This window comes from Mangifera indica, chromosome 19, assembly GCF_011075055.1.
Source record: "Mangifera indica cultivar Alphonso chromosome 19, CATAS_Mindica_2.1, whole genome shotgun sequence".
NCBI lineage: Eukaryota > Viridiplantae > Streptophyta > Magnoliopsida > Sapindales > Anacardiaceae > Mangifera > Mangifera indica.
The window spans coordinates 696472-768560 of NC_058155.1; the positions used below are offsets into that span (position 1 = coordinate 696472).

General features: G+C 30.8%; 2 protein-coding genes and 2 long non-coding RNA genes across 5 annotated transcripts; 1 reads left to right on the top strand and 3 right to left on the bottom strand.

Moving 5' to 3' along the window:
- Nucleotides 1–2047: 2047 nt before the first annotated feature.
- Nucleotides 2048–14569, bottom strand: LOC123203319 (vacuolar protein sorting-associated protein 52 A-like). Of its 2 annotated transcripts, none has more exons than XM_044619646.1 (21): nucleotides 14418–14569; nucleotides 14309–14350; nucleotides 14097–14191; nucleotides 13438–13495; nucleotides 12614–12709; nucleotides 12194–12295; nucleotides 11081–11164; nucleotides 10411–10491; nucleotides 8975–9118; nucleotides 8630–8721; nucleotides 8156–8237; nucleotides 6322–6504; nucleotides 5260–5375; nucleotides 5096–5154; nucleotides 4429–4529; nucleotides 4181–4231; nucleotides 3927–4106; nucleotides 3698–3832; nucleotides 3343–3417; nucleotides 2748–2805; nucleotides 2048–2671 (listed from the first exon to the last, which is right to left on the bottom strand). In XM_044619646.1, exons 2-21 carry the CDS (start codon nucleotides 14321–14323, stop codon nucleotides 2367–2369), a joined length of 2112 nt encoding a protein of 703 aa, XP_044475581.1. In that variant the 5' UTR covers nucleotides 14324–14350; nucleotides 14418–14569; the 3' UTR covers nucleotides 2048–2366. The 2 variants fall into 2 exon arrangements, with proteins under 2 accessions (XP_044475581.1, XP_044475580.1); XM_044619645.1 differs by having other exon boundaries at nucleotides 14297–14350.
- A 16799-nt stretch (nucleotides 14570–31368) lies between these two features.
- On the top strand, nucleotides 31369–33628 carry LOC123203691 (monooxygenase 1-like). Its single transcript, XM_044620137.1, has 6 exons — nucleotides 31369–31520; nucleotides 31588–31734; nucleotides 31993–32049; nucleotides 32252–32423; nucleotides 32545–32773; nucleotides 32920–33628. The coding sequence occupies exons 1-6, from the start codon at nucleotides 31435–31437 to the stop codon at nucleotides 33444–33446; spliced, it is 1218 nt and encodes a 405-aa protein (XP_044476072.1). The 5' UTR covers nucleotides 31369–31434; the 3' UTR covers nucleotides 33447–33628.
- A 4866-nt stretch (nucleotides 33629–38494) lies between these two features.
- Nucleotides 38495–43517, bottom strand: LOC123202822. The gene is made up of 3 exons (XR_006499085.1): nucleotides 43131–43517; nucleotides 42892–43059; nucleotides 38495–38892 (listed from the first exon to the last, which is right to left on the bottom strand). It is a non-coding gene; the product is annotated as an uncharacterized LOC123202822 (long non-coding RNA).
- LOC123202823 lies at nucleotides 39259–42326 on the bottom strand. The gene is made up of 2 exons (XR_006499086.1): nucleotides 40798–42326; nucleotides 39259–40621 (listed from the first exon to the last, which is right to left on the bottom strand). It is a non-coding gene; the product is annotated as an uncharacterized LOC123202823 (long non-coding RNA).
- Nucleotides 43518–72089: the final 28572 nt, after the last annotated feature.

The following is a 72089-nucleotide window of genomic DNA, read 5'->3' on the forward strand; positions in this document are numbered from 1 at the left end:
TCAAATAAATTTTTGCAATAAAGCAAATCCTCCATTTTCAATTCCAAATAAAATAATTGGTAGCTAAAAATTTCACTATACGTGGAATATGTTAAAATTGAATCTTCTATCTCAATTCACTTAATTAACTATATGCCCAATTTATCTATTTCTAATATTATTTGTTGGACCCACAAACACTAAATCAAATTGTGCAAATTAATTAAGTCAATCAATCACAAGAAATACAAATGAAACAAATCAACTTCAAACAAGAACACAAGTTCCTCAGTCCCTTTGGCACCTTTTTATTCTCTTTCTCCTATTGCTTTACCATAAAATGTCCCTCTAGTTTCAAACCCACTAAATCATGAAGTAACTCAGCCTACAGAGTTTGAAAATAAACCAAAATTGAATGTTGTTCCTTCAAATCCTCCAATTTCTCAAGACAAGTTAAAGACAAGTACACATCCTTTGCAAAACCTTGACTTAGAATCGAACCTCGAGGCTTATGAAATACCAGGTAACAATGATGTTATTTCTGACCAAAGTATTATTGAGTTACCAGATGATCTTAGGTGGCCTATTGCTCTCCAAAAGGGTGTTTGTTCATGCATTCATCACCTTATTTCACAATTTGTCTCTCATAAAGGCTTGTCTCCAGCCTTTAAGGCATTCACACTCGAGTTTGTCTCCATTGAGATACTCAATAATATTCATGAAACTTTGAAACATTCGAAATGGAAAGCAACAGTGGAAGATGAAATTAGAGCACTTGAGAAAAATGGGACTTGGGAGGAGAAAACAGTGGGGTGCAAATGTATTTTCACCATTAATCATAATGCCAACAACAATATAGAAAGATACAAGGCTAGATTAGTTGCTCGAGGTTTTACTCAGCCCTATGGGATTGATTATCAAAAGGTTTTTGCCCCTGTTGGAAAGCTCAAGACAATCTGAACTCTTCTTTCTATGGTTGTTAATCTTAATTGGCTCTTGTACCAATTAGATGTCAAGAATGCATTCCTCAATGGTGATCTTGAGAAAGAGGTCTCCATGGACATGCCTCCTAGACTTGAAAGGTCAAGAAAAGTATGTAAGTCTACGAAGAAATTAGGAGTAAGTAAAGACAGTCCTCCAGTTAATAAAGGAAGATATCAGCGACTTGTGGGAAAAATGATCTTTCTCACACTCGACCTAATATAATTTTCTTTATCAATGTTGTAAGTCAATTTATGAACAATATGAGAGAAGATCATCTCGAAGCAGTGTACAACATACTCAAATATCTCATGATGAAACTAAGAAAAGGACTTTTGGTTAAGAAGTCAGAGAGTAGAGAAATCAATATATACACCAACGCTTATTGGGTCGGATCTTCCATTGATCGAAGGTCAACAAATGGATATTGCTCCTATGTTTAGGGGAACTTAGTGACTTGTCAGAGTAAGAAGTAATCGATAGTAACAAGGAGTAGTGCAGAAGTTGAATTTAGAGCTATGGGCCTAAGCGTCTGTGAGGCTATTTGGCTAAATCAGTTACTTTCAAAATTGAAACTATCATGTGGAAACTCTATGAGCATTCTTTGCGATAACTAAACAACAATAAGCATTGCTAGGAATTCTATATATCATGATCATACAAAACATATCAAGATAAACCGCCATTTCATCAAGGAGAAGATAGAGTCAAATTTGATCACTCTGTCTTGCACATTAACACGCCATCGTATTACTACCATCATGACAAAACCACTATCACATATCAACTTGTAAGAATTAACTTCCAAGTTAGGTTTAATAAACATCTATAACCTAATTTGAGGGAGAGTGTAGAATAATTCTAGGATTTTGTTACCTAAAATTTAGATTTAATGTGACCTCATTTATTTTATTTCATTTTCTTTAAATGATTTATTTTAGTTAACATATATTCTAAATATATTTGAATATATTTCAAATATATTATTTTCTATGTTAGAATAAATTCTAAATATATTTTTTCTGTTGTGTAATATTGTATACTAATTATTTTGATTTTTGTTACTTTATTTAGGATTTAGAACATGTATAAATTTTGTATCATTGAGATAATTATAAATAAGAGAGAAATACAATTCTATTCATATTTTTTCATTCTGTATTGTTTCCTTCAACTCCAATAAATTGAAGCTTAATAATAACAAAACACTGAAAATAATACAAATAGGAAAAGATCAATTTATTTTCCCCACCAATGCAAAGTTCTGTGGAAGAAAAAAAGTCTCCAGTCTTCTGTATATTGCGATAGATTACCAAAACCGTTCGCAATTTCCCCATCAATTTTTTGCATACCTTAAAAGAAGTTGCAGGTGATGCTTTGGTCATGTAAGATGTAAGATGGTGATTTTAGAACGTCCTTGAGTATTTCTTGATTTCGTACATGATTGAAGATATGGAGACTAGATCTTTGTTCAGCGCAGACCCACCTACAATCCTCTTTATGCAGTCTGAAAGTCTCGTGTAATAAAGCAGCAGCTGGGTCAATGCAGCCCTCAAGATCTCCATACCGCACAAGAAGTTGCTGAAAGAAGTGATCACGTCTTTGTGCATTAGCTCGATTGCAGCTTTCCATCTGCTCACAAAGTCCTTAACAAGTGGCTCAACTTCAGTGACAGTTATGGGCTTGTCTGAACTATAACTTGGATCCTCCGCTGTAAGAGAATGTGAAAATAAGAAATTTCCGACAGATTATGAAAAAGTCACAACAACAAGTGGTCCAGGGCTTACAGGCTCGGGTCTTCACAAACTTGATCAAATCACTAAAATGCTCCAGCAGTAGTTCTTCCTGCAGATAGAAAAAAGTCACAATAAGAAATGAATTCTCACGAGCGGCAATAAGAGCTTACCAACATAAGTAATGTAGATAGTAGTTTTTTCCTTTACAACATTTCTTATTCTTCCCTCTTATGCCACCACGTAACATTTTGAAATTACATCCAACATGATGACGACATTTCTTTGCCACTAAAACAAGAGCTTGTAACCACCATGTGTACAGCGTTTTCAATCTTGGTAAATGCAAGTTTCATAAACCACTTTTTTCTACTCATTAATTATACTTTGCTGGGAAGCTTCACAAAAAATCAGGCAGAATCAGGTCATGGCCATGACCAAAAACATAACTCCACTTTGGGTGTAACAATATACTTTAAAAAGGGCTTCAGACTAACAAACGGTCAAAGATATTTTTATTGTTAACACAAGCAGTAAAAAATAAAAAACTTGCATAAGACAAAGATGAAGTTATTCAATTATATAATAAACAATAAATTTTCATTTTACGAGCAAACAAAATCTAGAACTTGAATCAATCATTGCCTACCACAAATATTGCTGTGTTGCTCTTCAACAATTCCTCAAAGTGCATTTGAATTTTTCCGCCTTCGGGGCTGGCTTCCTGGCATCCAAGAGAGAATTTTATAAAAAATAAGGTCAATGATGGCATCTTGATATCAAAGTTCATTCACATCCAACAAGAGCATATGCATTCCTTATACAGTCAATGATGGTATCTTGATATCAATGTTCATTCACATCCAACAAGAGCATATGCATTCCTTATAGGTGGAAAGCCAAACTAAGCCAAGAAAATTGTCCAAAATAGTACCCTGCAGGATATATAACTTTGCAAATTTGAACATTTGACACCAGACAGAATGAAGAATCATAGAGCTCACCTTCAGTACAGCAATTGTCATATCGTAGTTATTTATCAAAAACACAATCTGTAATTTTGGTCTTGGAAACATTTTTGCAAGCTTCATAAGCAACTCGTCAACAGCCATTCTCAACCGTTCCATATTCAATTCAAGCTGCAGATTAAGAAGGCAGCATATTTAAGTATTCTCATTAAACCAGTTAAACAAAATAGCAGTTTATGAGTTCAGTTTTTCAGAAGCATCTCACCTGGCCATCTCCATATTCAACATTGAGTTGAATAAGAGACGCTGTAAATTCAGCATAGCGCCTCATTACATAATGAGGATGAATATCATCTTCCCATAATGTCCTCACATTTGCGTTTCGCAGACTACCAAGATGCAAGTCAAAAACCATCTTAAAACGAGGCCACAGGGAAATATTGACCTGCTCAATTTAAGGAAATAAAATTAGTCTATGTTGGGATCACCTTTGCCTGCAAGGTACAAAAGATAACCGACCTTGTCTAAATATGAATCCAAGCATGGGATCCGCCGCCGAGACATGATGAGCTGTTGCAGATAATGAAAAAGAAAAAAGAACATCAGAGGCAAGTTCAGATTGTAATTGCAAAGACAACTCTTCTAGCTATATCTTAAAAGTGAAAATTTGAAAAAAGACACTACAAAAATATGCTCATAATGAAAATAGGACTTTTGAGGGACTCAAAATACATGAACACTGCAATCATAAGAGCTTGTAAGATCACCTGGTGCTGGTGTATTATGCGAATCATAAGCATCAACCCAATTGCATCATAACAACTTGGCAGTATTGAGTTGAAGTGCTCATCAATGACTGCAGATGGACCTAATAATACCAAGGATGACATAAGAAGCTGTTATAATGACTCTTACAAAAAAACGTGATATTTATCCAAAATATTATGTCCTCTTCTATTGTTGCTCTGCTAGGCATAGATTATTTCCTAAGTCCAACAGTCAAATAAATAACTTTACAGCTTCAAGATTATGGATGAATTCTTAAGTGCATGATAATGAACAATTACTAAATGCATTTTGTCTATGCCCAGAAATCCCTTAACTTTTTCCTACTGGTACACTGGAATCTAAACTGAAGGCTACTCCCAACCCTGCAACCCTGTTTGCCAGAAAACAAGTGAGATGCAATATATCAAGTAGGTGGCCCCAGTGGAATAAAAATCCTTAGCCCCTCAGTTGATATTAAGGGACTTTTATATAAATACAAATAAGAATCCTATCAGTATAATTGCTTATAAAAGGAAAACAAGTACAGTTGCGTGCCAAAAAAACTTCTCTCTCCTTTTTTTTTTTCCCCATTTTTGGCATTCTAGATGTGTTCTTAGGTTGGGCCTTTTCTGGTGAATATCTTAATCTTATTATTTATAATTTTACCTGCGAAAATTTCATAAAATATAGATTCTTCTCCAAAGAAATCATCACAGAAAAGATACCTGCAGAATTAGAGGGAATAAAAAGTCAAAAACTGTACAACAATAAACTTGAAACTCAGCATACATCTAGAAAACAAAATCAAGGAGCAGAGAAAAAAGAGGTACTCAGAAGTTGCGGTATCCATAAGCAGCTTGTGTAAGCTCCGGAAAAGGACCTCATAAGGATACTTTAAGGAGCTAGCTTCAGCTATATGTGGAATCAGTGCCGGTTGATCAATTTCCTTAAAAAAAAGGATAAAAAATCAACCATTTAACTTTGTTTGCCAACAAAGAATGTGAGAATCCATAAAAAGTTTCATACACACAGAGCATTCCCCACACAGCACTTTTATTTCTTTCTTCTTTCTTTTTTTTTAATTTTTAGTTTATGTAGATAACCTAGATTTCATCATTTCACATCTCTTTACAAAAGTGTCATCTTTCATAGATATAATAAAATATAAATTTAGTGATGGCCTAAGAAAGAAAATCAAAGAGTTTAATCAATGCATCTAAATTGAAAGACGGGGAAAGCGGGGGAAGGTGTTTGAATAACGAATTTTGTGACTGCAAGCACACCTAGAAAAGTAGGAACAAAAACGACTATGAAAAAAAATATATAGAAAGGGCTATTTCAATAATTATTCCAATTCTCAATCACACTGCAGAATTATAAACCAAACTTGAAGCCATCTAAAACTAAAACTTAGCAAAATGCAATCACACAAGATTAATATACAGCATAATTCAACTTCATTATCTTAGCAGACTCCAAATTTTGTGGGTATGTGAAGAAATTGCCTTAAATTTCTACTATATTGTCTTTGGTATTTACTTTACCAAATTAACCAACACAAGAAAAAGGATATATTTCAGCAGGCATTCCATGTTTCTATATTAGCCCAATTAAGGAATATCATCCATTATAATCAGTATATAATAATTTAAAAGATATTGCAACAAAGAGTAAATCTAATAAAGATTGCCCATCTAATGAATTCGAATAGAAATCAGAAGTGTATATTTTCCAACCTTGAAAAGAAGTTAAGGGGAAAACAATTAGTGATGCATGCCAAATATCAGAAATGAAATTTATTTACTAAAAAGTGCAGTGAGAAACTAAATGCACGATCCAAACTATCAGGGAAAACAGTATTTCTCAATCAAATGAATAAAAAAAAAAAAAACCTTCAAAATGTTGATCCTATCTCCTAGAGCAAAAACAGCAGAACGATTCTTCAATGGTTCTCTTCCTCTTGAAAAAAGACCAGTGCTTCTAGTCTCCACGCCAATCAAATCACTATATGTTGCTATATCTAACTGCAATTTCTCCAATGCCTGTATATAAGCACGGAAATGTGCACTTAAAACCTGCAAACGGATCAGAAAAGTATTAATAAATGTGCAAATGTTCTTAATACTATAATTTGTATGAATCATCTGATCTTTTCATCTGTTAAAATGTGATAATTTTGTCATATGTACAAAGCAATTAAACAAGCATGGGTATAATGCACGTAGAACAACATACGCCCATTTTCAAGGTGTGGAAAACTGAAATAACAGTTACATTAAAGGTGAATTGGTACAATATCTGTTCAGACTGTGATATATGTAGCACAATTGTTAATACAGAATTAATAATTGTTCCACACTCTGCATTTCCAAAGTAGAGATAGGTATCTCAGCAAAACTTTAGCACCATATTATTTAATATAGTGAATCAAAACTACAATCATTACAATCATACTAACGAACATATTTCTAATCCAGCTGCAACATGGCTAACAACCTAATCCATGACCTTAAAACATTCTTAACTTCTGAAATTAACAATACAAGATGAAGTAAAAAAATAGCCATCCAGACTTTCCACAAACTAAAGTGAATCCAGCTCCACTTTGCTTAAGCTCATCCTTGATAAATCCACCACAAATCAAAGCACAGTATGAAATCATTTACTCACAAATGAGATTCAAGTAATACCCTTTTGAGTTGCTTGTTTGCCTAGAGATCCAAACAAGGAGGGCATGTTAACCACTAAGAAGTAGCAACCATGGCAAAAAGGTCTAACACAGAGTTGAGACCAGAAGCCATTAGGTAAAGTTATTAAAAATTTCAAACAAGAATAAACAGAACAGGCACAAAACATGTGGAAAGCACCGTGGTTTATCTAAAAGAACAGGCACTAGTTTTTACTATATACACTACACTCACTCTTCATTCAAGAAAGATATTTCAAAATGATATTTCAAATTTGTAATTTCGGTGGAACCAATTTAAAAAAGTGGTAGTTTTAGTACATGCCAATAAGATTAAAAGAAGTACCTATTATAAGATTAGGTCACTAAAATTTGAAGGTCCTGAGTCAAGTTTTGTGATTACATTGTCTTCGAAGTTTGCTACACAGTAAGAAATACACTTTGACATATTCAAGAGAAAATTTGGATGCTAAAGTTCAACAGTACGAAAGGTTGAGTTCCCACAATCAATTGGCTTCAGCTTAAAATTTGAATGGCCATAAAAGCAAGAAAATTATTACATTGTCTTTGAAGTTTGCTAACTTGGCAAGAAATACACTTACACTTCCACATATTTCATGAGAAAATTTGAATGCAACAATTCAACACAAAGAAAGTTTGAGACTCACAACTAATTGCTTATGCTTAATTTTTTGAATGGTCCTAAAAACAAGAAAATGATTGACAAGTATGCTAACTATTGTTACTAGTAAAATATTTTGTATTGTCTTCATACAGTTTTTGAACAAAAGCTCCCTTTAGGGTAAATGCTTTCAAAGAGAGAAAGCTGAAATAAGAATTAAAAAAGAATAATTGATTCAATAATAGTCAAGAGTAAAGAGAAAAGAGAAATTTACGAAAAATAATAAACAAGGATCCATAATAAAATTCACATATGACAGAGTAGGTGACCCAACTAATCTGGACAATAGAAACAATCTAAAGGTTTCAGTCATGGAAAAATCTATTACAAATACATGATAAGTTCTAAAGAAAATTACCTTGTTCATTGTATCAATATATGCAGCACGAACCTCAGTATAAACCTCCCTGCCATGTTCCTTGAGAAAAGAAACAACATACCTACATTGAAGGTTTTCCCCCGCCCCCATCAAATTATGGAAAAAAGAGTGAAATTATCAGAGTACATTAAAATTTTAAAAGATACAAAAGTGAGACTTTTTTACTGTAAATTTAACAACATGAACAACCAACTTATTAAGAAAAGCGAACCATGTAATTGTTGTGCAAATTAACTAAAACAATTTTTAGAAAATTCAAACTACTAATAACATCCCACTCAAATCAGTGGATAATACTATTAGATAAGCCAGTAAAACTGTTCAGTTATGCTAAATTCAAATAATGATTCTAGTTACAGAGTTGAAACAAGATATACCAAGATATTAAAGAAGTGATCAAACACAAGTCTGACATAAATACGTGCCCCTAAAGTAGTTATACAAATAGCTCACTTGTATTTAAGAAGAACATTCTGCTGAAGGATCTGAATGTTTGTTTTGGGTTTTCTCAAAGCATAAAGCTTATGGACAATGAAGTCAAAAACCTACAAAAAGATGGAGATAATCTTAATGAGTTTTTGTGCCCTCATTTGCAGACAGTTGCACAGTGAAGAAAAGTTTATGGAGTCAAGGAACAGATTGTCACTGAATGATCATTTGACATTGTTGACTTCCCTAATCAAAATTATCATCACCGTTTTCATAAGAGAAATTAAAATTATCATGATTTTTTTCTTAGGAGAAGACATAATTCTAAACCAGGCTCAGGCTGAACACCTGGGAACACCATTCAACTACCTTTGAAACTGCTTTCTGCCTCAGTTTTTCAAGCTCCGGCTGAACATCTTTTAGGGCTTTTGAAGTTTTAACCATAAGATCAACTTCAACAAATTTCAGCTTCTTACTTAAGATCTCAAGTGTTCTCATATATTCCTCATTGACCTAAATAAAAAATTCCACTGCAAATATGTTAGTATAATGAAGGAAAGGAAAATCAGTAGCTCCCACGTTAACTAGGATAACAAAGCAACATTTATGGGAACAAGGAAATATTTGAAAGCATATATGTGTATATGGATTGACAGGGTGAAATTATGGAATTTGACCAATCATAGGTTACAAATTAAGAGATTAACAAAAATGAACAAATGGAGCCTAGGTCATTCAATGCTAAAATTTAAGTTCACAGGCTAAGGCACTTCAAAGAAGAAAGAAGACTAAAAAGAACCAAAGGGGTGAATACAATATCCGATATCTATAGAAAGAAGAGATGGACATATAGTTCATAAGAAGGAGGATTGTACAAAAGAGAGAAAAGCTAGAAACAATCTTCAATTAGATATATTTCCATTTCAGGTTTCTCTCCCACTTAAAATTGATAGGACCCATACACAGACTTTTTGGGAACCCTAACAACAAGTATTAGTGTTCAAAACTTTTCCTAACTTACACGGTAACCACTTCATTTTATTTTTTTTTGGGTTAAGATAACGGAATATTATTTTTTTCTACACAGCTAGGCAAACCATTGATCTATAACAAGAAGTACAAACCAACAGGGGTACAAAAGTTCCTCTACATTCTGATCTCAATACACAATTAAACACCCAACATTAATGGACAAAAAGCCTCCACTTTCCGAAGATGAAAAATAAAGAAGAATTCTGAAATTCTTTAGTTAAATACACTGTAAGAACATCAAAAAACAAGTACTGTCTCGCACAAGGAAATCTCTTATAGATGGAAGGAAATCCATATTATGAAATGGATTGCAAGCACTAACATCTCCATAAAATTATCTGGATTTTCTGTGTCCACCAAAAGCACAGAAATACACTCAGATCAGGAATAGGAAAGACTCAGTTACAATCCTCACCAACCTTGCTGCCTCAGAAATTTGACATCATAACTTCAGTGAAAGATGACAGAAAAAGTTATTCATCCTCTCTCCATCACTTTTTACACACAAACACACCAGTGTGATGACATAATAAAACACAATACATGTCTTTGTAACTCCTACAAGTCATAAGCCCTCACATGAAAAAGATACATCAAAATCTATATCAATTAAAAACTGAATCATGAACAAAGACATTGCAAGTACAAACTTCAACCGCATAAAGAGAACACCACTATCCAAGAGACCTTCAGGAAGAAAACTTATGAGCAGTTGCAAATTGAAATGAAAAAACAATCATGCTCACATTAGAAGCCAGATAAATAACAATTACCTCTCCATCAACAATTATTTCTACCATCCTTGGAGGGATTATAATGTCTCCAACAAATTTTGCTAGTTTTGACTCTGCCACCTATTAAAAGAATATAATCAATTACAACATTTATATAATGAAAAGCAGAGAAAAAGTAATAGTATTGAACTAGAAACATAAAAATCTCCCTTGATGAGCCACAAACATTTAAGCAGTTGAACATAAAGTGCAAATGAGGACAGCAATTGAAACTTAGTGCCTAGTATCCTAGTCAGTTCACATGTTGATATCCACAAGGCAGTTGTTTCCTAATCCAAACAACCAAATAAAATATCCGCACTTTATTCACATATTCACATAGATTAATATATTGTAGGAAATAAAAAAGAAATATACACTAAGGGATCCCTCCAGTAATCCTACTGGATAAAAAAGAAGGCAAGGGTAAGGAATTCATTCCAACCAGATAGGCCACCCATGGAAAAATTAGCTAAAACACCTAAAACAATTCTTTGACCAAAATCTCCCTGATCAAGCACATATGATTCTAAACAAAATTCTTAGGACAAATATTTTGAATATAACACCAGAATTGGATGTTGATCCTTGACAATCATCATGGCCTCCAAAAGATTGAGATAACAGCAGAATTTCCTGGGATACAGAACTTCCACAATAGAAACCATACCTTGCGATTCTTCAGCTTCAGACCCATATCCATTGACTGCTCCTGGAGTACTTTTATGTCTGAACTTATAGAACCAATCTCAGACTGGAAGAAAATTTCTAAAATGTTAGTACTGGTGATCATACATTAAAACAAGGAATAATACAACAAACACAGTTGAAACAAGGGGCTCTCCCTTGGAAATAATAATAACCTTAACAACAATACTATCAAGAAAACTAAAAAGCTAAGCAACAAACTGTAAAAATACACTAAAAAACTTATTTGAATGAATTGATGTAAGCAAAGAAGAAGGGATAAGAGAGGACATTATCTGAAATATCTTTGTATGATCTTATCCAATTAATAGATAAAGCCACTTATGTGTGAATCTCAGACGATAATAACGCTTATATCAAGGCTCATTGTTTTGGTATCATATATGATAATAATGAATTCATATCTTGGAGGGCCTCAATGGTAAACAGTCCATTTCAGCATTTTTGTGTTAAGTGGATGCTATTAGGCTTGAACAATTTGTGTCACTTATTTAGGAGTTCCATCACTGTTTTACTATAAAAATAGTTGATCCTATCACACAACTATATCATCGCTTCTTCAGATGCAAAGTTATATAAATATGTATTAACAGTTAAACGAAAGTGTCTTACAAAGTTGTATCTTGGAGGGCCTCAATGGTAAACAGTCCATTTCAGCATTTTTGTGTTAAGTGGATGCTATTAGGCTTGAACAATTTGTGTCACTTATTTAGGAATATCATCACTGTTTTACTATAAAAATAGTTGATCATATCACACAACTATATCATTGCTTCTTCAGATGCAAAGTTATATAAATATGTATTAACAGTTAAACAAAAGTGTGTCTTACAAACTTAGAGGTCAAACAGGAGTTTCAAATCAAAACATTGATAACAACATTTACTGTTATCAATCATAAATAATTCTTGAACTTCAGAACTTTACTACACATTGAATTAGCAACTAGTAAATATGAAACATCCCTTAAAAAGTATGTGTAATACTCTTACTCAATAGAACAATAAAAGATGCTAACTTAAGACAGGTGATTGCAGTAAAGTTCTTCTGAATTGCCTGGAAAGAATTAGCATACCTGAAAACCGCTGAGAAGGGTCTCCATCTGTGACAAGATGGCATCACAATCACGAATTTGATCATGAAGGGACACCAAATTATCACTTTCTTTAATATAATCCTGAAGCATTGAAAAAGGTTCTAACATCAACTAACACAATAATGATTTATAAATGAACAAACAACAAATATAAGATACTCAAAGATGATTAAAGAGCATCTCTGCTATACGTAATCCTCACTAAACTATGACATCACACAGAGAGTCCAAGATAAAGCACAAAGGAATGAATTCATTTGATAGAAAATATAAGATAGAACAGCTGAAGTACTTATTTTCACAAAAATAGATAAAAAACAACCTAAGTACTTGATCTTATCATTTGACACCACAGCATTGCATATGAAGCATCTCAGCTAAGGAAAATTTATCACATACCTGAATAGATTCCAACTCAACTTGGCGTAGATCATTCTCAACCCCCTTCGTGTACTCCCTTAGTGTTGTACCTTTGGACAATATGTTTGTAACTACCTATATGAAGACACAGACACAGACACTGAGGTATAAAATATGAAGTTAATCAAAGTAATTATGGAAACAAATATAAAATACTAAGGACAGGATAGTGCAGACTTCATGTGGCAAGTACATGAAGATAAAATAGTATGCAGACTCCAGACCAAACTACCAGATAATCAGAAATGTAATCCAGACACTTGACTCCTTTTTATTTAATAAGTACTAAGTAGTAAGTACTCTCAAGTTGCCCAAAAGAATTCATTAGTGCAGTCTCTCAATTTCAGTGTTAGTCATTAACAAATTAATTTGTACTAAATCTCCAAATCACTATTATCTGAAATTACTCACACTAAATGCAAAATTTCACCTTCAAGGAACATAACATTTTTAAAAGCATCAAAGCTTATCTCTATCATACATCAGGATGTTACAATTTCCACTAGTGTTTTGAAGACAACAATCATCATGGAAAAAGCCAAGAAGCAGTATGAACTCACAGATCTAATCAATGTAGCCTCCTGTACAACTTACATCATGTCAACCCATCCAGTTCCACACATTAAAGCACAAGAACCCCACACCACTTTTCACTTGTGATCCTCACCAGCTGATTCTATTCCAAACAGGAAGACATAAATATAGTGCTGTCTTACCCTAGTTCCTCATATAACAACTACCCATGCTAAAACCACACAAGCTAGGCTATAGCTTCATAAGAAAACAACAAAAAAGTTACTCACATCATAGTTTTTACATTCTTCGAGCTCCTTCTCAAGTCCTTCCAATGATATATCATCACTGCCAAAAACAGCAACAGTAATCAACATCTTCACAAAAAAATGTCCACTAGTCTGAGATTATATACAAAGCAACAAACATTTCTCAACCCTTTTACCAAACTGAAACAACCAAGCAAGCAGAAACAATATATCTGACAGGAATAATACACATTACTACAGTTTAGAACCACTTCCCTTGCAATTAAAAGTACTAGCCATGACCCATCCCACAAAAATCTGCTGAGAATCTGCTAGGAATAATCTTTAAAAAAGAAAGAAAGTTTATTTGGTTTCCATTATATGAAATCAAATTTAATCAGCATCACAACACAATAAGACAGTTACACTTTGATCACCAGCAAAGGATTCCAAAGGTGAGCCTCTCAAGTTTCCTGTTGTTTCCTGAATTCAGCAATTCAGTAGACTTACATGGAGCTATTATAATCACCCATCATTTACTTCCTTATTGTGAGCTACTATACTAACTAATTGTTACACAAACATTCAAGAAAAACTGTGAATAGCTGAATTCTTTAAAACGCATATGCCATCTTTGAAAAAATGAACGAACAAAAATTCTACATAAATTATACAAAAAGCTTCCACATTTCAAAACTTACCCACTTGCTTCTTCCTCAAAGGTCAAGTCCCCAACAAATGACCCTAAATCAAACACATTTTTTTGGGCATCACTGGCATCACCAAAAGAACCACCCTACATACAATAAAATATCAAAATTTTAAACACAACAAAAGAGCAAAAAAAAATCCATAAGCTCGACAAGGCTACAACAATTAACACTTCACAATTTAAAATTACCACTTGTTTTACCTCAACATCCGCCATCTTCAAAGCTCAAAACAACAGCTTTATCTGCAAAAATTTAAAATTATAATCAAATCATATAATAAGATTGGTATTCTCTTGATTGTTAGTTTACCTAGAATTGGAAAGAACTCGCATTTAACATTTGAACGAAAATGAATTTTGATTTCAATCTCTAGATTCAGATCTTCAGGAGCTGAGGGGAAGAGAAAAACGTGAGGGTGAGTGGACGGGTTCGATTTTAAGAAACGGTACTGTGCTTAATTATGTCAATCCATATAGTTTGCAAAATAATCAGTAACCCCCTTTCTTCAATTTTTGAATTTTAAAAGCTTTTTTTTCTTTTTTGAATAATTAATTATCTTAGTTATTTTGTAGGGAAATTATAATAAATAGCAAAGATTAAGGAGGTCTAAGTAAAATTGTCTAAAACATTCAAGTTAAAGCAAAAATGTCTAACTTTTGTGAAATGACCAAACTGCCCCTATATATAAACAAAGAAAATTTTCTTATTTCCCACGGTAATCTTTTAACGATTCACTGTGCAAATTTAAAGAAAATTCAAATTTCTCCACTGTCCCACGGTCATCCGATGGTCGAACAGATTTTTGTGTTTTTCGACAACCGAAAATGACAAAAAAGGTTAGTATATCTTCCGTAATCTTGTTTGAATCAAGTTATTATTCATATTATTGAGATTTGAGTGAGATTTTGCGGTTTGAAACTTTAGGGTTTCGATTTTGAACAATGCTTAAATGTTTTGATTCTTGGTTGTTTTCGTTGAATTTGTTGAGGGGTTTTGTGTTATAGTCTATGTAAATTTGATTTGTGTTGCAATTGGAGGCCGAAACGATGAATTTTTGGCCAAAAAATGCTTCCGAAGTGATCGACAGTCCAATCGTGGGAATAGTGTATCCCACAGTCAGGACGAATTCTCCCACGGTCAGGAGAGATTGACCGTGGGTTAAGGGGTTCAGTAGCGTTTTCAAAACATTTGGGGAGCTGGATGAGAGCGATTAGGCCACGACGGGTTTTTTTGAGATTTGCCATGTGACAGTGGGCTCATGCCATGAATACCGTGGGCTAGGCGGAATTTTTTCTTTTTTGAAACTGCAAGGGCGTTAATTTATTAGAAAATTTATGAATGCGACCGTGCATGACATTCATACCCGCATTACTAGAGGCGTTGAGTTTTTGGACAACTTCTAGGCAGACTCCACAACGTGATCCCCTCGCCTTACATCGGGCGACGGATGTCCCTCAGCAAGGGGAAGGTTCCGTTCACTATGGCGTGTTTATGTTACGTTTTTTTGAGTGTTTTGACATTGTCACGAAGTGTCGATTTTCCCCGAGAATCGTCTACCTCCATGCGTCAACGTTTAGCGTCGCAGTTGTATTTCCACTATATCGAGTAGCTCACAGGTGTATATTTAGTTAGCTCATTGTTTATTTATCATTCTTCATATGTTCTTATGTATATATTTGTTGTATGTGCGTATGTGTACGATATATTTTATCTGTCATTCTTCATATGTTCTTATGTATATATTTATTGTATGTGCGTATGTGTACGATGTACTTTATCTGTCATTATATATATATATATATATATATATATATATATATATATATATATATATATATATATATATGTATTTGATTTCGTTTTTTAAATAATCTTGTCACGGAAATAATTATATGTGATTTGAGTTATATTACTATCAAACATGAGATGAAATAAAGAAATACTCAAACAATTTATTCTAACAAATATAAAATTAAGAAATTATTTATACTAAAGTTATTACATCACATGTCAATACAATTACACATTTGAAACAATAATAAAAATACATCGATTACATATAACTGAAGTACAACAATAATGAATCATATAAATAACAAAACTAAATATAAACTTGTCAAGATCACAATAATGAATCATATAAATAACAAAACTAAATATAAACTTGTCAAGATCTCGACCCTTTGCTTTTTCTGGATGAAGTTGCGGGGCAAAGCTCAGAACGGGTGTTGGACTTTTACATTGGGTTCGTACATGTCATGATTCATGACAATGATTGCAAACCCTAAGGGCCACCTTGAATTCATTTTCTTTGGTAACAAACTGATGCATAACCATCCATTTTAATTATCAATCATGCAATGACAAGTTTTTAGAAATAATTATTCATTTATAACAAAAATTATGTAATAACTATGTAAAACAGTTTTACAATTATTAATATTAAAAACCCCTTATATTTTTCTAATATTTTATTTAACCCCCTATAATTATTTAACAATTTATGTAACACCCTCGTATGTTATCTTGTATCAAAATGCATCTATTTGTTCTTAACGTTCTATTTAAAACGTTTTTACAATGTTTAATATCAAAATACCCCTTATATTTTTTTAAAATTTTATTTAACCCCCTATAATTATCTAATATTTTTTAAACATCCTTATATAATATCTTGTATCAAAATATATCTATCTATTTTTAATATTTCATTAAAAACGTTCTTACAATGTTTAATATCAAAATACCCCTTTTATTTTTTTAGTATTTCATTTAACCACCTATATTTATCTAACAATTTTTTTAACAACCTTTTATCAAAATGTATCTATCTATTCTTAACATTTTATTTAAAGCATTCTTACAATGTTTAATATCAAAATACCCCCTATATTTTTTAACATTTCATTTAACCCCCATACTTATCTTATATTTCATTTAATACCCTCGTATGTTTCCTATTATCAAAATACATCTATTCATTTTTAACAAGTTTTTAAATTCTTCATGATATTATGAAATATCAAAATACCCTCATATTTTTCTTAACATTTCATTTAACCCCCTATAATTATCTAAACTTTCATTTAACACCATTTTATGTTCTCTTGTATCAAAAAACATCTATCTACTCTTAACCTATTATTTAATTCCTTCATGTATTATGTAAAATTTAAAAATACCCCCTATATTTTTTAAATATTTTTTTACCCCCTACAATTACTTAACATTGCATTTACCACCCTTGTATGTTGTCTCATATCAAAATACATCTATCTATTCCTAAAATTTCATTTATAATGTTTAATATCAAAATGCCCCCATATTTTTATAAGATTTCTTTGACCCCCTATAATTATCTAACACTTCATTTAACACTCTTGTATGTTGTCTTGTATCAAAGTATATCTATATATTCTTAACATGTTATTTAAATCCTTTATATATTGTATAATATCAAAATACTCTCTACATTTATCTAACATTGCATTTAACCCCTATATTATTATCTAATATTCAAGTACCTCCTTTATATGGCATATAAACTAGATTTAACAAATAAAATTAAGTTTTTAGATTAAGATTCGTATAAATACATTTTTTTCACGAATAACCTTTTTTCGAATCGAATTTAAAAATACGAACTTTTTTCATTTGAACGAACCCGTACTAATTGATATTGAGTAAAAATGAGAGTGAGAATGAGTGTTTGAGTGATATGAGAAGTGTGTGTAATAAGAGTGTTTATATATATGTGATGAAGGGTAATTTTGGCATTTTAAAAAACGTTTAGGGCATTTTTGCTTAGGAATAGTGAATTTGGGCATTTTTGCTTAAAAATAATGAAATTAGACATTTTTACTTGATAGAGGGGTAATTTGGCCATTTATTAAAATTTCCCTATGTTTTTTAAATCTACCTATACAATTTTATATAGCCAAGATTCCAAGTTATTACTTTTATGTTTCGAAAACCAAATGAAATTCATGGAAATCATATATGGATCTAAATGATTATACTCTAATTTCGTTAGAACGTTTAAAATCACTTTATTAATTTATTATTTTTTATGTTGTTATTTTTTTATAATTAACTTAATTAAATGACTAATTATTTTATATAAAAAATATGAGGATAGGTTGGATTGGATGGGCACGAAATGTAGAAAATTCTATTCTATCATCATTTAAAGTAACAGAATTTCTTTACTAAAACTAAAACTAAAACTAAAAGAAACCATTCACAAGAACTCAAAAAACTTTTTTTATTTTGTTATGGTCTAAAATATATGATGATGATGATGATATATTTATTTATATTTTTTCAGGTGTTTTTTCGAAACTTCTTTTGTTACAAAACCCAATACATTGTCATATATTTTGGAAAATAACTCCAAAAAACAGTTTTTAAGTTCTTGTGAACACTAAAAAATTGCAAAAGTTACTGTTCCATTCATTTAGCGAAAATTCCGTTACTTTTAAAAAACGAGAACAATTTTTTACGTTGGTTGCACACCTACCCTCATCTCGTGCCTACCCTACTACAAGTATCCATCCCACCTCCTGTCGTTCCTACCCATCCTATCCAACAGAATTTTTTCAAATTTTTATAGTTTCAATTTGATCATAGAAACATGAATAAGACTTAATCTAATGCATTTTTCATGTAAAATAACTACTACTTTAACTAAATTAACTGCAAAACAGTAACATGAATCAACAAATAGGAAATTAATAGAGAATATCACAATTATATAAAGGGAAAATAACTATTTCCTACCCATTTTTTAGCCCTATCTCAAACGTATACCCACGTCTGATGAAAAACCTAAACACCCACCTAAAGTTTAATCTGTTTGCACCCACCCACATATTTTCTGTTAGGGTTAGCGGCAAATTTGTGATTTTATCAATAATATTAAATAATTAAAATTTTATCTTATTTTCCCTCCTTTAATTTGAAAAACTAACATTTGTCCCTTGAATTAAGTTTTAAAAAATTCACTTTTCTCCCCTAAAATGCAGCCACTTTTCCCCCCTAAACCCTAAACCAAAATGGGGTTTAAAATTGCATAGGTGGATTGAAAAATGGCTAAAATAAGTAAATCTCTTTTTTCTCACCTTTTCTATTTTCAATAAATTAATGTATATAGAGTATTTCATAAGTCATTATATTTTGTTCATATATATTAACATAAATCTCTCAAATCTCAAATCAATATATGATATATAGAGAACAAATTTGACCAACATGTGTATATGAAGATTAGTGAAAACAAATAATTCTCATCATATGACTCTTTATGTTAATAATAGTAATATCAATCTATTTTATAAGTCAAATTATTTCTTCTTCAAAATTTTGATGTGAAAGATTTTGGAGATTCATCATTTGTTCTTGATATTAAGATCAATTGTGATAGGAATCATGGATTTGTTGAACTAATTTCAAATGCATACTTGAAACTTGTGTTTAAAGGCTCAACATGTAGAATTGCAAGACAAGTTGTGTGTCTATCGTGAATGGATATAATAAGTTTAGTGTCAATCCGTATTTGTATAATAATGTTGAAAGAAGTCCATGTGAAATGGCCTTATGTTAGTGTTGTTTGAAGTTTGATGTATGGAAAGGTATGCACAAAACCTAATTTAACTTCTGCATTTAAGGTTTTCAATCAATACCTCTTAAATCCAAATCTTAATAATTGAGTTTTAATTAAGAAGGTAACAAGATATTTACAAAAGATTAAAATTATAATGATTGTGAAAATGAAATGAAATCCACTTTTAGATATATTATTACACTCAATAAAGACTTTAAGTAGTCATTAGTAGTACTCTTTACCATGGAAATTAAATTCATAGCCTACTATCACAAAAAAAAAAATAATAATAATAATAAGGCTTTTAGCAAGAAAAATTAATGTGGGGATAAGTATCTCATTATTATAAGTACTATTTTTATTATTTCAATGACTAATTTTTTATACTTTGTTCAAACTAAATAAATACAATGATGGATTTCTAAATTTCTCACTAAAAAACTTATAAGTCCATTATTATTGGTAGGGTTAAACCCAAATCAAACTGATTCGGTCTCAAAAACTGACTTAACTTGTTAGGCTCAATTTGAATCCGAAATGAGTTTAAACTAGGAAGGGTTGACTCATTAGTCAAACTCGAACTAGAGGGAGTTTTGCTCTGTCTGACTTGTAAGTCGGGGATGACTTAATTCAATTTAAATGTGGTTTATAAATCGATTTGGATTATGTCAAGTAATTGTTAAAACAATGTTATTGTGCCCATTATTTGATAAAATAACTTTGTTTTGCCAATGACACACAAACTTAAATAACAAATCGGAGCCACTAAGTATAACCATGATCAAGCCCACTATTTTAATTCGAACCAAACTTAAACTAAGTTTAACTAATTGTCATATAAAGTTTCATTTGGACATGAATATCTAAGGATTAGCAAATCATTAAGTGTAGATTGATCGAGTTGATATATGATTTTCTACTCTAAAGCAGGACATGATTTGGACTTGCTTAGAATATTAGCAGCTCAGAGTAAACCGAATAAAAACCTTTTTGTGGTTGTTGATATGGCGATGATGCTTTTTCGTAAAGGAAGATTAGTAATTACAGTCTTTGATAGTTCTTTTTATTCACTCTCTGAAGGTATTGCTGACAATAAACTTGGCTTTCTAATTGCCCTTGATAAGCTTGGGATGTGCTTTTTAGCTAATTCATTAGGTAGCTTTCAATAATTTCTTGACTTAGATATGTTTCTTTCATTGAATATATTTGGCACTTAAATAGAGGCAAGCTTAAGAGTGAGAGATCTCCATGTCAGAAAAAGCGTGGACATACATTGATTAAATTCGTTTTTTATCATTTAATAAAACTGGGTGAATGTGTAATTTAAAAATAATTTATTTTATAAGTCCGATGTAATCATTTAGGAATAAGTTGATATACTTTGTACTATGATTATTAGTTTAAGTTAAAAATGTGGGCTAATATAGATTATTGGGGGGAAAACTCAATCAACCCAATTGATTTTAAATAAAAAAAGGGCAGAGGTTCCCTTTTTCAGTAGTAAAAAAGCGCAAAACAGTTGGCACCCCATATTGCTACGCATTTTGAACACTAGAAAAGGAAGATGCTGTTCAAGATTGATAATCAAGCACTCCTACATCAATTGCTTGCAACAAAACAATAAAACAAGTATATTTTAATCCCTTGTTCATGTTTTACGTGATTTTACAGCCTATTATGATTGAATTAAGCAAAATTGTACAAAATAATCAAGATTTGTTATTATGTAATTTAGTGTTATTATGCTAATTTTGCTTACATTTAGTATCAGAGCCACTTACATTAGGTTATAAAATATGCATACTTGTTGAAATTGGTAGAATTTTGGCCAAATTCCCAAACTGGGGTTTTGTGAATTATGCCAAATTTGTTTATTATTGGGCATGAAAGTCATATATTTATGTTTGTTATGGATAATACATGCTTTTAAACATGGATTTAGACTCAAAATCAATCAAATTTAGGCTAGAATTTGTTAAGTAAATGTCTCAAGAAAGTGTCAATTTTGATCAGTGCACTTATCACACTGGTTGAGACTGTTGTGGTTGGAGTCGTTGACGTTTGGGGATCATTTTTCTTAATGATTGTCGGACCAATTGTCGATTGAAACGACTAAATTTGGCATTAGCAGTGATGGTAGGCAATTAGGGTTCTTGATTACCTATGGATTGAAACCCGATTACCCTAGTCAATGAGTCACCCGAACCTGTGGTTAACAATCAACTAGTCAACCCAAATCGGTAAACAGGTTTCTTAAGCCAAAAATCAGGTAGACCCAAACCAACTATGGGTCTGTGTGTGTGGGCGTGTTGGCTTTCCTCCTATTGCATAGAAGCGCATCATCGACATGTGCCATATTCTGTTAGCACATGAGAGCACATGAGCACAGTTTCTTGGCCTATGTGAGAGTGTGACATCATTTCTTGGCATATGCAAATGTATGATGACGCATGAACATGGTTTCCCAGCACATGAAAACAATTTTCTGGCACATGGAGGTGTTTATTTATGTTTCGGATGTGCACATGCTTTTTTATTGTGTTCCAAAATAGTTGTTTTGTATATTGTGTTTGATGCTACCTTATTTTAGAAGATTGTCAAAGATAATAATGATTAGTATCTCATGAAATCTTGTTGAGACAATTTTGCATAATATCATAAAAATAAATTAGTGGATTGTTAGAATGTTTAACCGCCAAAGTGGTGCATTCATTAAAGCTCATGAAATATTTCATCAGATAATGATATATTCTTTAATTGTAATACATATAATTTCCTACCCAAAGAGGATTATTGTGTATATTAAGACTAATGGTACTATAAGGTTAATTATATGAAATACCTTATTCATGATGATGAATAAATCCAATACACCCAAAAATGGTTGTATTTATTCAATCGGCATGTGCTTTATTTTTAAGAAATGATGAACATTGGTTTAGAAAGTTGATCTGCCCAAAGGAAAATTTTTTTTTTCAGAAATCAATTGTTTATAAGAGTCTTATATAATTTTCTAACCTTATGCTTTGTGATTCTAATAGCATATCATATTTTTTACCCAAAGGAGAGTTTATGATGACGCAATGGTGATCTCAATTTAGAATAGTTTATAAGGCTTTGGAACTATTCTAATTGGTTAATTATTTATATTGCCAATAAGTTGCATTGTTTACTTGTGAATTTAGTTGTTATTACAATGAACAACAATAATACTATTATTGTACTCTGAACAGGTAGTGATTTTAAGATATAGAAGTTTGATATAGAATTTGTAATAGGTATTGCTAATATTGATATGACCTTACGAGTCGATGAACCTCCAAGACCCACTGATGAAAGTTCCACATTGAGAAAAAGTATTATACTAAATAGGAGAGATATAGAAGGCTCAATATTATTGCTATGAAAGGGGATATTATTGAGTAAATTTTAAGTAGTCTGCCAAAGTTTACAAATGCTAGAGAATTTCTTGATATCATAGGGCAAAGATATCAGGTTTTTGATCATGTTGAGGCTTCCTATTTGATGAGTGAGCTGTCAGGTGTTAGATATACCAACTCTAAAGGGGTTAAATAATTCATTTTGAAGATTATGGGAATAAAATCAAAACTGAAGAATCATGATATTCCTATTAATGATAATTATATTATTTATCACACCCTAAATTCCTTGTCTGTAGAGTAGACCTGGCCACGGGTCGTTCGGCCCATGGAACCGGATCGAAATCGGTTCGGATAAAATCGAAACTGAAACTGGACTAAACCGGAACCGAAACTGAAACCGGATTTTAGAGGTTCGGTTTTGGTTTACTTAATTTTGAACTGTGAAACTGTCGGTTCACACCCCGTTTATGAACCGACATGCAAATCGACGGTTTACTGTGCTGAACCGGAAATTTTGAATTTTTTTATTTTTTAAAATTTATTAAAGAACTAACGGTTCCCTACGCAGGGAACCATTGGTCCCCTGCAATTTTCAAAATCGCATTTCACCCCCAATTTTTTAAATTTAAAAAAAAAAATTTCCTATATATATACCCATTCCATTCAAATTTCAATCTCTCTACTCTCTCACTCAATACTTCAAACTCTCATTCTCATTCTTTCAATTTTTAATACTCTCTCAATCTTTCAATTCAATCAAATTATCTTAAATTTAATTAAATTCTTTCTTAATTTTTTATTAATTCCAATTTCTATTTTTATTATACAATTCATAATTAATTATAGAATTTATTTATATAATTAATTTTATTTATTATTTATTTATTATCTTTCATAATTAATCATATAATTTATTTATATAATTAATTTTATTTATTATCAAAAAATGGCAAGTAGTGGAAATTCTTTCGGTAATAAGAGATTTGCTTAATATTCACATATATTAAATGTGGAAGAAAATCAATTTATAGATGATTTTTCAACACAAGAAAGTGAAAGCCAATATAAACCGGATTTTAGCGGTTCGGTTTTGGTTTACTTAATTTTGAACCGTAAAATTGCCGGTTCACACCCTGTTTATGAACCAACATGCAAATTGGCGGTTTACTGTGTTGAACCAGAAATTTTGATTTTTTTTTTATTTTTTAAAATTTATTAAAGAACCAACGGTTCCCTACGCAGGGAACCGTTGGTCCCCTGTAATTTTTAAAATCGCATTTCACCCCCAATTTTTTTAAATTTTTTTAAAATTTTTTTTCCTATATATATACCCATTCCATTCAAATTTCAATCTCTCTACTCTCTCACTCAATCCTTCAAATTCTCATTCTCATTCTTTCAATTCTTAATACTCTCTCAATCTTTCAATTCAATCAAATTATCTTAAATTTAATTAAATTCTTTCTTAATTTTTTATTAATTCCAATTTCTATTTTTATTATACAATTCATAATTAATTATAGAATTTATTTATATAATTAATTTTATTTATTATTTATTTATTATCTTTCATAATTAATCATATAATTTATTTATATAATTAATTTTATTTATTATCAAAAAATGGCAAGTAGTGGAAATTCTTTCAGCAATAGGAGATTTTGTTAATATTCACATATATTAAATGTGGATGAAAATCAATTTATAGATGATTTTTCAACACAAGAAAGTGAAAGCCAATATAAACCGGATTTTAGCGGTTTGGTTTTGGTTTACTTAATTTTGAACTGTGAAACTGCCGGTTCACACCCCGTTTATGAACCGACATATAAACCGGCGGTTTACTATGCTGAACCAGAAATTTTGAATTTTTTTTATTTTTTAAAATTTATTAAAGAACCAACGGTTCCCTACGCAGGGAATCGTTGGTCCCTTGCAATTTTTAAAATCGCATTTCACCCCCCAATTTTTTTAAATTTAAAAAATTTTTTTTTCCTATATATATATCCATTCCATTCAAATTTCAATCTCTCTACTCTCTCACTCAATCCTTCAAACTCTCATTCTCATTCTTTCAATTCTTAATACTCTCTCAATCTTTCAATTCAATCAAATTATCTTAAATTTAATTAAATTCTTTCTTAATTTTTTATTAATTCCAATTTCTATTTTTATTATACAATTCATAATTAATTATAGAATTTATTTCAATAATTAATTTCAATAATTAATTTTATTTATTATTTTTTTATTATCTTTCATAATTAATCATATAATTTATTTATATAATTAATTTTTATTTATTATCAAAAAATGACAAGTAGTGGAAATTCTTTCGGTAATAGCAGATTTGGTTAATATTCACATATATTAAATGTGGATGAAAATCAATTTATAGATGATTTTTCTACACAAGAAAGTGAAAGCCAATATAAACCGAATTTTAGCTGTTCGATTTTGGTTTACTTAATTTTGAACCGTGAAACTGTCGATTCACACCCCATTTATGAACCGACATGCAAACCGGCGGTTTACTATACTGAACCGGAAATTTTGAATTTTTTTTATTTTTTAAAATTTATTAAAGAACCAACGATTCCCTACGCAGGGAACTGTTGGTCCCCTGTAATTTTCAAAATCGCATTTCACCCCCAATTTTTTTAAATTTTAAAAAAAAAATTTTCCTATATATATACCCATTCCATTCAAATTTCAATCTCTCTACTCTCTCACTCAATCCTTCAAACTCTCATTCTCATTCTTTCAATTCTTAATACTCTCTCAATCTTTCAATTCAATCAAATTATCTTAAATTTAATTAAATTCTTTCTTAATTTTTTATTAATTTCAATTTTTATTGTACAATTCATAATTAATTATAGAATTTATTTCTATAATTAATTTTATTTATTATCTTTCATAATTAATCATATAATTTATTTATATAATTAATTTTATTTATTATCAAAAAATGGCAAGTAGTGGAAATTCTTTCGGTAATAGGAGATTTGGTTAATATTAACATATATTAAATATGGATGAAAATCAATTTATAGATGATTTTTCAACACAAGAAAGTGAAAGCCAATATAAACCGGATTTTAGCGATTCGGTTTTAGTTTACTTAATTTTGAACCGTGAAACTGTCGGTTCACACCCCGTTTATGAACGACATACAAACTGACGGTTTACTGTGCTGAACCAGAAATTTTGAATTTTTTTTTATTTTTTAAAATTTATTAAAGAACCAACGGTTCCCTACGCAGGGAACCGTTGGTCCCCTGCAATTTTCAAAATCGCATTTCACCCTCAATTTTTTTTTAATTTAAAAAAAAAAATTTTTTCCTATATATATACCCATTCCATTCAAATTTCAATCTCTCTACTCTCTCACTCAATCCTTCAAACTCTCATTCTTATTCTTTCAATTCTTAATACTCTCTCAATCTTTCAATTTAATCAAATTATTTTAAATTTAATTAAATTCTTTCTTAATTTTTTATTAATTCCAATTTCTATTTTTATTATACAATTCATAATTAATTATAGAATTTATTTCTGTAATTAATTTTATTTATTATTTATTATTATCTTTCATAATTAATCATATAATTTATTTATATAATTAATTTTATTTATTATTAAAAAATAGCAAGTAGTGGAAATTCTTCCAGTAATAAGAGATTTGATTAATATTCACATATATTAAATGTGGATGAAAATCAATTTATAGATGATTTTTCAACACAAGAAAGTGAAAACCAATATTTAGAGGTGGAGCAACAACAACAACATCAACAATAGATGGAGATGAAACAACACTCTCAAAAAATTTCTACATCTGATATTTTCAATATTCATTTCAAGAAAATATAAAAAGAAGATGATAATTTCGATGTTGTTTGCAATTATTGTAAGCAAATTTATAAATTCAAACAAGGAGATGGATACGAGACGTTTAAAAGGCACTTAGAGTCAAAGCAGCCGAAAAAAATGGGGTAAAGCCGAGGCCAAACACAAATAGTCGGGTATGATTCTATACACAAATCTTTATTTATGTATAGTGATAATAAAAGTAAAGAAGAATTTGCAAAAATGGTAGCAATAGATCATTTAGCATTTAGTTTTGGTGAAAATTTAGGTTTTAATAATTATTGTAAAACTGCATTAAATCTTGCACATAAAACTATTCCAAGAAACACATTAAAAAGAACATTATTTAGTTTATATAAAAAAACAAAAAAGAGAATTAATTTAATTTTTTACAAATTTTGATGGATGTGTATTTATATGTAGTGATATTTGGAGTGACCATTGGCAAGTTTACTCTTATATGAGTATAACTTGTCATTGGATAGATGACAATTTTCTATTACAAAAAAGAATTTTAGTATTTATGATGTTTGATGACCGACATACGACCGATAATATTTATAGAATAATTAAAGGAATCTTAGAAGAATATAAATTACTTTATAAAATTTTTTCAATTTCATTTGATAATGCACGTTCAAATACTGTCTCAATAAATGATTTAATTAATATTTGCAAACCTAATTTAGGTGGTAGATTTTTTCATATTAGATGTGCATGTTATGTATTAAATTTATGTGTATAAGATGATTTATATTATCTTAATAATTATATTAGTCTAATAAAAACAATCATTTTATTTTTATGGACACATCCCCAAACTATGAAAGAATGGGATAAATTTTGTAAACAACATAATAGAAGACCAAAAAGATTTCCTAAAGACGTGCCGACTCGTTGGAATTCAACATATGAATTACTCAACGAGTCTTTTGATTATAGAGATTTATTATGCTCATTTATTTCACAACATCTGCCACAAGTTACATTATATCCCTAACATTGGGATATTTGTAAAACAATTTTAAATGTATTAAGAAATTTTAATAATGCAACTTATACTTTAAGTGGGGTTTATTATCTCACTTCTCATTTGTTTTTAAATGAAGATGTTAATATTATTGGGGCTTTACAAGAAGCCAAACAAGATATTATTCTACAAGAAGCTATTTTTTTAACGAAAACAAAATGGTTAACTTACTATAAAACAATTCAAAAACCTTTTCTTGTTACATGTTTTTTTGATCCTAGATTTAAATTAGATGGTGTCACAGATTATTTGACATTATATTATTAATGTTTGCAATTAGATTGTGAGGATGAAGTTAATATTCCATTAACTATAACTAACATTATGAATTTAATTAAAGAATTTTATGTTGAATATTCATTAATTTATGGTAACCAAGTTGGTTCTTCTTCCTCTCTACCACCTATTGCCCCATCATTAACACAAAATATGAGTTATGGTGATCGTATTATGATGCAAAGGGGCAAAAGACTAAGAGGAACATTAGGCTCTACCTCGGAGCTTGATATTTATTTAACTATTATTTTTGAGTTTGGTGACAACAATATAGGTAAAAACTTTCCAGTTCTAAAATGGTGGAGTCGACATGCATAAACTTTTCCAACATTAGCAGCTATTGCTAAACAAGTCTTGTCAGCACTAGTATCAATTGTCGTAGTAGAACAAACTTTTAGTCAAGGGAGTAATATATTGGATGAAAGACGATCAAATTTAGCTCCCGAATCTATTGAAGCCCAAGAATGCGTAGACGATTGGAGAAGAGCCGAATTACACCAACAAGAAATAAAAGTGGACTTCAATAAAGAATCGTTTGATTTAACTATGGATAGTTCGATGACGAAAAATAATAGTCAAGATAGTGGAGGTGAATGATAAGGTAAGGGGGTACTGCCAGTTATTAGATATGCAAAGGTAAGAGAACTACGTAGACTTTGATTCTTCTAAACCTCAAGAAGATACGTAGGAAGCTTAATTGAAAAATTAAGTCCAAGCCTTTCTTTTAATTTTCAATTATTGTAATTAATAATTTAAAAATTAAATCAAGATCATGTATTAGAATTGACGGTTCAATGTCGGTTTCGAATAGGAATCGTTGGTTCTGAACCGTCGATTCTAAACTGAGGTCATGAATCGGAACCGTCGGTTCCAAACCGGTTACGAACCGTCCTATTACGATTTCGGTTCAGGGTCCTTATTTTTTCGAACCGTAAATTGACGGTTTTGAATCGAAATCGTCGGTTCATGAACTGTGGCCAAGACTACTGTAGAGTTCAATTAGATTAAAACAATTTTTAATGTTATGGGAGAGAATTAGATTGTTGGAATGGTATAGTAAGAAATTCAAGTTTTATGCTCCATGCAATGAAGACAATTTTAAAATAAGGGAATCAAATTAGTCTCTAATAAAAGTAAGGATGAAGGCAAATTGTAAGAAATTCAAGACTTGGATTGAAAATAGAAAGAAAAAACAAGGGTCTAATTAGCCAATGTAGACTAACTATTAGACCAAACTCAAAGTGGGAAATGACATTAATGTTAAAGTGATAATCTGTTGGCAATTGTTTTATCTCTAATAATTTATATAGACTTTGTTTGGCTATTAATAGTGTTGATTGTCCTTTGAATGGTAAAAATGTTGGTATTAAAAGATCTTTGATTAAAGAGAAGTCATCATTGTTATGGTACAGAAGGCTAAGACATATTTCTAAAGAGAAGGTAAACAAATTGATTAAAGATGAAATTTTTTTGTCCTTAGATTTTCAAGATCTAGGGACATGTGTTGAGTGCATAACTGCATAAGGAGAAAATTGACAAAGACTAAAAAATATAATTCAACTAGGAGTAATAAGCTTTTGGAGCTCATTCATACAAATATTAGTTGGCCTTATTCATCCATCTTATGTAGTGATAAGTATTTCATCATCTTTGTTGATGACTATTCAAGATATGAGTATGTTTTTTTTATTAAAGAGAAATTTAGTGTTCTTGAAAAGTTTAAGATTTTTAAGAAAGAATCAGAGAAACAAACTGGGAAAATCATCAGGGTTGTAAGGTCTTATCAAGGTTAATGCAATCTACATCAAGGTGAAAAACATTGTATGTAGGTCTATTAGTGAATATATGGATCCAAGGTTAACGCTATCTACATCATCTGAGTATTTGTATTAAAAAATGTTACCCTCCTTTTGAACAGCCATTGCTGTGCACGGAGAACTTTGAAGCTCTCAAAATTGCGGCAAATGTGTTTACTTACTTTCATCTAAGTTTATAAAATGCCTCACATGATTAAGTAATGGCATTGTAAATGTTTTCAGTGTTGTATATGTCTTGAAAAACTTAATTTAATTGTTCTAGAACTTGCTGTGGTATATACGGTAAATTTAATTTTGTCAATCTATTGTTCAAATTGATCAGCAGTGACACAATCATTGTTGAAAATCAAATTATATTGCCAATAGTTTTCCATTTCATGCGTGTGACAACGTTGAAAATCAAATCAAATTAGCTGGTGCACGTGGTCATTGTTGAAAACTAATGGTTATACTAGTAATGCTTTAAGTCATTGGAATTTCTTGTAAGATGACATAACAGCGAAAATAGCCCGGGTTATTGGTAATGTTTAAAGTCATTGGAATTTCTTGTAAGATGACATAACAGCAATGAGAATGTTATTTTTTGTCAATGCCGTGCCCCTTGTTCCAATTTATAGAATTGTTGAAATGAAATCACAATTTAAGAAAATCAAAGTCTTTCTTTGGAAGTATTAGGGCCACATCCTCTGTTGAAGCATTTTCCATCATTGACGGCTGTCTCTGGAAGTATAAGTTGCAGTGAAAATGTGACTTTGTCAATGTCTTGTTCAGATATATTTACTGGTTGATAGAGTCATATTGTTGAAAAGGAACATAAAATTAATATGATTCAATTGACCAGAAAAAAAGTTTAAATATTATTTATATGAGCAGAGAGAGGTGTGTGTAGAACATCTATCAGAAAAATTTCATTTGGGGAAGGTTCCGAAGTAGCATTTCTCTATGACACAATATATTAAGACTTTTGCAAAAAAAATTTATATATATTATCGCTATAGTCAATCTCTAATCTGGACTAAGCATATTCACCAATGAATTCGGAATTCCTTATTCTTTTGTGTGTGTATATATATATATATATTCTTGTTGGATGACGAAAAGTTTTACCGTAAAAGCAGCCCTTATAATGATGTAATAATACTGGATTTTATTTTATTTTATTTAATCAAAACTAAACAACATTCCGCAGCGCCTTTGGAGTCAAAATTTCTTCCCAGATTTTTCTACCCCGTCACTCAAAGTCTCAACTGTCAAGCTTAGCTATAAATACAGGTAAATAAAGCTTGTAGCTAGTAAGAAGCACATATACAATTTTCTCATTCAAATAAAAAAAGGAAAAGAAGAAATGGCTCTTGCAATATCCGAAGATCTTGAAATTGTAATTGTTGGTGGAGGCATTTGTGGCCTTGCCACTGCTCTTGCTCTTCACAGGTATTTTTTCTTTTGCGTGTAATTCTTTATTGTTATTACGCATACAACATCTAATTTAATGTTGCAGGAAGGGTTTGAAGAGTGTATTGTTGGAGAAATCAGAAACACTGAGAACAGCAGGAGGTGCCATTGCAATTCAGGCAAATGGGTGGAGAGCTTTGGATGAGCTTGGTGTTGCTTCAAAGCTCAGGCCTAATGCAATTCTGCTTGAAAGGTTTTTTTTATCATATATAAATATATATATAATACCAATTACACCAGAAGGCCATCATCATTGATTCCACATTCCTCATGAATGTTGAACACTTTGTTGCAAAATATATAAAAAAATAATTTTTAAGCTTAACTAACTATCAAAATTTTAACAATTTTTTACCTATCCCTCCTATTTTCTTCATTACATTCTAGGATTGGTGTAGTTATATTTACCTAATCCAAAACGTAATTAACTTTGATTATTGTAAATACACAGGATACGTGAAATAGTTCTCAATGGTGGCGAGCAACAAGAAGAATTTATCCACTACTCGTAAGTTTTAATAATTATTCAGTAATATTATCTATAATTATACAGGTACAAATATGATAATATATAATTAAATATTATTTTATCTATAATTTCAATCATATGATAATATATCAACGTTTATATCATATTTATTTAATTAGTGTTTGATTATAAATTAATCATTTGAAATTGGAATTAATAAAGAAACTAAATTAATTGGCAGCAATATTGGGGAAACTCGTTGGTTAAAAAGAAGTGATCTAATTGAAGCTCTGGCTGAAGATCTCCCACTTGGCACAATACGCTTTGGATGTCAAATTCTCTCTGTGAAATTGGACACAAACACTTGTTTTCCTATTCTTCAATTGAATAATGGAAATAAAATTAGAGCCAAGGTAATTTTATATTTTCTATTATCTGATAAATTTGTTATATTTAATATGATCACCTCAGAGAAGATTATTAACTATACATATACATAAAATTTTAAGTTTAATTATTATGATGTGATTGCAGATGTTAATTGGATGTGATGGAGCCAACTCTGTTGTTGCTGATTTTCTTGAGTTGAAACCTAAAAAGCTTCACCCTTCAAGTGGAGTGAGAGGATTCACATATTATCCAAATGGGCATGGATATGCCCCTCAGTTACTCCGAACAAGGAGAGGTAACACTTTGTCTGGAGTAGCCCCCGTCACTGATAATCTGCTTTTCTGGTTTGTAAATCACCAATGGCATCCTCAAGGTATGTACTCGTATATCACTTCACTTTTTCTTTTTTAATTAAGTAGTGGGTAATTAGGATTTTCTTGTCTTTTCTTTTATTTTATCAGCTACCTTTTTCCATTAACATTCTCAAACATTATTATTATCATGCTTAACTAACTACAGATTCAAAGGTGATGGAAGATCCAAAAATGATCAAGCAAATGACTTTACAGACCATCAAGGGTTTCCCAAAAGAAACAATAGATGTAGTACAAAGCTGTGACCTTTCTACTCTTCATTTCAACAATTTGAGATACCAGGCGCCATTGGACATATTACTAGGTCGATTTCGAAAAGGAACCGTGACGGTGGCTGGAGATTCAATGCATGCAATGACTCCGTTCGTTGGTCAGGGTGGCTCTGCTGCTATAGAAGATGCAGTTGTGTTTGCTAGATGCATGAAAAGAAACTTTCAAGCTAATTACAATAAAGATTTTATCTACAAAAGTGAAGAGATGATTGAAAAAGCAATGGATGAATATGTGAATGAGAGGAGAATGAGACTGGTTAAATTGGCTACACAATCTTACCTTATGGGTTACCTGTTGGATTCTTCTTCATTGCTTTTCAAGTTAATAATTTTGGTGCTTTTGGGTGTTCTTTTTAGGGACAGATATGCTCATGTTAGATATAATTGTGGCAAACTTTGAAAACTTGTTGATTCTAAAGACTGAGCTGCCTGTCATAGCTTCCATGGTTGGAACTACATTATAGTAACTATTTGTAATAAATAAATCATAGGCGTTGGTTACAACGTCTTCGAGTTTATTTTATAAATTCATAGTTAAAACTTCGTTAAGTCTATTTAATTTGTTTTGATAGATGTTGATTATTTATTTTATAAATAAATAATGTCACGAATTATTATTAATAGGGAAATTGAAATTTTTAGCACTTTTTTATTCTGTGTATACAAAATTGTCACCTATCCTAAAGCTTTCACAAATATACCACAACAGTACTCACCTTCCCCAAAATACCCCTCTTCAATTTTTTATACACAAATTCTCTCTCTTCTTCTCTGCAACTTTTTTCTCTCTTCTTCCTCTTCTTTCAAAGTGATAAAAGAATCACTCTCTCTTCTTCCTCATCTTCAAAAACAAAAGTAGTAAATCACTTTGAAGAATTCTTCAGATTAAGAATTTTTCAAAGTAAGGATTTAAAAAAGAAAAGATCAACCCACAAAAAAATCAGCTACATCAATTTTATATCCTGGAAGAAATGAACATAAAAAAAGATCATTTAGTAGGATTTAACTGGAAAAAAAAATTAACATTTAAGGATTAAAACTGAAAAAAAAAATTTGAGATAAACCGAAAAAAAAACAAACGTAGGCGTGAAATTCTAGAAATTATTCATGTGCTGTACATATAAGGAATATATTATAATATTATATAATATAATATTATAATAATATATATTATATTATATATTATATATAATAATATATATAATATAATATTTTATTATAATATTATAATAATATTAAAATATATTATATTATTAATAATTATATATTTTATATATATATAAAATGGTCGTCGCCAAGGGTTGGCGATTCCGTCAACCATTTATACTAATATATTATATATATTATCATATTATAATATATATAAAGGGTTGGTGACCGCCAACCCTTTATATTAATATATATAATATATTATATTATAATATTATATATTATATAAATAATATATTATATATATTATTATATTAATTTTATATATTATTATAATATATTATATAATATTATAATACAATTATAATTTATATTAATATATTATATATTATATAATATTATATTATACATAATATATTAAATATAATTATAATATTCTAATTAAAAATATAATATAATATATTATATAATTATAATTATATATTATAATATATTAAATATAATATATTATATTAATATATAATATAATTATATATATATAATTAAATAATTATATATATATATATATAAATAATGGGTTGGCGGAACCACCAACCCCTGGCAACAATATATAATATTATATATATTACTATATTAATATATATAATATATAATATTATAATATATAATTACTAATATTATAATAATATATAATAATATAATATATTATTTTATTATAATAATATAATATATTATTTTATTATAATAATATAATATATTATAATATAATATATAATATTATAATATAATTATAATATTCTAATTAAAAATATAATATAAATAGTATATTAATATGTAATATATTATAATATATAAAATATATTATATATAATATTAATATTAAAATTAATATTATAATATTAAAAATAAAAAAAAGGTAGTACGCCAACCCTTGGCGCCAAAAGGGTTGGCGTCCTTTTTTAATTTATTTTAATAATAATATAATATAATATAATTATAATATTTATATTATAAAATTAAAACAAGCAAAGGGTTGGCGTCCTTTGCCTGTTTTAATATAATATAATATAATTATATTATAATATATTATAATTAAAATATAATTATATTACATAATATATAATATAATACAAATTATATTATATAATTATATTATAATTAAAATATATAATATAAAATTTTATATAATATTATATATATTATTAATTATATTATATTATATATTATAATATAAAATATTATATATATAATATAATATATATATATATTATATATAATATAATATATATATATATATATATATATATATATATAATTATATATAATAAAATATATCAAATAAGTTGTATTATAATATAATTATATTATATTATAATATATAAAATATATTATAATATTATAATAATATAATATAATTATATTATTATATTATAAAGGGTTGGCGTGGTCACCACGCCAACCCTTTGCCTTTTAATATCTGTGAGGGTTGGCGTCGCCAACCCTCTGCTTGCTTTATTTTTTTTGAAGGTTAAAAAAACAATTGGCCGAACAATTATATTAAAATATATTATATATTATATTATTATAATAATGTATTATATTATTAATAATTATATAATAAAATATATATAATATTATAATTTAATAAAATAATTATATAATATTAAAATAACATATTATATTATTAATAATATAATATTATTATATATATTATATATTATGTAATATATTATAATTATATATTATATTTAATATATTATAATATATAATTATATTATATTATATTTTATATAATATATATTAATATAATATATAATTTTGTTACCAAAGGTTGGCGAGCTAACCCTTGGTTTATATATTATGGCACCCTTGGTTTATATATTATATATATATTATATTATAATATAATACTGTAACCTTTTTATTGATATGGATCCCATCTCTTTATAAAATACAAAATACAAGCATTGAAATACGCACCCTTTTATGAAATAAAATAAAATATATTATATATTATATAAAATGGCAAATAATATATACATATATTATATTATATAATATTTTTCTGGGAAATTTTGGGAATTATTACGCCAACCTTATATGTATATATATTGTTAGATTATATTATTATATTAATATTATTAAATAATATTATATATAATATATTAATATTATATATTATAATATATAAAATAAAATAATAATAATTTATATTATATAATATATATTATAATATATATAATATATAAAAAATGTATTATATATATTATTAAATATATTTTATATATTATATATAACAGTAAAGGTTGGCGGATTCTGCAAACCCTTATTAAGTATTATAATATAATATATATATATATATTATATTAATTATAATATATATTATATTATATAATATTATAATTTTATTATAATATTATAATATATTTTATATATTGTTAATAATATAATATATTATATTTTTATATTATATTATATTATAATTATAATTATAATTATATTATATATTAATATATAAGATATTATATTTAATATTTGTAATTATATAATATATTATATTATATAATTTTATATAAATTATATATTATATAATTATATTATATAATTATAAATAATATATATATTATATAATATAATATTATTATTTGTATATATTATATATAATATTATAATAAATAATATATATATTAATATTATATATATAATATTAAATATTAAATATTATATATATAATATATAATATATAATTATCAAAGGTTGGCGGGGTCGCCAACCCTTGGCGTCGCCAAAGGTTGGCGATGCCGCCAACCTTTGGTATTATATATATATAAAATATTTTATTATAAATATTATATATAATAAAATATATATAATTATATATTATATATAATAAAATATATATTATTATATATTATAATATATAATATTATAATATATTTTATATATTATTATTAATATTAATAATTATATATTATATATAATAAAATATATATTATTATATATTATAATATATAATATTATAATATATTTTATATATTATTATTAATATTAATATATTATATATAATATTTATATAATATAATATATGTATATATTATTGCCAGGATTGACGAAAACCCTTATCAGTTTATTTTATATATTAAATTATATTATATTATAATATAATATAATGGGTTGGTGTCTGGTGACGCCAACCATTTGCTTGTAAAAAAGTATTATGAGTTGGCGGAAACGCCAACCCCCAAAAATTATAAAACGCCAACCCCTGCCAACTATTTTTAATTTTTTTTTTCCAGTTTTCTTTTTAATTAAATACCCAATCAATCGATAAGATTTCCAGTTTTCTTTTTCCAGTTTTCTGAACTCTGAAATCTACCGAATAAGATTTGCCAATTAGTTTTTTTCTTCAGTTTTTTTTTTGACAACCTTTTTTCACTTTTTTTTCGGTTTTTTTTTTTAGTAAAGAATTGTTAATCTGAAATCTATTTCCCTTTTCAGTTTTTTCCTTTCTTCTTTTATTTTTGAAACATTTATTCTATTTTCTACATGATTATTTTATCACTTGAAAGATAAGAAAGAGGAGAGAAAAAAGTTGCAGAGAAGAAGAAAGAGAGAATATATGCTTGAAAGATTAAAGAGGGGTATTTTGGGAAAGGTGAGTACTGTTGTGGTATATTTGTGAAAGCTTTAGGATAGGTGACAATTTTGTATACACGGAATAAAATAGTGCTAAAAATTTCAATTTCCCTTATTAATATACCTACCGGTTGAATTGAAACAAAACAACGCAAAAACGAAAAGGCACAACACAACACAACAATATTGTGAATAAAACTTCAATTGCTTAAATCTACGATACCAAATTTTCTTTTACACAAAACTAAATTGCCACGTTGGTAATAATAATCAAAGTTAAAAATCAAACTATACTGCTTCATTAATAATAAGAAAACACAAAACTAATCACTACACACCGTCATCGAAGAGCAATCCAAATGAAGAGGAAGCTACATAGATAGTGTTTTCATTTTTTGATTCAATCAAAAGAATAATAATTACTTATAACAGCATTTGTTTTCAAAACGGTGCGTCTTAATAGTGTATGCATACTAACAGTCCTGCATACATTAATTAACGCCATTACTTCTTACTTAATAACATCAGCCATCATACATATTCTGTTTATTTTATTTCTTCTTTACAACCACAATTTTAATTCCCTTAACTCCTTTTTCTGTTTACATTCTAACATCCTTCCTCACTCAAACTGAAGTATATTTATATAATGCTTTAGTTTGCTTAAGAATGTAAGCTATAAATCAATTCTCTTTATTGTTGATAAGCATAGAATTTCAATTAACATCCTGCACTTTTCAAGCTGTAACAGCCCACTTGCATATACACAATGACACCCATGATTTACTCCTATTAGTTATCCAAATTACTAAAATCCAACAAATAAGGATATCAAATAATTAACAAGCATACCATGGCAGCAAGACCATTGCAGGAAACATCAAATACTAGTGGATGCAGTTCAACACCGTCAGGTATAGGCATGAAACTCTTCATTTTGAAGCCAAAATAGACGTATCAAATGATTTCAGTCTCTCAGCCTAACACCTATGTTGCACCCTGGCAATGAAGTGGGGTAGCATTAAGAACTGCTTATCAAATTTCTACTTTTATTCCCCCATCTGTGCAAAGTTTCAATTCATACACAATTAATGAATTTTTCAAACTGCATAACGTAAATCCAAGATACGAATCTCTTAAAACAAAGAAAGCCATAACAGCGAGCTGAAGCAAATAATTAAAAATAATCATTAAAAATAACTGTTAATTAACAAGTTTTTATGCTCAAACTGATGTTTGTTTTGTAGTATTGAAGCTAATAAGTGGAATAGAAGACAGAGAACAAGCCTGGATTTCGGGTTCTTCAGACGGTTTGATGTAGACTGAACTAATTGAGGAAGGGATGATGAAGAAATAAGGCAAAACCAAAAAGAAGAAATCAAGAGTCAAGAAAGAAGAGAGGAATTAGAGAGAAAATAGAATAGGCAAGCAGAGAACAAAGAACACACTTGATTGTATTTTCGATTATTCTTAATCTGTACAATCAGCCAACATTATCTAGTGGAGTGTTTTACATTTTATTACAACCAAACTGCATTGTTTATTGGTTGATTTATTTTCTTTATTTTGGTCCGCAACAATGCCCGTCCCTTAAAATTCCTTGTCCTCAAGGAAGAATAGTGGAATATAAGCTTCCACAATTTCCTAGGTAGCTTCTGTTGCATCCTTAACTAGCAGTTGCTTCAACCATCTTTGATGTGAATCCAAGGTGGTTTCCCATAGTTGTCCAAACATCATCACTCCCAAGCCTTTGAACATTTGGATCAAGCTCACCCAACCTCTTCCTTGGCTGAAGAATGCTTTCCACCTTTATTACCCTATCCAAAGAATTATCAAGATCAGGCTCAATCTTGTTTTCTTTTTCCACTAAATCCATATGATCAGATTCTTCACACACTTCTAATGCTCCAAAACTATTAGCAGAAACATTAACTAATTGACACTCACCAATTATTTTGAAACATTACCCCCGAGTTTATGGGAAACATTTCTAATATCTTCAGCCAACAAGTTTTCTTCATGTTTGTCCAAATACCTGACACCACTCAAGCTATGGCCCCTTGATTTAGTCCAATCTAAAGAAGTAACTTCTTGATTCAATTGTTTATCAAGAGCATAAAAGTTTGCATCATGTTCAGAGCATACCATGTGGGCAAGTTCATGCAAAAGAGTTTTCTTAATATTCGCGTATTTTCTGAAAGCCTTAAGATCATCAGTTCAAAGACGTAGAGATATTTCCTCTCCATGATTCTTGTTAAAACTGAGAATGCATTTTGGACTTACGCCAACATAACCAACAGGGGCAGCTTTGTCATTATTCCTACTCACCAACTATACTTGTTCATAATAGCAACTATTCTAGGATCTACAACAAGTATATGCATTCTTTTCAATGCCTTTGAAGCTGGAGGGTTCAACCATACTCTTGGAATCTAAAGAGTGCGAAAATCACAAAAGATATATTGCCCTTCAGGAAGTTTCAGTGGGGGAATGGGCCCATGTAACATTCATTGCCTCAATTGCTTTTCTTCTTCATCAAATCCAACTATCCTCGGGTCTGCCTTCATCAACTTATCAATCTCTACTATGTGATGCTTGTTCTCTTTCACCACATCAGCTGAGGACACAATGATTCACCAAGCCATCTTTGTAAGTTCCTATTGAGTAAGTTTCACTTCCTTTTTCTTACATTTACTTTAAGCAAGTCACCCAAAGCCTCCCACCAAATCACTGAGTCACCACTAGTATGCACCACAGTCTCGTTCTCTTGGACTAAGACATAGTCTACACCTACTGAGGACACAATGATTCACCAAGCCATCTTTGTAAGTTCCTATTGAGTAAGTTTCACTTCCTTTTTCTTACATTTACTTTAAGCAAGTCACCCAAAGCCTTCCACCAAATCACTGAGTCACCACTAGTATGCACCACAGTCTCGTTCTCTTGGACTAAGACATAGTCTACACCTATCTCCAATTCAACCTAGAATTAACCATAATTAGTTGCTGCAACCATTTCCACATGCGTTTTCATCTCTGGCAGTTGAAACCTATCTTCTAGATTTTTTGCAATAGTTTCTGCTTCAGTTTGCTCAATTTTATGTTAAAAAATTTGAACAACTTCTTCTGAGTTTGCTTCCACTAGGTTAAATTTCTATTAAAAAACTTCAATTCATGGTAGACTCAAACCTCTAATCAAGTTGTTGATCTCATCAAAGGACTTCATTATCAACTTATGAGAAGCGTCAAGGGACTCTATTAGCAACCTATGAAAACACATCTTCTATTCTTGCAATGCTTCTCACAGATACTGTAACATTTCTTGCTCAAACTCCTGGTCTTTTTCTTCAGCCATGATAGAGGATCACTGCTCTGACACCAATTGATGTAGACTGAACTAACTGAGGAAGAGATGATGAAGAAAGATGATGGAGATCAAGGTGTTGATCAAGTGCAACAAAGCAATTATTCCCAAGATCTTTTGCAGGGAATCAGTGGTCCAATGACTAGAGCAAGGACAAAGAAAATGAAAGAGACTTTACAAGGCTTAATCATGGAGATGCATGACAAAGAGGCTGTTCTAGAAGTTCCAATGCTACACCAAGGATAATCACTTATCTTTATGTGCAAGATAATGGACAAGGCTTAGAACTTGAAGAATAAAGCTTTGGAGTCTATGATATAATTCCGGGCCGCATGACCCAAGCTAAAGAAAGACTTAAATAAAATGATTAGGTGTTTTGGGTTGTTAGGTTTTAAGTTAAGGCTAAATATACATGTAAAAGACTTAACTTCTTGGGTTTATTTGGGCTTGTAGGTTGGCCCATGTCTTGATATATTAGCTAGGGTTTTTACTTTGACTTTTATGCCTAGGATTATGATGATTACATGCCTATATAAAGGCTACAACTATGAAAAACGAAAATAGACATATCATTAATAATTTTGAGGTATTTTTAGCAAACTTTGTTTTGTTTCCTTATGTTCTTGGAAGAATATATTATCTTAACTTATCAAAGAAGTGATCAACCTTTGTGGCGTCTTAAGATTGGGGTTTTAAGGATTTAGTTTTCTTAGGGTTCTAATCTGATTGATCAAATTTATTTTCTAGCTCTTCTGGGGTGTGCATAACGGATTGATTCAAGGGTTCCTAGGGTAGGCCGCCTAACGGGTTCTTTATCAAAAGAAGGCAAAACCTGAAAGAAGAAATCTAGAGTCAAGAAAGAAAAGAGGAATTAAGGAGAAAACAAAATAGGCAAGTAGAGAACAGAAAAAACACTTGATTGTATTTTTGATTATTCTTAAACTGTACAATCAGCCAACATTATATAGTGGTGTGTTTTACATTTTATTACAACTAAACTGCATGTTTATTGGTTGATTTATTTTTCTTTGTTTTGGTCCGCAATAAGACTCTTAGGAGCTGATACTCAAAGGCAATAGGGAGGTTTTAAATGCTTAACCCCCTCATCACTTCTATCTCTCAACACCCAATGGAAAAAAAAAAAAAAAAGCTAGCAAGTCTTTTTAACCAACCAATTAGAGTATATCATATTAACAAAAGTGCAAAATTTGCGTCAAAATTGATATGTTGTATTAAAACATAATGCATAGAAGTATTTTTCCATTCAAATTGGATAGTTATATAAAACATGATGCATAGATGTATTTTACCAAAATAACTGGAAGGAAAGTATTCCTTGTTAAATAATTTATCACAAACTTTTAAACTGTATGATATTTTTTCAGCTACCATTTACCATAAGGTTAATAATTCCATAACAAATCGTGATCATCAAGGAACATTAAATGGCCAATTAACAATCCATGATTGGTAAATTACTGATCAAACTTTACCTATTACTAGCATGATGAAGCGTTTCAACTCTCTACTTTGTTAATTTATATCATTAAACCTAACCTTCTAAGCCCATTAACAAATCTTAAAACATTAATTACTACTTGCATCCACTTCCCAACAATCACATGAAATGGCGCTGCTTCGTTTACAAAAAAAGATGAATCATAAACAACTAAAATGAAATTTCAAAGTACACTCACAAGTCCAATTCGCGGCAAGCGGACTCCAACTCTCAACTGGAAACGAAACCTATCAAGGTCATTACCAAGTACAATACGACGTGGCACGAATCTCAAACGAGTCCCCAACCTCATCACTTCTCTGACTGGCCATTCGGTCTCAATCTCGAACATTGATGCGATCGAACTCTGAAGAACTATTGATGTCATCACGAACGCAAAAAGGGCAAGAAATATCATGATATAGAGCAAGTATGTACCTCTAAAGGAAATAACAAGAAGAAAATCTTGCAATTCGAGCGGTTCCGTTAGTGTGCCAATTACAGAGCTAGTAGTGGTAAAAAGCCAGCTTAATCTGGCCCTTCGTGTGACTGTAGTTAAGGTTTCTCTAAAGCCTAAACGATCATGGATGGAATGAAAGCTGAGAAGTGTTGTATGGAGTTTTGGGCCAATGTCGTCGGAGTAGTTGCGCCAATGTCGTCGGTTGAATATGGAGGGATGGAGTTTTGGGCCATGGCCATCGGAGTAGAATGAAAATAAGTAGATTAGGATTAGAAATTTTCTCGGGAAATTGAAGGAAAATTATAAGAGGAAAGAAAAAGGATTGATTAGAGATATGTTTGGTTAATTGAGAACGGAGGATTGTGTTTTGGTTAGTTTTATACGATAAAATTATATATAAGTATAGGCCAATGGATCTATTTCCATCCTAAATATTACTAATTTTTTAAAATTTTTACCCATTAATTTTAAAAAACTCAAATATCAACCTATATTTTAATTTTTACTGTTACTATCATGAATAAAATTACTATTCTAAAATTTTATTTAAAAAAATAATAATTTATCTTCATTTTCTTTATTAGTTTTGAAAATTAACAATTTTTCTCATAACTTAGTTTTAAAAAATTATTTTTTCACCCCCCTCATCTGAGGTTTGTAAGGTTTCTATATTTTAGAGTTAATAGTCACCTCTTAAATTTTAAAATATTATACTTACATTTTAAAAATTTATTCACTCTTTCCGACCATAGTTATCTAGGGAGTCACTTTGACATGTCGTCCAATATCTTCTCTCCATTCTCTGTGTTTTTTTAACGTGAAAACCATAAAAAATCCTACCAAAATAGCTAGATTTTCATACATGAATATGTGCAAATTTGTACAAATCTGTACAACAATTTATGTGTTGACTGACACATAGATTGGTCAAACAATGTAGCACGAACTTAGACGTTAGACTTGTTCCATAATTTTAGAGTTCATGATTGGCTTGTATTGAGCTCGAGTTCGTGTGTACTAGTCAAACTTTGCTTGAGTTTGCATGACTCGACTCAATTTCAGGCTCATCAAACTCGACTTCAAAATCACTTTTCAAGTTTGTGTCAAAACTAGATTCTCTCATCTCAACATCATCAGCAATTAGAGTACAAATATAAATGAGGAACTATTGATTTTGGTGTTAACAGCACTTGCAGCAATTTATAAAGTAATTTCTCACTTTTCCCACCAAACATCAGAAAGAAAAATAAAAAAGAAACTATAAGGTTCACATTTACAAAATAATAAAAGTGACTTCAATTATACACATATCCAGTAATAGAAAAGTTGCATTATGGCAATCACACAATTTAAGATGCATACAAATCCCTTAAGTGGTGGAGCACTAAGCGGCGAACCATCATAACCTCGACAAAGTACACTAGCAAGGTCAAATCGGAATCCATCCACATGTATCACATGATACTATACAACCTTGAAATGCAATAGAAAATAAGGAGAAAGAAAGAGAATAAAAATCGTTATTAAAATGTATATAACACATTTAAATTAGTATTAAATAGTATTCTTTTCAAAAAATCCCAAAAGTATCTTTGTGAGCAAGAAGATATAATGTCTGAAAGTGTGTTGTTGAATGTGTCTTTTGTAGCATCAACTTTTTGTTACAGAACTTAAATATAGCAAATCGTGTATCCCTTATCGTTACAACCATGTCTTCGGGAAAGTACTCCCAAACAACAAATGTCTTTCTTGTCCAGTTAGGTAAGATAACTGGTTGAATAAGTGAACTAGATTTCCCTTTAGATATTATATCTTTTAATTTACTGACATCTTCATCATTTTTAAAATCATTAGACCTTTCATAATTTGTTATAAATGTATTCTCTACTTTTGCATCGTTTACTGAATCACGTAATCATGGATCATGAATTGCTATTCCCTTGCCCTTTAATGACTTGATGAACGAAAACATTTTCTTAGGTTATAGTTGAAACATGAGAGAAACCTCAACTAATATTTCTCCTATGCATCTTGATTACATAATGAAAAAGTAAATATTAGCATGCAAAAAGCAAATTGTTTGTAATAGAAGACGTAATACAGGGGATGTGTCTACGTTAATTTACCAAATCACCCTATTGTTGTGATAATTTAACTCTACATTGTTTATGTTGTGCTTAAGTATCTGCTTGAGGTGATTGGATATATGGTTGGAAATGTTGATGCCATGTAGAAATGTTGATAGAAATGGTTGAGGAGAGGTAGAATCAATTTAATCATTAAAAGGATGGTCAAGTTGTCAGGAAAACATTTTCTGCTAGTCCTCAGTATCTGAAAGATTTTAGTTAGTAGCAAGAACAAGAAGATTATGACACACGCGCACACACACATATATCATATTATTTTTCAAGGCATACTGAAGATAGCTTCAGCCTTCAGATATATATATGTATGTTAGGTTTCCATAAGCTATCATATTCCAAAAACTGCAAGCAGCAAGAAATACTAAAGAAAAATTGCTCCATAAGATATTTACTTGGTTCAGATTTTTTTTAAATGTGATATTACATGGAGGACTGAGAAGATCCTCCAATTGAATTCAATAGATTAGCAAAATATTATAACTTTCAATACAAAAGCACATCGGTCTATACAAAAAATCCAGAGTTTCAACACAAAGAAACACTCAAAAAACAAGATCTCCTATTAAAACTTACCCCAGATCGAAGAAATAAAACTTACGCCAGATCGAAGAAATCAAAGAGATTTCTTCATAGCTCATGGCATCACGAAATAAGGTGCAGAATATGTATAAGCCATACAGAACCAAATATGCAGTTTAGGGTGTCGTTTCTTCCTACTGATAAGCTTCTACATTTCAGCAATTAATTTATCGAACATGTAGTTTACACAAGCTCATGAGCTTCTACATTTCAACAACTAATTTACCAAATAGGCAGAACCATACAATTATTGAGATAAAGTGCAGAACATACATAAGTCATACAAGATGCAAAACCAAATATGCAGAACCATACAATGTATAAGCCGTACAAGATGCAACACCAAATATGCAGAACCATACATTTCAGTCGCCAAATGCATAAAACTCCAATTTCAAACATAACAAGAAGAAATTGGCTGACTTACTTTATTGACGTCGCTGACTACTAAAGGTTTGTTGGAGAATCGCTGGAACAAATTTAAAAGTTACTGAAGTCGTGAACAAGAAAATTGGAATGCAACAAAGACCTGAAATGCCGCGAAAAGCAACAGACGGCTGAACAGAGGCAGTGTCGACTAGAAGGATTGTACGGTGGCAAGGATGTGTTTGCGGCAGCAAGGTTTCGTGTGAAGTACGAACAGAGACAGTCTTTTTAGTCTTAGGCTTAGTTAACTTTATGGTCTTTTTTTTTTTTTTTAAATTTTTCCTTCAAGTCTTTGTAAGTGGAAGAAAGAAAATGCATATCATGGCAAGCCACAAACGGTCTCATTTCTTCCAAGTTTAAAATTTTTGGCATTTAAGCGAGTTGAAAGAGTTCGTGCTCACTTTTCGCTTATAACCCAAATTTGTGTTCGTACTTGTACTTGTCTAGGACAGTCTTATTTCAGGCTCATTCATGCTAAACTTGTTACGAATCCAACTTTAGCCACCATACTTATTATGTTTATTTCATTTCTTCTTCATAACCACAATTTTAATTTACTTAACTCATTTTTTCTGTTTACATTCTAACATCCTTCCTCACTTAAACTAAAGTATATAATGCTTTAGTTTGCCTAAGAATGTAAGCTATGAATCAATTCTCTTTATTGTTTTAGAGCAATAAAGAGAATTGACAAGCATAAAATTTGATATAATGTGCCAATTGCGGAGCCAGTAATGGTGAAGAGCTGGCTTAATCTGGCCCTTCGTGTGATTGTAGTTAGGGTTTCTCTGAAGCCTAAACAGTCATGGATGGAATGTAAGCTGAGGAGTGTTGTAATGTTATTATTAGTTGCACCAATTTCATCGTCTGAATCGGGAGGGATGGAGGTTCGAGACTTGGCCATCGGAGTGGAATGAGAAAAGTAGATTAGGATTAGAAAATTTCTTGAGAAATTGAAGGAAGATTATGAAAAGAAAGAAAAGGATTGATTAGAGACGTGTTTGGTTACTTCAGAAATGAGGATTATGTTTTGGTTGGTTTATACATATTCTATGTATACAAATAAATATATATTTGACATGAGATGTATATAATGGAAGATATGATACAAAAAATACAATGTAAGAAAAGGATAAACTATAGAATATTTATTAGGCCAAATGACTTATTCCCACCCAAGGTTTGCTGTTTTCTCAAATATCCACCCTTTAACTATGGAAACACCAAACACCCACTCATGGCCGGTTAAATTTAACAAAACCCTAACGGTGATAAGGGTAAAATCGTCATTTTCTCTATAATATTAAAAATAAACTAAAATAGAATCTACTTTTGCCCCCCTAAACTTTAAAAACTAAATTTTTCCCCCAGCCTAAGTTTTAAAAAATCATAGTTTCACCCTAGGGTTTCGTTTTGAAATCTCCGGCGATATCTCCAGCTCCATTGCTGATGGCCTCTCCCTCCCGAAGCATCCTCTCCTTTCAGCGATCTCTTTCCTCCCACTTGGACTCCCGATCGATGTCGGAGAAGCCGTGGAAGACGAAGAACTTCGTCTCTGGAAAGACGATTGTCTTCCCAGACGGTGAAGACGAGATCGATCGATCTCGTCTTCATCGTCTGGGAGGACGATTTCTCTTCCCAGACGACGTCTCTCTACACTGGATAGGTTGGGGTGGAGTTGAGAGGGGTCGTTAGTGGAAGAGAAACCGTCGGGAAGGGAAGACGGCTGGCGATGGCGCCAGAGAAAGTGAAAGGGTTTGGAAATAAACCCTAGGGGGGAAATGCGATCTTTTCAAACTTAGCTTAGGAAAAAAATGTTAGTTTTTAAACTTTTAGGGGGGAAAATGAGATTAAATTTACCACCGTTAGAGTTTTGTTAAATTTAACCGGCCATGGGTGGGTGTTTGGTGTTTCCATAGTTAAAGGGTGGATATTTGAGAAAATAGAAAACCTTGGGTGGGAATAAGTCATTTGGCCTATTTATTAATAGTATTACACAAAAATATAAAAAGGCCAAAGGACTTATTCTCCCCCTCCCCCAAGTTTACAAGTTATCCCATTTATTTTAAGGGAAATTTATTAAATGCCCTTTTTACCCCTCCATTAAGCAAAAATGTCCAATTTTCTTATCCTTAAGCAAAAATGTCCAATTTTCTTATCCTTAAGCAAAAATGCCCAATTTTCCTATTCCTAAGCAAAAATGCCCTAAACTTTTTTTAAAATACCAAAATTACCCTTCATCACATATATATACCATTCACTTTTATTACACACACTTCTCATATAACTCAAACACTCACTCTCACTCTCATTTTTACTCAATATCAATTAGTATAGGTTTGTTTAGACGGAAGAAGTTTATATTTCTGATTTCGAATCGAAAAAAGGCTATTCGTGAAAAAAAAGTATTTATACGAATCTTAACCTAAAAATTTAATTTAATTTGTTAAATTTAGTTTATATGTCATGTAAAGGGGGTATTTAGGGCTGGACTCGAGCCGAGCCAGCTCGAGCTCGAGCTTGGCTCGACTCGATTCGAGCCCGAAACGAGCTGGGCTCTACTCGGCTCGATTGAGCTCGAGCCGAGCCCGAGCTGGCTCAGGTAGGCTCAACAGATTTTTTTTAAAATTTTTTATATAAAACAACGTCTTTTTGATCCATATATATATACAAAACGGTGCCGTTTTGATATGAAAAATGAGCCGAGCCGAAAATGAGCCGAGCCGAGTTTGGCTCGAGTCGGCCATAAAAAACCCGAGCAGAGCCCGAGCTGGCTGCGAGCCGAGCTCGGCTCGGCTCAAATCCAGCCCTAGGGGTACTTGAATATTAGATAATAATATAGGGGTTAAATGCAATCTTAGAGAAATATTGGGGTATTTTGATATTATACAATATATAAAGGATTTAAATAACATGTTAAGAATAGATAGGTATATTTTGATACAAGACAACAAACAAGGGTGTTAAATGAAGTGTTAGATAATTATGAGGGGTCAAATGAAATGTTATAAAAATATGAGGGGCATTTTGATATTAAACATTGTAAGAGCAGTATAAATGAAATTTTAGGAATAGATAGATGTATTTTAATATGAGACAACATACAAGGGTGTTAAATGCAATGTTAGATAATTATAGGGGTAAAAAAATATTAAAAAAATATTGGGGTATTTTGATATTACATAACGCTGGATTCGAGCCGAGCCGAGCTCGGCTCACAGCCAGCTCGGGCTCGGCTCGGTTTATTTATGGGCGGCTCAAGTTCGGCTCGAGCTCAACTCGACTCGACTTGAGTTCGGCTCATTTTCGGCTCGGCTCGGCTCGTTTTTCATATCAAAACGATATTGTTTTTAATATATATGGATCAAAACGACGTCGTTTTGTATAAAAAATTTTTTAAAAAAATCTACCCAACCAACCCGAGCCAGCTTGAGCTCGGCTCGAGCTTGATTGAGCTGAACAGAGCCCGACTCGTTTCGGGCTCGAACCGAGCCGAGCCGAGCTTGAGCTCAAGCTGGCTCGGCTCGTGTCTAGCCCTACATAATATATGAAAGATTTAAATAACATGTTAAGAATGAATAGATGTATTTTGATAATAGGAAACATACGAGGGTATTAAATGAAATATTAGATATGTATGGGGGGCTAATAAAATGTTAAAAAATATGAGGGTATTTTGATATTAAACATTGTAAGAACGTTTTAAATGAAATGTTAAGAACAGACAGATATATTTTGATATAAGGTAACATACAAGGTTGTTAAATAAATTGTTAGATAATTATAGCGGTTAAATGAAATATTAGAAAAATATAAGGGGTATTTTGATATGAAACATTGTAAGAACATTTTTAATGAAATATTAAGAATAAATAGATGCATTTTGATACAAAATATTATACAAGGGTGTTAAAAAAATATTAGATAATTATAGGAGGTTAAATAAAATATTAAAAAAATATAGGGGGTATTTTGATATTAAACATTGTAGAACGTTTTAAATGGATTGTTAAGAATAGATAGATGTATTTTGATACAAGATAACATATGAGAGTGTTACATAAATTGTTAAACAATTATAGGGGATTAAATGAAATATTAAAAAAAATTAGGGTTTTTTTATATTAGTAATTGTAAGACTATTTTAAATAGTTATTATAGATTTTTTGTTATAAATAAATAATTTTTTCTAAAAACTTGTCATTGCAAGATTGATAATTAAAATGGATAGTTATACATCGGTTCGTTACCAAAGAGAATAGATTCAAGGTGGCGACAACACAATGAAATATATTGGAGGATCCAAACAATTGATTAAAATTCCTTATGGAACAACATTTGAGGGATTCATCCAGCTTTTGAAGGAGTCTTGCGGTATTGATCCAATGAAAAACTACTTTCAACTATCAGTAAAGCCAAGAAAAATTGAGCTTGATTGCCTCGTAAAGATCTAAAATGATGAAGATGTCCAAGGTCTTATTGATATGTCTCAGTACTTACAGGAATGTATTTGAAAATTAAAGAAACGGAACTAAAATTCGAATTCTAAATGTTGAAATACCCTAGAATGTTAACAATTAAAAAATCATTCAAAAATCTGGAAAATATGAGTCGATATATCCTAAAATAGTGAAATTCAAAAAAAATAAAATTCAAATTCTATACGTTGAAATACCCTAGAATGTCAATAATCAAAAAATCATTCGAAAATCTTAAAAATATGAGTCGATATATCCTAAAACGGTGAAAATAAAAAAAATGGAACTGAAATTCAAATTCTAAACGTTGAAATACCCTAGAATGCCAACAATAAAAAAATCGTTCGAAAATCTAGAAAATACGAGTCAATATATCTTAAAACGTTTAATTTAAAAAAACAGAAATGAAATTCAAATTCTATACGTTGAAATACCCTAGAATGTTAACAATCGAAAAATCAGTCAAAAATCTAAAAATACGAGTTGATATATCCTAAAAGGGCAAAAATCGAAAAAACAAAACTGAAATTTGAATTCTATATGTTGAAATACCCTAAGTATGTCAACAATCGAAAAATTGTTAGAAAATCTAAAAAATACAAGTCGATTTATCCTAAAACAACGAAAATAAAAAAACGGAACTGAAATTCAAATTCTATAAGTTGAAATACATTAAAATGTCACAAATCAAAAAATCGTTCGAAAATATGGAAAATATGAGTTAATATATCATAAAATGGCGACAATCGAAAAAACGAAACTGAAATTCGAATTCTATAAGTTGAAATACGTCAGAATGTCATCAATCTAGAAGTTCATTTAGAAATCTGAAAAATACGATCGATATATCCTATAAACTAAAAAACCGAAATATTGATTGAAATTATGTCATTATATCATAAAATGTACCAAAAAAGCACAAAAATCGAAAAATCGAATGTTAAATTCGAAAACTACATATCGAAAAACCCTAAAATAGAAGTAGGTCCAATATTTATCAATTTACCCCCTCAAAAAATTTCTACTACAAATAGGTCCAATATTTATCCCTTGCTCCCTCAGCAATTTTCTAATCTCTTACGCCCTTGTAGTTTCAAAAATGTAAATTTCCCCCCAACCCACGGTTTTTACCGTATTAGTCCACTGCCTCATGGCAAATTTTAGAAACACCCCGCATGGACTAATCGCTCTCCCCCAGCTCCCTAATGTTTTGAAAACGCAACTTCATCCCCTAACCCATGGTTAATCTCTCCTGACCGTAGGAGAATTCGTCCTGACCGTGGGATCCACTATTCCCACAGTCGGAATGCCGATCCCTTCGAACCCATTTTCAAGCCAAAAATTCATCGTTTTAGTCTCCAATTTCAACATAAATAAAATCTACATAGGTTATAACATAAAACCCCTCAAGAAATTCAACGAAAACAACTAATAATCAAAACATTTTAAGCATTGTTTAGAATCAAAACTCTAAAGTTTCAAACCGTAAAATCTCCCTCAAATCTCAATAATATGAACAATAACTTGATTTAAACAAGAGTAGGAAGATGTACTAACATTCTTTGCCATTTTCGGTCGTCAAAAAATACGAAAATCTCTTCACCCGTGGGAACGTAGGATTTCTTTGAATTTGCACAATTGAACCGTGGAAAACTAACGTGGGAAATAAGAAAATTTCTACAGTTTGGTCATTTAACAAAAATGAGGCATTTTTGCTTAAACCTTATTGTTTTGGGTAATTTTACTTAGACCCCCTTAATTTTGGCCATTTAATATAATTTTCCTAATTTTAATCACACATAAGTGGATATTTGAGCTTTTTAATGTTAATGGGTAGAAAACAATAACAGCAAACTTTGGGTGGGACTAAGTCTATTGGGCATATAATAATGTAACAAAAATAATGTTAGATATTGTACACAAAAAATAAAGGAAAAAATATAGAATATTTATTAACAGTATTACGTAAAAATAAAATAATGTAAGAAAAGTGAAATTGAAATGCGTATGTACATATGACGGCTAGATAATAACTTCACTAGGGTAGTAAATTTAGGAATGATCAGGGTTGTAATAACTAAATTTTGCTATAAATGACCCAGACTTGGTTTGATGGAATTATATATGAGTTCAAACTAAAATTTAAGTTTGTCAAATCAAAATTATGATGGCTCAAACTCGATTTGAAATTTAGTTGAATCATATAAAATTATTAATTTGGGATAAAAAATCATTTGTAAAATTATTATTTTTAGATGAAACTAAATATGCTTCTAAAATTGAATGTTAAAACTTAGAGGATTCATCCTCTAAAATTATCATTCAAAGAAAAAATAAAATCCCTAAAATTATCATTCTGAGATAAAAATAAAATTATTCTTAAAATTATCATTTTGAGACAAAAAAAGTTTCTAAAATTGAATTTTAAGTTTTTGAGATAAAATTATCATTTTAAAACAAAAAATAAAATTATTTCTAAAATAATCATTCAGACTAAAAATAAATCTTAAGTTTTTTTGGATGAAATTAAAATGTTTATCATTTTAATTATAATTTGAGATGAAACTAAAAATATTCTTAAAATGAATTTTATATTTTGGAGAATGAAATCAAAATTTCATCCTCTAAAATTATTATTCTAAGATAGAAATAAAATCATTCCTAAAATTAATATTTTAAGACGAAATTATAAATATCACTAAAAATAAATTTTAAGCTTTTGAGCTGAATTAAAATTTTCTCCTTTAAAATAATTATTTTAAAATAAAATTAAAATTTTATTTCTAAAAATAATATTTTGAGATGGAATTAAAATTTTCTCTTAATATTTATAGGCTAAATTAAGTATTTTGAGATAGGAATTGAGGGTTCTCAAAATATTTATAACACTGACACACATAGATATATAGAACCTGAGTTCAACAACTTCCAGCAGTAATGTATTTATTTAGCTTTAGCCGTGGAGAGAGCAATGGAGTTTTCTTCTTGCTGTAGCAGATCATAGGAAGGACTGTTTCCAAGATAAAAACACTTCAACTGTTATTCCTCCTCTAATCGACACTTCCACCCCAATTAGCATAGTTGTAACCAATAAGAGTTGAGTTAAAATCAAATATACTCTTTAAGCCAAATTCAAATGTTCCAACTAAAAGATTGGGTGAAGAAAATAGATACAAAACAAACAAACATATATATCAAGAGAGAAAGAATTAAAACATATACTTACAAAAAAAGAGAAAAGATAAAGATTTTACCTACTCCTTTGCCTTCTATATGGATATAAGATGATAAAATGAGTCTCTCACTTGCAAAACCTCCAAAGAGAGTTCACCACCAAGCCAAAATACAACCTTTGTTATGAGGTAGAAAGAGAGGAGAGAGTTTTGTAATTTAGTGAGAGAAATTTTAGTTTAAAATGGACTAATTTATTTTGAATGAACTAACTTCATTCTTTTATAATGGTGGTTAGTTGTAGTTTTCTAAAATTCTACTTTTGGCTCACCAAAATCTTGATTTAAAGATTTGTGATGTGTACACATTGATATACACATCTAGCAATGTGTCATAGCATCTTCCGAAAGATAATAAGAATTATATATATATATATATATATATATATATAAAATATATTTTAGTCATATTAATTTTATTTCACCAACACCTTAACTTTTAAAGATGCTATTTTTGCATCCATATAACATTTATATGATTCTTATTATCCTTCGAAAGGTGCTAGCCAACCTTGGATAATTAATCCCCCCTCTTGTAAGCTTGGTTTATTAGTGTGACCCTATAGGTTTACCATGGTATAGTCGTGAGTTCTTTTTCGGACGATCTAAAAGTGTATCTGAAAACTCAACAACTATAGTAAACATCTAACAATGTGTCATAGCCATACACCATGATGAAGAAATACTTCATCGAACTTAAAATATTCAATCGTACATTTCATGTAGGTAATATCCTTCTATTGTCCAATCCAAATCGATTTCGAACTCATGGATTATCAAAGTCCTAATTTTAATTCTTTACGAACCATCGATTTAAAATACTTAGAATATATCATAACAAATATTCTTCGATGACTTATATTATACTCTGGCCGGAGATTTGATTTCCAATATTTATCGATGTTCGCTTCAGAACTCAAATCCATATTGAATTAATGGATATTCAAAACTCAATACTTTCCAAGTCGATGAAGCCCATCTTGACTATCATTCTTCTCAACATACAAATAACATATGACCACTATGGTTTGTTTTATGACATGTGGTTAATCCCATATATATACACCATATGAATCATACATATCCGTATCGAATCTGCCTATGATGTCTCAAGTCAAAGGATTATTTCGTATATTAGTACGATTTTATGATAAGTCATTGACTACGATTTAATGATCATGTGACTTATAGTTATTGGTCATATTTGAAAAATGGTTCTCTAACTGTTAATCGCACTAATATCCTAATAATATGACCATCATCGTCACCCGCACTAATGTCATCTCATGACATTAAACAAAGATATTCAGTATGCCTACTATGTGATATAATTATCCAAGTTATATTACGTTTATAGGAAATAATTCGATTATTCAGTTTGTATTAAGTAAGTCATCCGAACACTTCATACACATATTTTATATTATCTCAAAATAAAAGAAACGATTTATGCATATGAACAAAAGAACTACTTTTTTATTAATAAATTATTTAAAAAATTATATACAAAATGAAATACCCTGAAACAAACAACACGAATAGTTCTTAGGGTATCTACTAACACCAACAACATATTTCACAATTGGTTTTACTATTTACAGGTGTGATTCTTTTGATCACATTGATATCTAGCACACAACCTTACACAAAAATACATTTGAGGTCTACTAGCCATAAGATATAACAAAGAAAAAGAGAAAGAACAAAATGAAAAAACAGAAAAGAAGAAAATAATTATATACATATCATTAGTGGAAATTTCAATTATACTTTTCCCTTAATTTCTATTTTGTGAACAAGTAGATCTTCACTTCTCTCATTAATAGTAAGCTCATGTTTATTTGATTATTTCCTTTTCCTTTTATTTTTTAACTCATACCTCTAACCACGTTACAACCCGTATAAAATAATATTAATCTTTTTGAGATACATTGCATCTATACTAGTAGAGATAGGTTGTTTGATTTTGTCTATGAAACTTGATTGATTTCATTTAGAGGCCATGAAGGTTGCTAAGTACGTATATACCTATCTAAAGTGCAATTATTTTGTTGTGAATGATCACTGCATGCATTTTTGGCTTGACATTTGTGAATTTTATTTTCTTTAGATCCGAGATTGAGTATCTCTTGCACTTAAATGTTTTTCAAAGCAATTTTTGGTTTTTGATTACATAAGGTTGTTTCTTCAATTTTTTTCCCTTCAATTTCGCTTTGGTCTCTTTTGCTTAGGGACAAGCAAATTTTTAAGTTTTCGGAGTTTTTAATGTGTGTATAAAATACAGACAAATATGGTTTATAATAGTATTTTTATAAGTGAGTTTGGTTTATTTTGTTCGAATCTTTTAAGTTTTATTTCTTTTTGATGTCTTAATATTATTTTACACTTTAAATAATGTTTTTAGATGTTTTCGAGAAGTTCAAGCCTTTTTAGAGTGGAAACGAAAGCTTCAAGAAGCAAAAACCATGACTTTGTGAAAGAAGAAAGTTTCAATTATGAGCATTATTATGGTCATAATTGTACCCATAATTATTAGACAAAAATAAAATGAAAAAAAAAAAAATAGAGTTTAGTGACATACTATATAAAGAAACTTACGTTTTTTTCACTTAGATATCACCAATATACAACAATGAAGAGAGATTTTAGTGAGAGAAAACCTCAAGAATAAGGAGAAGATTCAAAATTCAAGATCAAAAGAAAAGCAACCAAGAGAATCAAGATTTGAAGAATCTAGACGTTTCCTTATCTCTCTTTAAATCTTCTTTTATTATTTGAAATGTCTCTTTCTTTAACTTTATCTTATAGTTTGGACTTGATTGCCATCAATAAGTAAATTCCTATGCTAGGGTTTATGATGGATCAGTAAATTCTAAAAAATTATGTAATGAGTTTTTATTATTGATCAGTGATTGTAAATGCTTCATTTAGCAATTGAGTTTTTAATTTCTTCCTTGGTGTTAGGGCCTGATACCATACTTATTTGTAGATTGATGTGTGATATTAAGAAATATATATACAATTATTTCATGCATTTGCTAAACTTAGAATTTTATTTAGAGATAAATACAAATTTTTATGGGTGAATTAATTATCATAGAAATTAATGGGTTTTAATTAACATCATACCATGAAAGTAGGTAAATTTTTAATTTTAATGCGCTTAATTAACCTTGAGAAAGGATTTAGGCAAAATTGGATAATCAACTATCAACAATTCATCTTATCATCAATCTTAATCGGATTCATTAGTAATTATTGAGTAATTGATAGTGAAATTGTAAACCCAATATTTCTTTATATTGATATTTCACTTTTAATTTATTAGGTGTTTATTTCCTTCCATTAATTTTGTCAAGTCAGTAGTATTTTAGTTTATTTTAATTAATTTTTCCTTATTTAGCATTTTATTTTTCTAGCGAATTCTAATTACAAAACGAATTAGGATTTTGCAACCAATCCCTGTGGGACCAATATATTTTTATATTGTTTGATTGACTTGTATACTTGCGAGCCATAGGTAACAAGTTTTTTGGCCTCAACAACTCCATGGTGAAATACTTTCAAGATGTTAAAAGGATTGGACTACCTTTACTTAAGCTTTCTTGGAAAAAAGCTTCAATCTAAAGTTAAAAAGCAACACTCGATCACCTTATTTAAAGTCTTTCTTTAAGATATTGTAACACTCATAGGTACGACCAAAGGTATTTTAGTCTTTTTCTAGTTTAAATTCGGTCACTTTAAATTTTTAGTAGTACGCACTCATGTATGGAGATATACATGGTCATGTATGGTCCATAGAAAGTCAAACTTTTGGACCAAATTGTGATCACGACAAAACAAGAAGTTGTCTTAGTTGTGCAGCTAGACACATGACTATGTATGGTCTATACACGCCTGTGTATCACATCCTAAAGATAAAATAAAAACACGATCAACCTTAATTCTCACATATTCTTTTAGTTGCCAGCCATTCAAAAAGTAAGAGGGTGTGAGAGAGGAGTCTGTGGTCACTGGAGGAGTCACCGTCGATCACTACAATTACCATAGCCATGCAAAAGAGACGTTTTTGTTGGAATTCATATAAGTATAGTGGTTTCCCTTATTTGATTATGAGATCTTTGAAATTTCTCCAGTATTCAAATGATCTAGATTTGTGTAGACATGAGTGTGATGATCTATAAGACGTACTGGATTTTGTATGCGATTATGATGAGCCATAAATATGTCTAGCCTTTTGAGTTTGAATACTATGTGTTTTGAGTTGATAGTTTAATAATGTCATTGATATGATGTGTGTAATTGTTATAAAACATGATTTCCAATGAATAAACTATTTAGGGGACTTAGAGACTCTTTGTATTGGCCTAAATATATGTTTGAATGGCTTTATACGTGATTGGAACAACGTAGAAACCCTAGGGTGCAATTTCTAAAACGTGACACACAACCGTGTGTGATCTTATACAAGCTTGTGTATCATTCTAGAATTTTGAAAACCTGAAGATCTTGCACTCGTTCGTATAAGACACATGCCTCTGTATGGCTTTCTAAAAGTGGACAATGTGTGTAAGAGGACACGTGACTCATACATGTGGATCTAAGTACAAGGAGTATGTTTAGGTTAACTCCTCAAGTGCATCTACTCTATACACGATCGTGTACTGAGTTTTACACGCTGTGTTCCTCTAGAAACACACGAGTAGTGAGGAGAGTTACATAAGAAAAGTAGTGAGCTAATAAAGGATGAAGAATTCAAGATATAGATAAGGTGTTTGACTGTGTGGATAATGACATAAACTTAGAACAAGTCAAATCTGAGTCGAAAAGTTACAAACCCTAAGGCTAATGTCACATAACTAGATAGTTACTAGTTATGTGTGCAAGTGACAATATTTGTGAGAGCAATAAGGATGGATACCCATGAGATGTATCATACACTCAACATCAAGGCACATAGCCATCCAGTTCAATTCATGTATGCATGGTAAGGATGCGACTTTTAGATATTCTTCACGTGATCAACAAGATGCATCACATATGTACTGAAGGTAGGGACCTTATCTAGATGGTTAATTAATAGTTTTGATCAGCTTATATAGTAAAAGAATGAGTTGTTATTAGAGATTTCTTTATATGATCAGGGTGTCCTAGTAAGATAGCCTAATAAGTCATTTGGCATGTGTGTAAGGCACTATAACAACTTTCACTAGGGCATTAGATTGTTGATTTCAGCTTGAGTCTTTACAGTTTTCGTGAATGATCCATGTTAGGGCACCGAGTTGTTATAGTGTGACAATAGTTAGCTTACAAATGGAACGTGAGTTTTACCACCAGATAGTTTAATAACCATAGATGCCAAAAGGCTTCTACTTACTGAGTTTTGCTTACGCGTTTCCTTTATATGTTTTGTAGGTAGAGGTGAGTAGCTGGACAAACAGGGATCCAATGGTCTAGCAAGCAACTACATGAGAAGAGAAGAACTTATGTCATCTTAGTATTAGTAGACATATACTTGTTATTATTATTATCAGTATTTTCAGATACATTGATGCAATTATTTTATAATAGAGATTTTTAGATAACTATTATTTTATGACTTTGACTTATAAAGTACTTTTATTACATCACCTTTTTGCACGCTTTTATAATTATGATCATGCATTAAAATTTTCAAATAGTCCAGATGTACATTTCTCTTTTGGTATATTCTTATCAAAGCATGTGTCTAGGGAGGGGTGTTACATTTATGGTATTTAAGCATGATCTTAGTACCCAAAAAGGTGAAAAGTTTTATGTGTTTGAAAAATGCATGTAGAGTTAAACAAGAAAGTAAACCCTTGTGCAGTATTAATTACTCTTGTATGTCTACCACTGTAAGTATAATATACCTGATTTCAGATTAAAAGTAATATATGCCTAAAGGTTATTGTGATTTCGGGATTAGAAAATCGAAAAGATTAATCAGAGATGCCTCAAAAGTCTTTAGTCAAGAGAGGAGCCAAGCTGAGGTTTAGGGATAGACATCTAGCATGCTAGTTGCTCATTCTATTGATAGTGTTACCATTTGTAAGATTGTGAAAAACTTCTGAGGTAGAACAGAGAGGTGTTAGCTAGTGTAGGGTATCCAACCTAAGCCTTACTGATACTAGTGCAACATTCAAAGACAGAGACACCCTTCCAACAGAGTAGAAAAAGTATATGAGCACCTTGAGTAGAGATTGCAGGTAGTAGTAGATGACAGACACAACCTATTTATAGCTTGTCTAATCATCATCAACCCTTAGATTTCAAAGGTAATGTAATGTTGGGAGAACTGTTAATTGAGTAGTGGTTGAAGGTAATAAAGGATGTCATGAGGATCTACCTAATGACAGATACTGATAAGATCTAGTATGCCAATCTCTTGCTAAAGGATGATGCTAAAGTCTGGTGGTAGACACTATGTAGGACCTACTAAGTTTCAAAGATGTTATAGGTAGATTTTGGACAGGCCTTTAAGTTAGGGTATATTTTAATTGAAATAATGTATGTAAGGGTCGAGAAGTTCTTTTATCTAAGGCAAAGGAACATATTGGTTAGGGAGTTCTCGACTAAGCTAAACTCATTGGCCAAGTATGCTCTTGACATAACTAGTTCACAAAGAAACAAACTAGATATGTTCATGAGAGAGTTGAGGCCAGACATAACCAAGGTTGTGATGATGAGAGAAAATCCTCCCAAGACTTTTTTAGAGGCCCTCGCTATAACACTAGGATTTGAGACCATAAGATAACATATGGCCAGGGATAAAGAGCTGTCAGAAGAGCCTACACCACCAGCCCAGGTGTAAAGGTAAAGTTAGCTGACTATTGGTGACAACCGAAGGGGAGGCAACAAAGATGGTCTTGGCAAAGACATCAAAGGTAAGAGACCCTTCCAACTGAAGAATAAAAAAGAATTAGAAAGGTAAAAAATAGAGAAAAGAAAAACAACCCAGACATGATGATTCCCATACATGTTGTAGTTGTGGCAAGAGGCACATTGGCGAGTGTTTAACTAAACAAAGAGTGTGCTATAAATGTAAGCAACCAAGATATTTTGCCCGATAGTGCACAACCCCAAAAGAGTAAACAGTTAGGGGACAATAGACCCAAGTATTTGCAGTTACTTAAACACAGGCTAATGTTAGCCCTACAACTGTGACGGGTCAGTTACTATTTCATACTTGTATTTTATATGATTTAATTAACTCTGGTGTTATGCATTATTTTATTGCTAGAGGTATACTTGAGAGATTAGGATTGGAGCCTTCAATTGTTCCTCAAATTAGAATAGAGATGCTAGATAGGGATCAGGTTCACAACAATTTAATATTGGTAGGGGAACTAGTCTTCTTGAGAGGCTATACAATGGTTGTGGATTTGACAATCATGGACATGCCAAACTTTATTATGATACTAGGCATGAACTTCCTGGGTAGATATGATGCTGAAATAGACTGTAGGAAAAAGAAAGCTAAATTCAGTATGGATGATGGTAAGTAGTTCACATTCGAAGAAGATCGAATCCCTAACATGATAATTAGTAGTATCAAGGCTAATAAGATGCTGAGTAAAAAATGTATGACATACTTGATGCATATGGTTCAAAAATTAGTAGACATGGTTTTGGGCGTAAAAGATACTTTAGTGGTATAAAAGTTATTAGATGTATTCTTAAACAACCTACTAGGGTTAGCACCAAAAAAAGAGGTCGAGTTTAGCACTAAGTTAGCCTCGGGAGTAGCACCAATTTCTAAAACCCCTTATAGAATGGCCCTAGTAAAATTACAAGAATTAAAAAAACAGTTACAAAAATTACTAAATAGTACATTTATCAAACTGAGTCACTCACCATGAAGTGTATTAATCCTTTTTATAAAGACGAAAGATGGATCAATGAGGATGTGTATTGACTATAAAAAGTTGAATAAGGGATAGTAAAGAATAAGTACTGACTCCTTAGGATTAATGATTTGTTTGACTAGCTCAAGGGCGCTTTAGTGTTCTTTAAGACAGATCTAAGGTTAGAGTATCGCCAAGTTAGAGCAACAAAATAAGATATACCCAAGAGTACTTTTAGAACTAGATATGGGCATTATGAGTTTGTTGTCATGTCATTCGAATTGACTAATGCCCTAACAGTATTTATGGACCTCATGAACAGGGTATTTCAAGATTATCTAGATAAGATTTTGGTGGTGTTTATTGATGATACCTTAGTCTACTCTAGAACTCAAGATGAGTATGAATAGTACTTAAGATTTCTGTTCTAGAGGTTAAGAGAGAAGCAATTGTTTACAAAGTTCTCTAAATATGAGTTTTGGTTGGATAGAGTGTCATTTCTAAGTCATGTGGTTTTAGTAGATAGTATAACAATAGACCCTAGTAAAATTGAGACAGTGTAAGAGTGGCAAAGGCTTAAGACAACTAAGGAGGTAAGAAGTTTTTTGGGATTGACAAGCTACTACATATGCTTTGTTAAGGGATTCACCAAGTTAGCTTAACCCCTTATAGAGTTGACACGTAAAAAGATTCTTTTCAAATGGTTAGAAGCCTATGAACAGAGTTTCTAAGAATTGAAGACGAGATTGATCTCAGCTCTTATCTTTGCCTTGCCAGAGGAGGTCAAAGACTATAATTTATACACAAATGTCTCATATCAGGGCTTGGGAGTAGTATCGATGTATAAAAGGAAGGTGATAACTTATGTTTCCTATCAATCTAAAGAGTATGAGACCGGATACCCTACTCACAATCTTAAGTTGGCAGTTGTGGTGTTTGTACTAAAGATATGATGACACTACCTATATGAGGTAAAGAGTAACATCTACATAGATCATAAGCGTCTCAGATATTTCTTCACTTAAAAGGAATTGAACATGAGACACAGGCAATGATTAAAGTTGATAAAGGGCTATGATAACGAGATTAATTACAACCCAGGTAAAACCAATGTAGTTGCAGATGCCCTTAGTAGAAAAATGTTCTATCACAAATTATTGCTCACTATGAGTTATAACAAGAGTTGGTGAGAGAGTAGATTAAGATTATCATAGGGCAGTTGACAAATCTCCAAATTCAATCGACCATTTTAAAGGAGATTCATGTATTATAGGCTTTAGATGAGGGATGTCTACAAATCAGGTAGAAGATGATTAGAAATGTTGAGACTGAGTTTAGTATAGAGGATATATGTTCTCTGAGAGTAGAGTTTAAGAGATAAAATCCTAGTAGAGGTTTACAATTCTCTTTATAAGGCCCATCTTGAAAATGTAAAGATATATCAAGATCTAAGGAAGATGTTCTGATGGCTAAGAATAAAGAAAGACATTGTAGACTTTTTGCCTAAGTGACTTGTGTGTCAACAGGTTAAGGCTGAACATCAAAGGCTATTTAGAGTTTTCCAGCCCTTTAGTATTCTTGAATAAAAGTGGGAACACATATCAATGGATTTCATGGTTGGATAGTCAACGGTGAGAGGTGGCTATAATGCATTATGGGTCATCATTGATTGATTGACTAAGTTGGCACATTTCAAAGCAATTAAAGGCACTATGAATACTGATTAGCTGAGTCAGATCTATATGAAGATTGTCAAACTTCATGGTTAATCAAATTTCATCTGGTCGAACGAATTTTACATTTTTTAGAAAATTAAAACAACTAATTTTTGTGTACAACGGTAACTTTCCTCATTTTTCTCTATATAAACCCAATCAAATTCACTTGGGATGAACTTTTGCCACTAAGAACTTTCATATATTTGAGAGCAAATCAATTTTAAGCTATTCACTTGCAAATTCTTTTCTCTATTCAAAACCCTTGCTTTCATTTGCATTGGGTTGTAATAAGCTTAAATTTTCATATACACTCTTTGAGAGAGATTATATTTCGAATTTTATAGAAAATTCACACTATAAAAGAGTGAGGTTTACTCTTGGAGAGATTAGAAAATTTTGAGTGAGAAAAATTGAGTTGTAGTACTTATAAAGGTTAATAACACCTTGTAAGCTATTTTTGTTGTGAAGAAAAGCTTGGTTGGGATTTTGTCAACTAAGGATTAGTGGAACACACCAAGGGAGATAGTTTGGAAGAGTGGACGTAGGCCAAGTTGTGCCAAACCATTATATATCTTATGTTTGATTTTCTTATCTCTCAAACTTACATTTTATGTTATGTTATTTTTATTGTGTTAATTATTCAAAATATCTCTTGTCATTCTCATCAATTGCATTAAAATAGTCAACATTTTTAAATTAAATAAATTGGTTTAATTTTTTAATTTAGTAAAGATTGTTTTAGATTGCCTAATTCACCCCCTCTTTTAGGTCATTCAATCCTTTAGATAGAATCAGATCGAGACACTAGATTTGTCTCAACATTTTGGCAAAGTATGTAGAAGTCCTTAAGTATGAGATTGACATTCAATACAATATATGATCCCTAGACCAATAAATAGACTGAGAGAGTCAACCAGGTGATTAAGGACATTGATAGAGTTTGCTTACAATAATAGTTACTAGGTAACCATCAAGATGACTCCTTATGAAGCTTTGTATGACAGGAGATATGGAACACCATTGTATTGAGATGAGATAGGAGAGAGAGATATTGTAACCTAGTCATTGGGACTCAAGCTGACCTAAAGGATGATCAGGGAAAAAATAAGGCAAACCCAAGATTGTTACAAAAGTTACACATAATAGAGGAAATATGATTTTGAGTTTTATGTGGGTGATAAGGTATTCATTAGAGTAACCTCCTACAGACATGTTATGAGATTTGGTAGGAAAGGCAAGTTAGCGCTGAGATTTATGAGACTTTTTAAGGTATTAGAGCGCATAGGTAAGGTTGCTTACTAGTTTGTGATACTAGCAAGCATGAATTGCATTCATAATGTGTTCCATATATCACTATTACGTAAGTATATTAGTGATCCCACCCACATGCTCAATATTGAGGATGTTGAACTCAAGGATAATCTAGTCTATAAGGAGTGACCAGTTCAAATATTAGATAGACGAGTTGAGGAGCTCATACGTAAGTAGATTCCTCTAGTAAAAGTTCTTTGGAGGAATCATTAATTTAAGGAGGCCACATGGAAGGTTGAGTAGGATATCCAACAGAGATTCTCATATCTATTCAAGTGAATTTTACGAATGAAATTCATATTAAGAGGGGAGGATTGTAACACCCATAGGTAAGCCTAATGGCATTTCAATATTTTTTTCTAGCTTAAATTTAGTGATTTTAAATTTTTAGTAGTACACACCTATGTACGGAGATATACATGGTTGTGTACAGTCTACAAAAAGTGAAACTTTTAGACTAGATTGTGATTACGACGAAGCAGGAAGTTGTCTTAGTTATACAACTAGACATACGACCGTGTATGGTCGATACACGCTTATGTATCATATCTTTGAGATAAAATAAAAACGTGATCAACTCTAATTCTCACACATATTTTTACTTCTCAACTGCTTAAAAAAGGAAAGGGTGTAAGAAAGGAGTCTATGGTCATTAAAGGAGTCATCGCTGATCACCGGAATCACCGTAGCCATGTAAGGGAGACATTTTCACCAAAATTCATGAAAATGGAACAGTTTCCCTTATTTGATCATGAAATCTTAGAAGTTTCTCCAGTATTCAAAAGATCTAGATTTGTATAGACATGAGTGTGATGATTTGTATAATGTACTTGATTTTGTATGCAATTATGATGAGCCATAAGCATGTCTAGCCTTTTGAGTTTGACTATTATGTGTTTTGAGTTGATAGTTCAATAATATCGTTGATGTGATACGTGTAATTGTTATAAAACATGATTTCCAATGAATAAACTATTTAAGGGATTAGAGACTCTTAGTATTAGCTTGAAAATGTGTTTGAATGGCATTATACGAATTAGAACAATGTAAAAACCCTAGGGTGCGATTTCCAAATTATGACACACGATCGTGTGTGATCTCATACACATTTGTGTGTCATTCCAAAATTTTGAAAACCTAAAGATCTCGTGCTTGTTCTGAGGAGAGAAATGCACAGTCATTTGGTATGCGACACATGCCCGTGTATGACTTTCCAAAAGTTGACAATGTGCGCCAAAGGACACATGGCTCGTATAAGTGGATCCAAGGACATAAGAGTTTGACATGTGTGCAAGGCCCTATAGTAGTTTTCACTAGGGCATTAGATATGTTGATTCTAACTCGAGTTTATGTAGTTTTCATGGATGATCCATGTCAGGGCACTGAGGTGACGTAGTGTGACAATAGTTAGTTTACAAATGGGATGCAAGTTTTATTACTATATAATATAATAGCCATGGATGTCGGAAGGTTTCCACTTATTGAGTTTTACGTAGGTTTTTCCTTTATATGTTTTGCAGGTAGAGATAAGTAATGAGACAAACAGGGATTCAATAGTCTAAAAAGTAGTTACACGAGGAAAATGGTGCTTATGTCATCTCAGTATTAGTAAACATATGCTTGTTATTATTATTATCATCAGTATTTTTAGATACAATGATGAAGTTATTTTATAGGAGAGATTTCCAGATAGCTATTATTTTATGAGTTTGACTTATAAAGGGTTTTTATTACATCACTTTTTTGCATGCTTTATAATTATGATCATATATTATGATCATAGCTAGTTGTGCACGTATCTTTTGGTCTATTCTCATCAAGAGTATGTATCTAGAAATAGGTGTTACATATATGCTTATCATGCCACCTTTTGGTTCTCTCCTTATATATTTTGGCATTCTCATAAGCATCCAGTTTAAACTCTTCTAACTCATCTAATTGGAGAAGATGCTTCTCATCGGCTTTCTTCAAATCAAAGTTTAAGAACTTCATAGCCCAATAAGCTCAGTGGTCTAACTCCATTGGAAGATGACAAGACTTACCATAAACAAGGTAGAAAAGAGATGTACCAAAAGAAGTTTTAAAGGTTGTGTGATATGTCCAAAGAGCATCATCCAATCTCAAACTCCAATCTTTTCTTGAAACACTTACAGTCTTCTCAAGGATGCTTAATCTGCTTATTAGGTATCTCTATTTGCCTGATAGTTTGAAAGTGGTATGGGGTGGCAACCTTATAGGTAACTCCATACTTCTCCAACAATTACTCTATGTTTCTTTATGAACTTTACCACAACTCTAGCATCGTTAGATGAACTTGCAAACACTTTAACCTATTTAAAAACATAATCTACTATAACTAAGATATATTTATTGTCATAAGACACAATAAATGGCCCCATGTAATCAAAGCCTTATACACAAAAAAGTTCAATTTTAAATATACTATTTAAAGGCATTTCATTCCTTAGATCTTGAAAGATAGTTGGCCAATAAAACCACTTTGGAACACCTTAGTTGTTATAAAATTACCTCCCTACTCAAGGAGATGACAATGGGTTAGGACATTTTCCATCTTATCTTATGGTAAACATTGTCCTACAATCCCATCAAAACATACTCTATGAAGTAGTACACCACTCACTAGATAATTCACATAATTTGCATTCTATGACACTATCAAATAAGATATTTCCAAAAGTTATTCATTAGAAAAAGAGTCATCAATAGGTAGGCTTTTATCAAAACCTTCACTCGACTTCCTCTAAAGGGGACAAATAACCAACAACAATAGTTTTTGTCCACTTGTTATCATTTATTTCCAAATCAAACTCTTGAAGAAGCAAAATACACCTAATTAAACTTTGTTTTGCATCTTTCTTATTTAGGAGATATCTAATGGCTAAATAATTCATGTAAACTATGACCTTGGACCCTATTAAATAAGACATAAACTTGTCAAAAAGAAATAAAACTGCAAGAAGTTCTTTTTTAATGGCGGCATAATTAACTTGTGTTTCATCCAGAGTGTGACTAGCATAATAAATTGCATAAATCTTTTTATCTTTCCTTTGCCCCAAAACTACCCTTACAACAAAATTACTTGCATCACACATTACCTCAAAAGGTAAACTTCAATCTAATGGTTGCATAATAGAAGCTGAAATCAATGCTTCCTTTAATCTACAAAAATAATCAAAATAATATTGGTCATAACTAAAGGGAACATCTAGTAAGTAAATTAGATAAGGGTTTAACAATTTTTAAAAAGTCCTTAATAAAATGCTTGTAGAACTTGGTGTGACCTAAGAAACTGTAGACTCCCTTCATGGATGTTAGTGGGGGCATCTTCTCAATTATCTCTACCCTTGCTTTGTCTACCTTAATCCCCATTTCTAAGACTCTATGTTCTAGAACTATTCTTTCTTTCACCATAAAATAACACGTTTTTCAATTAAACACCAAATTGACCTTTTTACACCGCTGTAAAATCTTAAACAAGTTAAGTAAACAATTATAAAAAAAGGTGTCATATATAGAAAAATTATCCATAAATATTTTCATAATTCACTTAACAAAATCAGAAAATATAGTCATTATGCAACTTTGAAAGGTGGCGGGTGCATCACAAAGAATAGATGACATTCGCCTATAGGAAAATATGTTATAAAGGCATATAAATGTGGTTTTTTCTTGGTCTTTTGGGCGAACAAGGATTGGAAAGAATCTTGAGTACCTATCTAAGCAGCATAAGTAGAATAGTTTGCCAGTCTTTATAACACTTGGTCAACAAAAAAAAGGGGAAAATGATCCTTATTGGTGGCACTCTAAAGTTTTTTCTACTTAGTACACAATCTCCACCCTGTGATTGTCTTAATAGTCGTACCCTCTTTCTTTGGTACCACTCATACCGAATGCACCTACGAGCTATCAAAAATAGGATAAATAATTTTTGCATCCAACAGTTTAAACATCTCACTTCTAACTATCTTTTTCATGTTAGGATTCAATTTTCTTTGATACTCAATATTAGGTTTAAAATTATCAAGCATATGGATGTGATGCATGCAAATGGTGAGGTTTATTCCCTTGATATCATAAATGTTATATGTAATGATTTTCTTATATGTTATAAGTTCCCTAAGCAACTTATCTTCTTGTTCATCATTCAATTCAACATTTATAATCATATGATAAGAAGAAATAAGGCAAGAAAAACATACCTCAAATTAGCAAGAAATGGTTTAAGATTTTCCTTAAGCGTATCTTTCACTTTCAAAGAGAAAAGAGGATAATTACCTTTCTTTATATTTGAAATTTAGGAGATGAGTAACTTTACGATTTGCTTCCATAAATTGAACATAGGTTACAACCTCCATGTTTGCATCTTTAGTTTGAAGTTCCATGAATAATGCATGATTCCTAAGGATATTTCTTAGTAGAGACTTCTTTCACACAATCATCAATGATATCCATCAACAGTCCAATAGTAGTGTAGGTAAATGGATTACACCGCGAGTGCTCATTTGACCAAGGTGTCAAATCTTTGTATTCAATCCAGTCTGTTAGCCTAGTACACAACTATGAGGTTTAACCTTCAAGTGATAAAGCTTTCACCTAGAGATGATATGGTCACATAAGTTGGAAATCTACAGGGTGATTCCTTAGTAATTGAACAAGACGTAGTTTAACTCGACAATTATGATATATAGCCTAGACATTCCCAAGTTTAATATGAGTTATAGATATAAGGTGTAAGACCCACAATCATCATAAATTCCTAATGGGAGTTAGGGATGGACTCCGATTGATAGAGTTATGATGGGTTTTAACAAGGGTATTTTTAGAATTATGTAAAAGCAATAGCAAAGTCTCTAACTTACGTAGTGTTTTATCACTCACTCCTTTAGTTTCATGTGTGTAAGTACAAATGATCTTGATGGCTGCGAGATAAGTGATTGTTAGTGGGCATATAACAATTTAGGGCATTTATGTTATTTATGTTATTGTTGAGTTTATATATTAGGGTTTCATGTTAATGTATTTTGTTACACACTACATGATGTTATGGACAATGTTTTTATTATGATTTGGACATACTTTGATATGTTTTCGTAGTTTGATATGCAAGGGTATTTTGGTAAATTTCAATGATGAATGATGTTTTTAATTTATTGCCATGAGAATGCATGCTCAAGTAGTCTAAGTAGTGACATCTTTTTTTGGAAGACAATACTTATAGAGGGGTGTTATAGCAGGCCTTTTGAATATGTATAAATACATACACTTTATCACGTATTTTTCATATGTTGCAACCCTAGTCAGTTCAGAGCAAACACTCATACCTCTCACCTATATTTCTAACCATCCTCGAGTTTTAGCAGACTTTGAGCATGACTTCAGCCTCTATTTGAGTTTATGTTTCATTTGGATACCAAGAAGCAAGCTTATTCTTGGTTTTGAGAGCTACTTATCAACCTCTGGTCATCAATTAAAGATGAAGGAGTCATTTATGCAAGTATATCGATTAATCACCTTATGTGTGTTATAATGTATGTTTATGAATTGATTATCCTATGAGGGAGATCCAAAGTTAGAGTTTGTGGTATGATCACTAAAATTTTTGTTGTTAATTTTATTGTCAAAGGCTACAAATCCCTACAGTATCTTTATACCATAACTTTAGGGTTTCCATACCAACAATCAACAGGTAAATACCAACTCTAATAAAAATTCAGTATTAGCCCTACTTCCAATCAAATTATATAAAATTACCTCATACATCAGACAATAGATTATTAAAAAAAACACACATTTTATAATTCATCAAGCCTGATCATGCATGTTCCATCACTAACCAGATTTACATATGTCCATAATTTCATAACTTAACATTTATGCATCACACATTCATCGTAAATCTAACATATACATAGCAAGATCAAGATTATGTATTTCAATCAAAAACATAATTACTTAAAGTCATACTTGTTTTTCCAAGCTACGGAGTTTGATGTAGATAATAATATTTCTTACCCTCTTCTTATCATCACCAAAATCATTCATTGTCTCTAGAAATTTACATTGGAAGTAGAAGATAACTTTCTCAACTCTAGGGATAAGAAATTGTCTAATTAAATATGTGATATGATCTCTCTAATCTTGATAATGTGCCTTATATAAATTCTCAAGTTGCAACTAAATGTACAAGCATGCACCATTCATGATCATGCGCCACTTTAAAATTAAACATGTGACTCGTGATCCACATATTTGACATTTCATTAAATGAACAAGTGTGCACCTTTCATAGAAAACCATTAATCAGCTTAAAATTCTTATTTAACATCTAAATTAATTAATTTTAGCTTATACCATATACATTCATGTTCATAAATACATATGAAATAATCAATTTGCCATTTACACTTACATATGGATGTTACATAAGTTCAAGGACTTCTTTCACGTAAGAAAAGTACTATATCTGGCAAAAAAGTAAAACCTAAAAGCTTACAAACACTTATTATTATATTACCCTGGTAGGAAATGCACAAGTCCAAGGAAATGTCAAACTCTTGAGAAGAGCCTCGAAATCCATCTCAAGTGACTTCTCCACTCTCATTCTAACTTGAAACTCAATAAAGCAAACACTTTTCTTGTGCTATCTATCGAGAAAAATTTAAACCAAAGATTGAGGTGAGAATCAACTTAGCAACTCGCTTCAGTACTATGAAAGATTCACAAAGGAATGATGGCATATCCACATAAAGAAATCTATCATGGAGAATGGAACTAGCTCCTTACCAAGGAAGGTGCATAATAATGACAAATACAAAGATAGGAAAACATGGGCTAGTTGCCAACACACATGAAGGGTCATTATAAAGATCACTCTCTATCTCTTCCTCTTTTATAAAAACCTTAAACTCTGAACTTCCCTCTTTCATTAGACTTAAAAGGAAAAAGCTAAAGACAACTCATAAAACATTTCCAAAGGGAAGTTGAGAAAGAATAACTTAAGGGATATATGCATTCCATGTCGTTGAGAAAGAAAAACTTAAGCGATAAATGCATTCCATGTCTCTCTTTATATAGTCAAGAAGTGAATAAATAAAAGAGATGAACATGTATTGACCATCATGTGATGCAAATAAAGCATGTATAATCATATTATGAAATAAATGTG

Bases quoted from the DNA above. Each gene is read 5' to 3' on its own strand.
- LOC123203691 (XM_044620137.1), top strand. From the start codon at position 31,435: ATGGCTCTTGCAATATCCGAAGATCTTGAAATTGTAATTGTTGGTGGA. The intron at 32,050-32,251 runs GTAAGTTTTAAT...ATTAATTGGCAG, and splicing joins GAAGAATTTATCCACTACTC to CAATATTGGGGAAACTCGTT. The intron at 32,424-32,544 runs GTAATTTTATAT...ATGTGATTGCAG, and splicing joins GAAATAAAATTAGAGCCAAG to ATGTTAATTGGATGTGATGG.
- LOC123203319 (XM_044619645.1), bottom strand. From the start codon at position 14,323: ATGGCGGATGTTGAGGTAAAACAAGTG. The intron at 3,418-3,697 runs GTGAGCTCTATG...CTTGGATGCCAG, and splicing joins TGACAATTGCTGTACTGAAG to GAAGCCAGCCCCGAAGGCGG. The intron at 2,672-2,747 runs GTAAGCCCTGGA...ATTCTCTTACAG, and splicing joins GTTTGTGAAGACCCGAGCCT to CGGAGGATCCAAGTTATAGT.